The sequence below is a fragment of the Chenopodium album genome, chromosome 4, assembly GCF_948465745.1.
Source record: "Chenopodium album chromosome 4, dcCheAlbu1.1, whole genome shotgun sequence".
Lineage (NCBI taxonomy): Eukaryota > Viridiplantae > Streptophyta > Magnoliopsida > Caryophyllales > Amaranthaceae > Chenopodium > Chenopodium album.
The window spans coordinates 5,088,024-5,156,918 of NC_137837.1; the positions used below are offsets into that span (position 1 = coordinate 5,088,024).

At 34.3% G+C, this 68,895-nt stretch overlaps 4 protein-coding genes and 1 pseudogene across 6 annotated transcripts; 1 reads left to right on the plus strand and 4 right to left on the minus strand.

The window, feature by feature from the left end:
• Positions 1-6,020: 6,020 nt before the first annotated feature.
• On the plus strand, positions 6,021-19,729 carry LOC145626424 (uncharacterized). Its single transcript, XM_081678855.1, has 9 exons — positions 6,021-6,253; positions 7,352-9,073; positions 10,199-10,316; positions 10,412-10,727; positions 15,839-15,925; positions 16,022-16,121; positions 16,354-16,543; positions 17,719-17,765; positions 19,186-19,729. The coding sequence occupies exons 1-9, from the start codon at positions 6,215-6,217 to the stop codon at positions 19,441-19,443; spliced, it is 2,877 nt and encodes a 958-aa protein (XP_081534981.1). The 5' UTR covers positions 6,021-6,214; the 3' UTR covers positions 19,444-19,729.
• An 8,496-nt stretch (positions 19,730-28,225) lies between these two features.
• LOC145628676 (putative LRR receptor-like serine/threonine-protein kinase At5g63710) lies at positions 28,226-35,868 on the minus strand. The gene is made up of 11 exons (XM_081681040.1): positions 35,248-35,868; positions 34,574-34,702; positions 32,180-32,312; positions 32,024-32,095; positions 30,967-31,110; positions 30,816-30,881; positions 30,350-30,420; positions 30,120-30,263; positions 29,550-29,891; positions 29,059-29,453; positions 28,226-28,863 (listed from the first exon to the last, which is right to left on the minus strand). Exons 1-11 carry the CDS (start codon positions 35,258-35,260, stop codon positions 28,546-28,548), a joined length of 1,827 nt encoding a protein of 608 aa, XP_081537166.1. The 5' UTR covers positions 35,261-35,868; the 3' UTR covers positions 28,226-28,545.
• Positions 35,869-40,969: 5,101 nt separating this feature from the next.
• LOC145626426 (uncharacterized) lies at positions 40,970-42,481 on the minus strand (annotated as a pseudogene). The gene is made up of 2 exons (XR_014111006.1): positions 42,331-42,481; positions 40,970-41,616 (listed from the first exon to the last, which is right to left on the minus strand). The product of XR_014111006.1 is annotated as an uncharacterized LOC145626426 (transcript).
• Positions 42,482-43,537: 1,056 nt separating this feature from the next.
• Positions 43,538-47,585, minus strand: LOC145626427 (uncharacterized). The gene is made up of 3 exons (XM_081678856.1): positions 47,292-47,585; positions 46,236-46,280; positions 43,538-44,490 (listed from the first exon to the last, which is right to left on the minus strand). Exons 1-3 carry the CDS (start codon positions 47,439-47,441, stop codon positions 43,903-43,905), a joined length of 783 nt encoding a protein of 260 aa, XP_081534982.1. The 5' UTR covers positions 47,442-47,585; the 3' UTR covers positions 43,538-43,902.
• A 4,715-nt stretch (positions 47,586-52,300) lies between these two features.
• LOC145628677 (uncharacterized) lies at positions 52,301-61,741 on the minus strand. Of its 2 annotated transcripts, none has more exons than XM_081681041.1 (13): positions 61,396-61,741; positions 60,252-60,382; positions 59,401-59,492; positions 58,812-58,925; positions 57,456-57,786; positions 57,086-57,265; positions 56,219-56,299; positions 55,762-55,980; positions 55,160-55,302; positions 54,883-55,049; positions 54,135-54,352; positions 53,908-54,000; positions 52,301-53,017 (listed from the first exon to the last, which is right to left on the minus strand). In XM_081681041.1, exons 1-13 carry the CDS (start codon positions 61,592-61,594, stop codon positions 52,826-52,828), a joined length of 2,160 nt encoding a protein of 719 aa, XP_081537167.1. In that variant the 5' UTR covers positions 61,595-61,741; the 3' UTR covers positions 52,301-52,825. The 2 variants fall into 2 exon arrangements, with proteins under 2 accessions (XP_081537167.1, XP_081537168.1); XM_081681042.1 differs by having other exon boundaries at positions 60,252-60,379; positions 61,396-61,740.
• Positions 61,742-68,895: the final 7,154 nt, after the last annotated feature.

Sequence of the window (68,895 nt, forward strand, 5' to 3'; positions counted from 1 at the left end):
AAGAATACCCATAAGTAAAAAATGATTATTGTAATATGAAAGAGTATATAAACCGGTCTTCATCAGCTTACACTTATTTATATCATATAAAAATCTTATATTAACTATTTAATTTTATTTAGTGTGTTATACTCATTTGCAATTTATTACACGGTCTCTGATGCACAACTTTGACTACGTACGACTAAATCATTAACCAGATTTAATAAGGCCAAATAATTTCAATCGGACATGTAAGAATAAATCTTCCCTTTAATCAAAAACTTAAATTATTGTAGGCTACAATGTATCCTTATTTTGATATGGATAATTATTTAGCAATGGTCTCTAATATTCAAGCGAATGGGTAAAAATGATATATAAAAAATTCTACAAATGATTAAAAAGAGCTAGAGTAATGTAAATGTGTGATTTATTTCAATGAATTTACGGTAACAATGTAAGGATCGATGACATTTATTTGAATAAATGAACGTGCTTTAAAAAAGCCTCCAATATATAATGGTTGTAGGCTTTAATTATTTGTAGCTAGTGACTTGCTTACAATTTAAAAAAATCTCTAGCTACTAGATTGACCGTTGGAACTAAAAAAAAATACAATTAGCTTAGAGCCTTGGACTAGCTAATTTGCTTGAGGAATAAGTTTCAAAATTTTGGAAATTAACATATTAAAATATAAATAAATTAATAAAGTTAATTGAGAAAGTCAAGCTTATATAAATAGCAAGGTAGCAACTAATCATTGGGGCACAAAATAGCTACAAAGAGGATGAACTTGAAATCATATGTGGCATACTAGCATTGTAAGGTAACTTATTAATTTAATTTTTGAAATAAAATTGATTCATAAATAAAGTCATACGACATCTACAAGGAGATTTAGATCTAATGAATACATAATAATTGAATCAAATAAAAACTTTCCATAAGCAAAGCTACGATCGTTGTTGCAAATCGTACATTCTTCATACCCTCTTTCATATCGCTGTGATTTACAGCCTTCATTGGCGAGGGGGTCTATCGATCTGTTGTAGCCCTGCAGAAAATTTCCGTCTGATTCGCTAGATTGTAATCGACATATTAACCTCTTTTTCGATCTCGCACAAAATTTTACCCATGAAACAACTCTATAGCAGTCTATAAAATAAAAAAGCAAATCCTCCCTCAAAAGAGAGAAGAAAACCCCGGTCTTTCGAAGGAGACAAATCTTCCTAAAGAAGAAGAAAAACCCTGTCTTTCGAGGGAGAAATATTCCTCCTAGAAGAGGAAGAATTATTATTATAACCTAAAACAATAGAAAAAGCACACAAAAACAAACAATTGGGGCTTTCCACCGATAAAAATTTAATAATTAGCTCACCATTAGAGATACTCTTAATTAGCACCATATTAGTTATTTATTCTTTTCTAAAATACAAGTTTTTTTTTCTTTTTTTTTTTTAATGTAGTATTTTGACTTTTGGCCCTACATAAGTATGATTGAAAGTATGATGCATACTAATCTATGCAAGTTTTTTCTTCCATGATAAAACGTTGTTTGGTTATTTATCATAATCAATATTAAAATTCAAGATGTTAGTTTAATTAATTTACACTATAAATTTTGTTCCTTATCTAAAAAGCCAATAATTTCACAACCTACATTTTTTGTCGGATAAATTTTTCGGGTTTTTTCAACAATAATATAAGATCATGATTCATGAGAGGTATCATGATCTTTTTAAAGGGTCACCTTAATATAAAGAGATGTTATATTGTATAATAAGCCGGAAACCACTAGGGCGATTGTTTCTTCCTCGACAGCTCTCCCTTCCTCTTTATCTTTCTATTTCTCGTTCTCTTTCTCGTCTCTCTTTCTTTCACCCTTCTTTCTCTCTTTCGTTCTCAGCGGCGGGTGTGCGTCGACTGCAGGTGTCGCCGGCGTAATGGTTTAGCTTCGCTGCGACTTTCTTCTCTCTCCTTCTCTTTCTCTCTCTCCTCCCGCTGCTTCTCTTTCTCTCTCTACGCCTTTCCCCCTTTTTTTTAGGTCAAGGAAATAATTTTAATTTTCAAAATTAACAATGAACTTTCAACGGAAATAAATTCCGTCGTAATTATAACTTCCGACGGAATATTCCGTCGCAAATCACTTTACGACGGAATATTCCGTCGGAAGTTTATTATTACGACGAAATTTATTTCCGTCGGAAAATTTAAGAGGGAAAATGCATCGCAGTTAAATTTTTCCGTCGCTAAATTGCGACGAAATGTTTTCCGTCGAAAATATCCACCTTAACGACAGAAAAACAAGTCCGTCGTAAGTATTCCGTCGCAATTTAACCTATTTCTAGTAGTGTAAAATCTTAATAGATTAAAGATGGGGACTTAATTTAATAATTAAATACTTGTGTATTTTATCTTTTAAAAAAGTTGTGTATTATCTGAGATACACTATTTATGTATTTATTTATTCATCCGACCCGACCACTATTTATTGCAAAGACTTAAAGACAAGAGATTTAATTTCAATAACTAAAAAATAAAAATTCAAATTATATACCTTTATTATATAATTGTGAGAGTAAGGGATAACTCAAGTGATCAAAGCTTCCCTCCCTGTTTTAAGTGATCTTGGGATCGATTCTCATCACTCGCCATTGTGGCTCTTTAAACACCAACAAATTATATAATTGTAGATTTTTTTACCAACTTTTCACCACATCACTCTAAAACCCCAATCCCTTACTTTTGTGCACTTTTTTTTAGCTTTACCAACATGTGCTCGCCTCTTTCCTTGTCCTTACATCCTAAGTCAATACATAGATTTCATGGGTGCCAAAAGGTGCTAAAATGCATCAAATCACGAACAAAACTCGTGAAGCATGGGGGGCACAAAAATTGCATAAAATTAGAGTAATTAAGGAACTTGATGTCAAGTTATCATGAAAACAAGGTTCAGCACTATCTAAATCATACCAAACTAGCTAAGTTATCATACACGTCGCTGAAATACGTATGTAGCCTACCCTTTTTGGAGAGACGGTCATCTAACAATTTGTACGTTGTAACCGTAAGGATGGTTATTATATGATTCGCTTGAACGTATTTGAGAATTTGACAATTGTTGCAATTTCGAACAATTTTTTACCACAAAATTGATAGTACGACAAAAAGATGAATACTTTTTTTTTATATAAACCCTAATAAAAACAAAAAACTAAAGGCTTGTTTGGCATCATTTTTGTAAACCGAGTTTTTGAAAAAATAAACCTAAAACAAGAAACAAGAAAATGGTGTTTTCACTTTTTAATTGTCAATTTTCAAAATTATCATAATTTTAATAAGTTTGACCAATTTTTAATTCATTATATGATATATATCTTATGATTTTGATAAACAAATACCCCCCCAAAAAACCCCATAGTGATACCAAATGAATCCTAAACTATCAACAACTATCGGATCCACCACAAGGAGACGTGCAAACATCTGCACTACTTGTGTACATGTAATGGAACTTAAAAAGCAAATCTATAGAAAAACAAGAGAAATAGTAGAAAATAGTCTAATTATCTATACTTCTATATCTATACTTAGGGCTTGTTTGGTTGATGTAGGAAGTAAATTCCCATGGGAAATTCTAATTCATGGGAAATTACTTCCTTTATTAAAATTCCTAGGAATTACATAAATATGTTTGGTTGTCATGTGGGAATTTATAAATCATGGGAATTGTGAATGACCAAGGGAGGGGTGGGTAAGTAACTTCCCATGTTTTGTGGGAAGTGAAAATTCCCATGAATTATGACTTCCCCCATTTTTACTTTTTAATGTCAACCAAACAACATACCCAAAAGGAAATTCATGGGAATTTTGAGTGCCCATGGAAATTAAAGGCAACCAAACAAGTCATTAGTATTTAAAAACACAAACCACATACGGAATATTTTTCACATAACACATGTCATCACAAGTCACTCATTACCCCACATGCCACATGTTATATCTTTTAATATTCTTGTTTAAGTCTTAATGCATTTTATAACTTAGCAAATTTAAAAAAGAAAATGAAGTGTTTCATTTTCACTATAATCAGTACACATTACATAAACATATGAATTATAATTAAAATTGTATTTTCATCTCTTAGACTTAAAATATAACTTAAACTAATATGTCATTTTATATCCTACAATCTTCATTATATATACCTAACCAAATTCCTTCATATTCTTTCACATTCCTATTCTGACTCTTTTTTTTTTTTCTTTAGCAATGAAACAAATCAACAATTACTTCGCATATAATGTCAAAAGTTTCAACTTTTAAAAAGCATACCAATATATGAAAATAATTAATCCAAGTAGCAACCCGTGCATTGAATTGGTGTTAATTAAGAGGGAGCCCCCATTCATCTTGATGATAAACAAAATTTGTTTATCTAATGACATTTTCGTAAATTTATCAACAGATCATCCTAGTCAGCATGACATTTTTGTAAATAAGTGAACAACTTATATTAATATGCGGGTCCCACAAATGTTGACTTATTTACAAAAATGCCATGCTGGGAGGGATTTTTTTGTTGATTTATTTACGAAAATGCCATTAGATAAACAATATTGTTTATCATCATGATAAACTTGTATTTTCTCGTTAATTATTATATATAACACCAATTCAATTCATTTGTTCTCCTTTACTTTATTATTACTTAGTTATTTATTCCCCCTTGTTACTAACTTTAACTTGATTTTAAACTAAACACATTTAATAGTAGTAGTAGTAGATGTCTTATAAATTAAAGTCATTGGACAAAATCACATAAATACTTCTCCGTAGTATTAAACTTTCATACATCAACTACCATAAGACGCATGCATATAGAACTAGTCAGTAGAGCACTACAAATCTAATATATATATATATATATATGTGTGTGTAAAGGGGAGTTTTTTTCGTGAGTTTTTAGAGAGTCACGTAGGATCTAATTTTCTCAGCGCGCCATGTAGGATTATAAATCTTAGTAGTAGCCAATTAAATAAGAGATTATTAATTTCTTTTAGAATTAAATAATTTAAATACCATGTAAGTAAAATTGGCGAATGAGATTTTTAAGTTTAAATTAATTAAATATTATATATTATCTTTTAATATTAAGAATTTTATCTAAATATATAACAAATTTTAGGCTCATAAATACAAAAAAAACATTATTTAAAAAAAATCAAACAAACCGTGCATCGTACGGGCTTCATCTAGTCTAATATATAAGTGAGTTTTTTCTTGAGTTTTTAGAGCCACGTAGGATTTAATCTTTTCAGCGCGCCACGTAGGATAATAAATTTTAGTAGTAGCCAATTAAATACGAGATTATTAGAAATAAACAATTTAAATGACACGTAAGCAAAATTGGCGAATGAGATTTTTCAATTTAAAATAATTAAATATAAAATATTATCTTTAAATATCAGGAATTTTATCTATATATATATATATATATATATATATATATATATATATATATATATATCAAATTTTAGCACATGAATATATATACATATAAAAAAATTATTTTAAAAAATTTAAACTAACTGTGCATCGCACGAGCTTTATCTATTTTTAATCTTATACAGGTCAAAGCACCAAAATAAAAAAGGAGTACACCTCAATGTGAAAGGATATGCAAATATAATGCACTAAAAAAACCTAGTCCCTATATGCATATCGTGCTCTCGAATGCACAATGTAATACGAAATATATTTTGCTACGTATTTCACATTTTGGAACCGTATTTATACCAAAAATCAACATAGCCACATATACAATCAATCTTGCAACTCTTTCATGTTTTGTTTTTTTTTTTTTTTTTTTTTCTCCTTTTTTTTTCTCATATACAAACAAACATTAAAGTGTAGACACTAGACAACAAATAAAGCAACCTACCAAAAAGTGGATATGAGCCCAAATAAAACACAAATTTATTCAATTCAAATTTCTTGGAAAACATAAAGAGCGCAAAAATAGAAATTAAAGGGCCAAAAATTACTTTACTTGTATTTAAAACGAAAAAAAAGTACAAAATTCAAGCACACGTCATTCATACGTTCGTTAACAGAAGCCCTAACGTACTAAATTTTCCAGAACTTCACTCAATTTTTTAATTTCCCCAAAATCTCAAATTTCGAATTTCCCCCAATTTTTCGTCTTCGTGACCTAATTTTCTCTCTCCTGATGAATGCGCGGAAATTGCTGTTGCGCCAGAAAGTTGAGGTTAGTGTTTGATGTTCTCGAGTTTCCGATTTCGCAATCTTCGTTTTGATATGTATATATTTTAAATTATGTGATTTGAATCTGTTAACGTTGCCAGTCGATCGATTTGAGATGAAACAATGCCGTATTTTTTTAGATTTATTTTGAAATATTTTAGTTCGAATTTGTTCGAATTGGTTAATTGATTGAAATTGGTTGTATATTTTCGTTCGGTGGTAGTCGAAGTTATATTATATTTTGATTCAATTTAGGGTTTTAGTGTAGATTAGTGCCGAATCGAGCAATTAATTTCCGTTAAAGGGTTTATGTAAAGAAGAGGAAAAAAAATTAGGTTTACTGTGCATTATTTAAAGCAATTTCGTGTATAAGTTTCAATTTGGGACACGAAATTTTGATAAATGTCGCAATTGTTATGTTAGTAACAAAATTTGTAAGCGAAAGTAAAGATTGGAGGAGGGGGTGAAGGGGAGGTGCTAGATTTTAAGGGTAACTGATTCGCAAATACTTCACTTCCATAGTTTGATATAGTGAGTTAGGGTAGTAAAGTAAGGATGTGTTTGTTGATTGATGACAGTTTTTTAGTAGGCGTGGAATAGTACAATCATCTTACGAAAGATATGAAGGAAATGTTTCCTTTGTTCATTATGGGTTTGGGGGCGAAAGTTTATCCTTATCCCCTCATATTTCGTTGCTGCTTATTCAATTGTCGTATGGGTGAATGGAGTGTATGTCAATGTCCAGTAAGTCCAGTTTAACAGTACGTGAATGATTTCATGTTTTGTACTTCCACTGTTGATTTGGATGAAACTTTTATGCCTTCCCTTTTCTACATGTCTTCACGTTTATATTTTTACAGTTTTCTGATAATCAGTAATTTAAAGCACTCTATGGTTTTTTGTTGTATATCTATTTTTTTTTCACTCTTCTATCTTTTCTATGTGATGGGAATTATTTTTTGAGTCTTTGATTTTGGTTATGCTTTGAAATTCAGATAATAATTTAGTTGTTGGTGGATATATCATAATTGCCAGTAGATTGAATTAGAAATGCACATCTAAGACAGATGATTTGAAATGTTTATTTTCTTGTGGTTGTTAGGTGCGGCAACTTGAGGAAGGTTTGGGGGGGTCATGGCACCCTGGAGTAGTTGTTGGTGTCTTAGACTCATGTCGCAAGGTTGAATATGATGACTTGCTGTGCGAATCAGGAAGTTCCAAGCTCATAGAGTCAATACCTGTCACCGGGGCAATTGAGGGTCTTTACCAGCGTCCTTGTGTCAAATTTAATTACCGTGGTCGTATAAGACCCATACCTCCTCTTCCAAGAATTATGAGTGCTTCAGATGCAAAGTTAACTTTTGGAGTCTGTGTTGATGTTATGTTTAAGGAAGCATGGTGGGAGGGAGTGATTTTTGATTGTGATGAGGGTGCTAAGGAGCGACGTGTTTATTTCCCTGATGAAGGTGATGAACGTGCATTCAAATTGACTGATTTGCGTGTCACTTCTGACTGGGATGAATTTACTGGTCAGTGGAGAGAAAGGGGTGTTTGGAAGTTGGTGGATCTAGTCAAGGAGCACAAAATAGACAAACATGTATTCCATTTTGTTAGGCGTGTTTGGTCCCGCTTGAAAGTAAATTATGGTTTTCAGAAGATGATATCAGAGTGGACATGTGGTGCATATTGTGTGTGGAAAGAATACTTTATGGAAGTTATCTATAACATGACTACTAAACCAGGAAGAAAGGTTTCTTTTCCTACTAATACTCAGATACACGCAGTGAAGAAAAGAAAAGGCAGAACCAAGAGGTCTCGCGTGAGCTTTGTAGATGCTTCTGTCCTAACTAGGTCAATGCAGAAACGAAAGGATAAAGAATTTAGTCTTAGGGTAAAAACAAGGCGTATGTGTCTGAGTGAAGCGGAGGATTCCTTTATTGCTGTTGCAGACAATAGAGGCTATATGACTGATGGTGACTGCATGCGAAGTCAACCGGCAACTGCTGATGCTTCCTTAAATATTGAGGTTTCAGAGGCTAGTGACAAAAGTGAGACTGAACAGGTTCCTAGTAAGATCTGTAGTCTGGCAAATGCCAGAGCTCTAAAAAAAGGAGTTCATCTCATGAGGACCTCTCAAAATGATGGTGCGCCCTCTGTAAATCCTAGCATGTCTGAAAAGAATTTAAATATGAATATGTCTCCAAATGTTTGTTTTAGAAAGAAATGGCAGTCGGCTGAAGACAAATTGACACCTAGGAAACTGACGCCTTCCCCACTACATGGTAATAAATTAGGACGACACAAAAGCTGTGACTCCAGATTAACAAGGCATGTGCTTGATTCAGTGCCCTTACAGTTTCAAGATAATATTCCCGTTTACAATAGGAGAGAAGTGATGTTGTTAAAGCAAAAGAAGGTTGGCATTAGTGCTAGATATTCCGTTCATAGAAAAGAGAGACGGATTAGAATTTCTAGACGCAGCATTGGGAAGAAAAGAAGTCCCAAGAGGATCAAAAAATTATATCCAAGGAAGACTCAGGAGGCTAGCGTTATATCTAAACCCACATTGCAGAAGGAACTGGAGGTATCAAAATCTAAACAAAAAGAAGCCAGTCTATTGGGCAGTGGTTGCGAAGGGATTCAACCTGTCACAACTTCTTGTCAAGAGTCTGAACATCAAGAAACTGTAGATAGTCCTCGTAAGCAGAAGGTTAGGAAGGGTAGATGCCGTGACTCAGTTTGCTTAATCTGTCAGCATGGAGGCGAATTACTTCATTGTGATCATTGCTTGTCTTCATACCATTTGACCTGCATTGACCTTCAGGTGAAGCTCCATTTTTTGAATTATGTACCTAATTAAAGAACGACTTCAGCAATCAGCTGTTTATTTTGTTTGATTCATGCCATCCTACTATCTATGTGTCTTTTGTGGTTTGGGTGGGCGCAAAAGATAACTTGTCTTACTTTTATCCTATTTATTTATGTAAAATCATTTTCTTAATGTGGTGCAAAACTAAATTAGGATGCAAAAGTGGATACAGTTTTACAAATATTAAAGTGTTCCAGACTTCACTATATAAGCTAGGTGCCTAGGTTTAAGCATGTCTTACTTTAGTTACTCTAATATTATGACGAGGTGTAGTCTTATGCCAATTAGCCAATTGATAACCTGAAGTTGTAGGTATAGGAAAACATTACATTGAAAAACTAGTATGCAGCGGTAATACTAGAGCTTCAATGATTCCAATTGCTTCTTTAATTATCCCTGTTTTCTTTAGTAATTTATGGCTTTCCAAATAAGAAGCTTGGAAGTCAGCAGCAGGAAAAAACTCCTATTCTATTTTTTGGTCCATAGTAAAGGATTGTAAAGTAGGATTAGTAGCTGAATGTTCTTTACACTCTAGAACAGCCTGTATACCTGTCAAGGTACTCTTAGCTTCTGAGTTGAGTGTCTTCTTTTTTTCGAAGGCCTTCTTCATTCATCCAGCCTTGGGCTGATACTCTGATAGCATGTTTTTGGTGGAGTTTACCTGACAGCTTCTCTCTCTCTCTCTCTTAATTTTTATAATAATAATTTCTTTTACATCAATCATTTTGTAATTTCAGTCATATAGAATAAGCAAGTTAGGAGTTTGACTTGACGAGGTTGTCTAAATCAGAACTACCAATAAATGTGTTATCAGTACTAAGGTTCTGTGTAAGAGTCGACCAATTTTAGGTATTTTTATTTTTCTACTCTGGCAGAGGACTGGTAGTAGTTGTATTTTCTTGCTTGATACAATTCCCTAGATCTGACTATATGGTTAACAAGTGATATTACAGGTGACCTTCTTCTATGCTTTCCTGTTGTTTTGATTCTGAAGTTCTGAACTGCTTTAGCTGAGTACAAGATTTGAACTCAATGCATCAAGAATTTAACTTACAGATACATTTTATTGTGGCAATTCAGGAAATTCCTGACGGAGAATCATTTTGCCCATCTTGTCAATGTGGCTTATGTGGCTTGGAACATTCTGCCAACGGGGATCAACTATTTACTCAAGTGTGTTACCAATGCAGCCGCCAATGTTTGTTTCTGCCTTCGAATCAATGTCTCAGTCATCCATATTGTTGTATAGCTTAACTTTCCGTTCCTTAACCATAGTTTATGTTTGCTTTGTAGATCACGTGGCTTGCCTTAACAAAGCAGGAGCATCAGTCTCTGATGACTCATTCCTTGACAAATTCTGTAGCAGAAGCTGTTTTGAGATATGTGCTCGTCTTCATGAACTCTTGCAAATTTCAAATCCAACAAAGATGGAAGGCTTAACCTGGACTATTACAAGATCTAGAAGAAATGATTGTAACGTACACAATGAACGAGTTCATCCTCTCGTTCCGGTGTCTCAAGCTCTAAATGTTTTTCATGAGTGTTTTGAACCTATACTTGAGCCCCACACTGGGAGGGATCTAGTTGCTGATATTGTTTACAATTCTGGGTGAGACTCCTTTATTCCTTTTAGTAGCTGTGTTATCCAGTTTTAATATTTTCACGCTGCTAGGATTTTTTATTTATATTGTTAATTGGAATTATATGTTGAGTCTGTTAGGAAACTTAGGATACTTTCTTTTCTGTTTGCTTTGACATTTAAGGCTTTTGGCACGTTGGGTTTTAGATGAATCTCCTTAGGTGTTTTGCTTCTAGCTGGCTTTAGTGAAATGGCACAACATTTTCATTATTTCATGCATGGTTTATGAACTTTATGCCTGATAGTTTTTTTATTCCTTCCTTCCTACCTCTTATACTCCCTCTTGCCCCTATTTCCTAGACACACTTTGACTTTTAGCTTTACTTTGACCATCTTTTTACTTAAAAAAAATGTATGTAAGATGTTGGATTTGTATTTATATATACTGTCAAGAAGTATACTTCCTCCGTTCTTTTAATATTGCACAACATACCTTTTAAGGAAATTTCACAAATATTGCTCCATTTTTATTTTAGGACAAAAAATATCTATGTTCACTCTGCAAATACCCAACATACCCTTACCTTTTCGCACTTATTATATAGTCTATGTTACACCACATGGATACTTTTGTATTTTTACCTTTCTCTCTCTTCATTTTTCTCACTACCAAAATTATTGCACCAAACTTGTATGGTGCAATAATAAAAAAAAGAGGAAGTATGTATTTTAAACTTGTTATCAAATAGATAATTAAAAAAAAATCCAAGATCAAAGTTGTGCAAAAACTTTAAGTATGTCAACTGTCAAGTTTATAAGGATGGAGGGAGTACATAAGTTCCTACATAAACCTGCCTTACTTGTAATTACTTACATTTAATTAAAAAATTGATTGCCTGCAAGCAGTGTTAGATATTGAAAATTTTAACATTGTAAGCACAGTTGCTATTGGTTTGTGATGGTCACTAAATAGCATTTATGCTTAATCTGAAGAGTGAAGACATTGAAGGGCCATTTTCCTGTGGGAGGACCAGGAGATTTTTCCATGTATATTGCTGTATCATGATGAGTATATACTATTTTGTTTATTAGTTGCCTATTTGGACCTTGATGAAAAGCTGTAGAACTGTTGCTAAAGAATAAGGAAGATTTTTTCCCAAGTCCATGATATATTTTTTAAAAAACAAATATTTCTAGACATTTATGCAATTATGCTCCCTCCTTTTCTTTTTGATATTCTTATTAAAAATCTTGCAACTATTCACAATTTTAGGAAATTCTTTAAATTAGTCCCAATATATAATTAGAGTTATGCGAGGTCTTGTTTGATTTGTCTTAATGATTTTCTTAGAATAATAATAATGTTTGCTTGTACATAATTAGATGTATTAATGGTCAAAGATATGCACTGGCAAATGTGCATAGTCAAATTAAGATCATAAAAAAGAAACAAAGGGATTATTTGATAAATGATAAAGAAATATACGAGATAGACACCAGGGTGTTGTCACCCAAATACAAAAAGAGGTACAAGGAAAAAGAACCGTCCTGCTTTTGAGCTATCATGAAGCAATTTAACTAGAAAATTGTGACATAAGAATCGCCTAAAACCTAGTGCTTGACTCCAGCCAGAAGCCTAGAAGTAGGTACCAAAATTTTTGATGATGGGAAGCTATATCCACAAAAATCCATTGGTGTCTTTCCTTTTAATTGTGTGTCTGTCTGATATTAAAAGAGTACTTTAGCTTTCTTTCTGTTGGTTCTTCTCAATGGGGGTATTTTCAGAGCCCCTTTGGGCCATTATTTTCTTTGTTGTAAGATTACTCCTTGTCCTTTGTAATAAAACTCTTTTTATTCTTGTCAATTGAAATTTCCATTATTTAACACTTGAAATTATATACCAAGATACCAGATAATCAATCTTCCTAATGCAACTTGCTGGACAATGATTACAAATGCAGATACTGAATAGTCTGGCTTCATTGTACCTGTTCATCCAGAGCTCAAACTGTCTACTGATGACAATCTGTACAAAGTTGATCTCAATCTTTTTTCTCATGATGGATGTGTTATTAATCTCTGTTACCAAAAAATGCTAAGAACTGCTCATATTTTGTTTAATCCTCATGTCTTGAATAGTTAAATCTATGTTTTGCACGACAGAAAAGAAAAAGTCACGCCCCATAAATAACGCTCCCACCACGCGCGTTTTTTTGGGAATCCCAAAACGAGCCCCTGTTTTCATATACTAGTCTTCCCCAACCGCAGTATCTGAAGGGTCTTCAAGCCCCACCAAGGCACCAATCACTATCTCGCCGCACCTAGCTGTTCCCTCTCTAATTCGTGGATGATTCCACTACCTTGCTGCTTCCCCCCACTAGCCGCGACCTTTACTTTTTACTGCCCTAAGCGGTAGATCGTGGTAGTCTCTTTCTATTCCTTTCGCTGGTGGAGGTTTTCCCCTTTCGGGATTGCTTGAGTTCTCCTTGTTCTACTGGTTTCTTAGTTTCTTCTAAAAAAAAAAAAAAAACTTAAAGAAGGATACTTTTCCTCCTTCTACTATGCTTTGCCTCTTCTTGTGTTTTTTTTTTTTTAAAGTCTTGTCTTTTGGTGTATTATGGATTGTTAGCCTTTACTTATCGGCTTAACGCCTTGATGTTTATTCACTTGAATGACGAATATGATGAAAGTATTGTGAACTTTGCTACTAATAACTAGAGGTGTCAATTCGGATGATCGGATCGAGTTTGAGGAGGTCGGATCGGGTTAGGTCAATTTTTAAAGTTGAGTCATGCTAAATTATTATGTAAACGCAAGTCCAAATCTGAATCGGATATATTTTGGATTGGTTTCCAATCGGGTCGGGTCGGGTCGGGTCGGGCGTGGTTTTGATGCCTCTACTAATAACTGCCCTCTAAATATCTTTAATCAAGGCAATAGATTGAAGGACGAGGGTGACTTGTGCTATAAACATCAAACATGGTGAGTTTATCTGTGCTCAAGGGTTGCAATTTTGTGCTTTGGTTTACCAAGGAATGAGGAAGATTGTGCTTTTCTATGGAGCCTTGCTATTGCTTTGGAATTGAATCTCGCAGATTATGAACAAACTACAGAATCTTGCTCCTTAGTCATCGATTTTGATAGTAGCAATGCTAAAGCTCTTTACAGAAGGGCTTTAGTAAAAATCAACTTAACCAATTGAAAGAGGTTTATGAGGACATTGGCTAGGTAGCTAGGTTGGAGCCTAATAATTAGGATATCCTGTGGAGAAAGTGAAGGGCCTAAGTTGTGTGGCAAGCAATACCCTTGATAAGTGGGGTGCTGAAAATTTTGTCATGGGACTACAACAAAAAGGGGGAAAATCAGTGAGTCAATTGCGAGTCTAGTGTAAGGCCCAGTTTCTCTAAGCGATGACCAGATGACCAGTCTGATAGTAAGACGGAGGGTAGAAAGCCCATCCATGCCCACAATGTGTATGCTCGTTTGGAAAATGAGGAAGTTGGTTCAAAGTGCCCCCTAAACGATCAAGAATCATGACAAGTCATGGATCTTGAAAATATCCATTGTTTGTTTCTCTAATGGATTGAAAAGAAACAAGTCCCTTACGATTTCTTTCTTGTCCTATTCGAATCTCAAGCGGGGGAGGACTTTGAGTCTCTTCAATGATTGTATGAATGAAGGAAAAGACTACTCAAGATAGGCATTTAAAACTTTACAAGGATACGGATTCCAAAGGCCCAAATTCCTTGTCCATGCCTATTAAGAAGATGAGTCCAGGTAGGAGGAGACGCAACAAGAAGTTCAAAAAGAAAAAGGTCTTGCCCCCTCCTAGTCTAGAAGTGGTCAATAATGTTGTTGGGTTTGGAAAACCCTACACTATTGTTGTTGAGAAGTTAGATGAGCCTATGTCTTTAGACCTAACTCATAATAGCGATGAAGGTTCATAGAATGGGAGTGAAGGTCCAGCGAGAGACTATACTACCACTGACCTTGTTGAATTGGAATTCGTTGGATCCAATAAAGATGACCCCATGACTTTTGAACCCGACTAGGTGCAGTCCATCCTAGCACCCACTACCTTCAAGTTCTCTGCCGTGACGAGGAAACATAGTAGGCCGCACGTGTCAAGGGAGAAGATTAAGAAAGGTAATCTTTATTCCAGGTATTGTTTTTGCAGGTCCAAGAAGCGAAAAGGAACAAACGCTGATCATCTTATGGCAAGAGTCTATGACGGAGCCTGTGATTCCCCATATTTGTATCCCATAGCAAGTCATGAAAGTTTACCCCCATTCTCCGATATAGTTCTTTTATTAGTATGGTTAAGAGATCTAAACCCTTTCCTTGTTTTACTTGTAGTCTTCAGTCAGTTGGGAGCTAGCCTCCTTTTGGAAAGCCAAAACAAAAAAAAAAAAGAATAGTTAAATCTTTAAACATGCTCCTAATGTTTTTCTCTTATATAATTGTTTGGTAAGAGCTATTAAAACACAGTTTTTTTTTTTTTTTTTTTTTTTTTTTTTTTTTTCCCTATTTTTTTGGTTCTATATTTTGATTGGTCTTTAGTTTCCTATCAAGTTTGATAACCAGTACCAGGATACCAAAACATGGACTGACAGAGTGACAGCAAGGTTCAAGGCTGTTGCATAACTGTTTTTATCTGATGAATGTGCTTAAGCCAATCCATCACACTGATGATATAAATGAATTGCGCTGCATAAAAATATGGAACTCTCAACTTTTCTGGGTTTCTTTTGGTCTTCTTTTTCTTGTCATCGATGCACTTTCCCTGTGGGATCACATATTATCTATGAAGTTGGCTGTGCTATTCTGTCTTAGGTTTGCATAATATTGTTAAGGTAACTGCCTAATAGAACAATATGTATAAATTGGCATGATAGGAAGTTTAGTGTTTAAGGATATCACGTACATTGAGGATATTGTTTTATGGTTAGCAGGACCCAATAGTATTATCAGTGGTGGGTGATGGCACTATGACGCAATATTGCTAAACTGCATTGCTTAAATTGGAAAATTTAAGGTTGAGCATTTTGAAGGCTTGTGATTGATCTGTTTAGTCGAAATGCAGACATCTCTTGATTCCTATGGACATATACTCACTTTTTGTTGACTTTTCTTATTTATAGGTCAAAATTCAGGAGACTGGATTTCCATGGGTTTTATGTAATAGCTTTGGTTAATGGCGAGGAGCTTGTTTGTGTTGCTACTATCAGGTAACCCAGTTGGATTGCGAAGTGTCTTTATGTTCTGAATATTTAATAAAATGACCGATCATTCATTTTGAATTCGGTACTTTGTTTTGCTTTCAGAATTCATGGTCAGAAAGTGGCGGAGATGCCACTTGTAGCTACACCTTTCAAGTATCGTCGAAAGGGTATGTGCCGGCTTCTTGTGGAAGAGTTGGAGAAGGTAGTTTATATTAACAATATTGCTTTTCTTACTGCTACGGAGTAATTACATAATATGTTAATGGTTAAATAATTACAGAGTACTTATTTGAGACATTTGGCTTTTGCTTGGGGTTTCTTTTTATTTTATATTTTGGTGCTCTTGTTATTTTTTGTCAGTCAGTCAGTTAATTTTCTTGTACTTGTGAATTTATGAAGTGTTCAATGGCAAGTACCTTTCTCTTGTTTTGCAGATGCTTGTTGAAATGGGTGTTGAAAGATTGGTCTTGCCAGCTATAGCTCAGCTGAGTGATACCTGGGTTTCGTCATTTGGTTTTGCAGAGATGCCAGCACTGTTAAGGAGAGAATTGTTGGGGTATCCATTTGTTCTTTTTAAGGGAACTACTATGTTTCAGAAAATTCCCAGAAGAACGACTCCATTAGGTAAGTAGCTAGCTGAAAATAAAAGGCATATCAAATAGCATATTGCATTAATGATTTAATGCCGTTGAAGTCTTCAGATGTTTTAACTTTGTCATTAGCTTTTCATTGCTATATTTGACACTTTATTTTCTACTAGTTTTAAACTCGTGCTATACACAAGGCAAATAATGAAGATTTTATTTTTTTAAAAAAAAATACTTGGTTGGATAGCCATATGTATGTGTATCTGACCTGGCAGATAGGTCATTTGGGTCGGGTCATTTCGGGTCAGCTAACATTTGGGTCGGGTCATTTCGGATCAGCTAACATTTGGGTCGGATCAAATTGGGTTTCGGGTCTGACTCGGGTCAAGAATCGGGTCGAGTTTGAGTCGGGTCAATATCGGGTCGGGTATGTTCGGGCCAATACTATTTTTGGGTCGAGTATGTTCAGGTAAAAAATGGGTCAAGTCATGATCGTGTTTTTCCATTTGCGGATCAAGCTCAAATCAATAATTTTATATTTTGTTAGTTATAATAAGAACTATCAATTCAGTTTATGAGCTTGGGTTAAAGCTTAGAGATGAACAAATCGAGTCATTTTTGGCATCAAATATTTTTAATTCAATTATAAGGTAATTTTAATTCGGGACGTTTTGGGCGTGTGCTCTGTTCGGGTCAAACACTTCGAATCAACTTTAGGTCGGGTACAATCGGGTCGGGTTAGTTCGGCTGTTGGGTCAACTCCATTTTTGGGTCGGTTATGAATCAAGTCATTCGGGTCGGATCATCGGGTCTGGGTAATAATTGTTAGGTCTAATCTTACTTGGTATGAGGACTATATTTTTTTGGATTATGTGTAAAATCTTACTTGGTATGAGGACTATACATGTATCTTACTTGGTATGAGGACTATATTTTTTCGGATTTTGTGTAAAATCTCAGGCTTAATTTTCATATGATAAGCCCTATAAAATTTACTTGGTATGATAACTTTATATATATCTGTTATCTTCACTGCAAAACTCTAAAAATATTAATTTACCAAACACTATATTTCCTAAGCTGAAAATTGACATGACAATCATATGCGGCGCATCTTCCTATATTATATTCCAAGTTAGTTCAAATATACAACATGGATTTTTATCTTTCATTGGAAATTGAGCTTGTCTGTGTTTGGTATGTACTGTGTAGATTCTTTGGAAGCAACAAGAAAGCTGGAAAGGACTGGACCCAGACAGGTTCTTCCTCAAACTCTGGAAATTCATCTTTTTCTTGTGATAATTCTCTAGCTTTACTTATCTATTTCTCATGAATATCATGTGATGATATAACTAGCTAGTCATTCAAGCAAAACGAGAATTATGTCCCCTCTTCCCCCCCCCCCCCCCCCCCCCTCTCTTTCATGCCCCAAGGGGCTCTGTTAATGAATTACATTTTTAGACTGCTAATCTTCATCATGATAGCAAAAGATTGTAGGAAACAATCCTCTTAATAGTTTTTTGTGAGACCAAGATGACTTGTTTTAATTTTAGTATTAATTATTTAAATATTTTGCTATTTATTTGTTTTATTAGAATTGATCCACCTCTTGATATATTAATGGCATGACTGCCCCGTCCACATCACTTTAAGTGTATCAAGAACTTAGGTTCCTCCAATAAAAATGTTCTTTAGCTTGAGATGGGGTTTAGAACTTGAATTTTATTCAAAATTATGTAGCCTAGATCTAAAATATTTCATTTCACTTGTACTCTGACTCTGACATTTTTTTTAAAGACTTCAATTTAGAAGCCATGTCTCAAACACACCTTCTAAGGAGAACACTGATGTTACTGTTTTGAATGAAAGCATTTTGAATTTAGTTATATCCTCTCTGGAAGGTATTTCAGCTGTATTAAACTTCAGTTTTGCGTAAATGAAGATATGTCATTAGCACTGCACCAGTAGATGTAGATGTATATCAAGCAGCACAAGGTGTCCTCAGCTAGTCAGCTCCTTATGAAAAGACAGAAATTTAGAGCTTCAAGTTAGCCCAATCCTTTGTATTTCTCTGATAGAGTAATTTTGGAAAGCCTTGGCTGCCTAAGCAGAAATTAATTTCTACCTTTATGGTTTTCTTATAGAGAAATAACTGAGAGAAAAAGAGATAGAGAGAGAGAGAGAGAGAGAGAGAGAGAGAGAGAGAGGGGTGGGGGGGGGGGGGGGGATGGAGGAAAGTTAGAACGGTAAGGCATGTGGTGGAATGTGACATTTACATTCTTTTTTTTTAATAAAAATCAGTCACCCTTTTGGGAGTTTCACTTGCTGATTGGCTGCGAAGCCCAATATTTGTAAAGAAAGGGATCAACACCACCAGTATTATTTTCTCCTTTAGAAACCAAACAGATGCCGAATATGTCAAGGAGGGAGAGTGATGCAAGTGCTGGTATTTTCAACTCAGCAAAATACTCTCTCCTTAAGACACCAAAATTTCCAATTACCCCCTCCCCTTTTTTGGAGGGGTCTCTCTTTGTTATTCTGTATATGTTGTTGGACTGATATACCTGTTTTAACCATCTCTTATCTAGAATTTTGTCCATCTCTTTAGCCCCATTGCAAATAAACTTCTTCATATTCTTGCATGGCCTTAAAATGTATTCTTTTCCTTTCTTGCTGCAGGAATTTCACCCAAAAGATAGGTTCAATATACAGTACAAGAGAAGAGGGAAACCTGAAGCTTCTGGAAAAGAATCAGAAATGGATGTATCAGACAAGAACCAGACCACATTCAAGTGTGTGTACAAGCGGCGGAGGGTTCAAGCAAGCAAAAACTGTAAGACAGTGATGGATGGATCAGATAAGAACCAATCCACATACAAGTGTGTGTACAAGCGGCAAAGGATTCAGGCTAGCAGAGATTCTATCATGAGCCAATAGTTGGCACCCTAGCTAAAATTGTACATTAGTATAGGCATTAGTCCTCATGCAGGCTGGCCTTTGTCCTTCAACTTTTTAGAAGAAGGCGAGGGGGATAATTGAGAGAGAGTATGCGTTAGGCATCGTTATTTTTTGCCCAAGTAGACCCAGATTAATTAACCATAGCTCTGAAACTAATTTCACTAAGAAGGTTGGTGGGAGATGATTTTCACAATGTAAGTATGTAACCCTAATTTGAAACACTTCATGTAAAGCAAAAAAATAAGTCCTTACCAAGTTACATTCATTTCATTATTGCTCCATGATTCTCATCCCTCAGTATCCTTTCGGTGTTAATGAAGGCTAGATATTGTCCTCATCGACGACTAATCTTCATTAGCAGTACTTTGTTTTTCTCCCTATTATTTTCCAAGTTTGAAAGCCCTTCTTTAGTTCTAACACCTTATATTTTGCTGAAGATCACCCTTTTTATTTATTTTTTTGCACAAGTATATAGAAAACACATGATTACTGTAGTCAATATAAGAGTAAATACTACCTCTGTTTTCGCTTTTCTTGTTTAGTGTAATGCAGTTTGCTATCTAAATTTCAAGTGTAGTTATTTTATGCATAGATTTGAAAAAATTAATGAAAATTTAATATTTTGAAAATATATATTCGACAATTGGTACAAGAGTGTATGGGAGCCAAATATTGGTGAGACTATCAACGAGCTATATTGCACAATATTTCCCTAAAAAAAGCACTCCGTAATAAGTGAATATTATAAGTTTTAAAATTTACTAAATTTCTATTTTGTTATGGATTTTTTGGTTTCACCAATATTGTTGTACGCATGGATTTCATATTTCTCATTAGAACTTTTTGTGAAGATAAAGTATTGAACGTCAAAATCCATTTCTTTATAAAATAATTTAGTGGCGGGCAGAAGCTAGTGAATTTTAAGACTTTTTAACTGTGGGTCTAATATCTCTCTAATCGGCTCTTTGGTCTCTTTCAGTCTTTCTCACTTTATTTGATTTAGTTAGCTTTAGTTAACACCTTAAGATACGACTCCCCACCCATTTTTTTAAAATTTTTTTTATTATTATTTTTAAATTTTTTTTTTTAAAAAAAAAAAAAAAAAATTAATAGATTTTCTTAGAAGGATAGTAATGTTGTAATACAATTATACTATTTTCATCTTTTATTTGATGAAATGTATTGATTTATCATCGTGAAATTTAGTGTATGATTGATATTGATTTTGACACAGATTTTTTTTTTTTTTTTTTTTTTGAGGGACTTGTATATATCAATAGTTATAGGCATATATTATCTCTTGATTAGTCTAGTCTATGAACAATTTGTGGGCCAAAAATTTATAACGAGCATGTGCTTGACCTCTTTTTCTGATCGAAATAGATTACAATACAATTGCTAAAATCTTCACACGTAGTAATACACAAACTTTAATTATTAATATTTCTAATAAATTATCCTATAAAATTATAGTGGTTGTACGTTGATAATAAAATGAATCTCAAAAATACAATGAAAATCCAAAGAGAACCTACCAAAATAAACAATTTTGAACGCAAACAAAATTCATTTGTCTCAACATTGTACCAATTAATTTTGTTGTTGTGACAAGACCGGAGCTGTTGTGGCCCAATGTGGACAAGCCCCTATATTCAAGTGCAGGAGTGTTGATTAATTTATCAATGTTATTGTCTCATTTTACAAACATGTCCTTATCATTCATCAATTTAGGTAAATCCACTTACTTAATTTTACTATGGAGCTGTTATATGAGTGAAATTTCAATGGATAAGAGCAAAGACTCAAGAAGGAGTCCGACCGTCGCAAGAATGCCCTTGACTTTCAGCCTTTTTAGCCCGAACCACTAAATTGAGTGTAGGCTCTGAGGCTGTCTGAGCTGATTCGAAAAAGTCTAAATTTGATCACCCTTTTCATTGTTAGTGCATTATTATTACTTTATTATATTATTTGAATAAGAAAGATAAATTGTATTAAGGAGTAAAAAGTGATCTAAGACCTGAGATCAAATCTCGTCTATTTCATTATCTTTACTACTCTCTTCACACAACATAATATCTTATCTACATCTACTAGTTAATTATAATAATTATCACAAATGTTTGCAAGTTAACCCTAAATAAAACTTTCTCCAAGCCTCCAATATTAAAAGAACCCCTAAAAATTGGATGATAAGCTAAATTAATTAACCACGTGGGGGAAGTGATGATAAACCTCTACCAAATATTCTTGTGTTTTATGAGAAAGAATGTACAAAGTATTTATTATAAGCGAGGTAAAAGGTTTTTTTTTTTTTTTTTTTTTTTTTTTTTTTTTTTTTTTTTGAGATAGTTGCATTGGTTAGAAAAATCCTTACAGTACTAACTAATTGATTTTATGTTGTCTCCAATTTTGCTAGTTTTGTCTCTTCAAAGACATTATTATCACTTATCAATTTAATTAGATAGACCTTTTTAGGGTTATTTTTTCCCTCTATGCCAATTATTTTTCCCAAAAATAACTAATTAGTTAAAAAAAAACAATGATTTTTCCCTCTATCTAGTAGAAAGAATTACTTAGTTTAAATCCGTTCAAAAAAAAAAAAATTACTTAGTTTAAATATGGTTTAAATAGCTTCACCTTTTTTTTTTCGAAACTAAATAGCTTCACCTTTTTTTTTTTTTTTAAAACTAAATAGCTTCACCTTTTAGTAAGTGGATATAAAGCATTAAAGTTGATGGAACATAATGTATATTCAATTATATATACAAAGTGCTAAATATATGCATCTATTTGATTTTGTTCAATTGCTTCAATTTGCCTAGATAGCAGAAACAATTATATTATGTAAACTTATTGCTCATTATGAAATACAGAAGAACAAAGTTAATCAACAAGAACACATTAAATAAACTCTAAAGTAGAGTAACTAAAGTTTATCACGTGACAATATCATATTATCATATATATGAGAAAACAATAGGTCAAAAATTAGTCGGCCATTAAGCCCAATAATATAGGCATTTTCTTTAGCCAATCAAAAACAATACTAACATTGACCAATCATTTCCCATGTACGTACCACAAATTATATTTTACATTACTTGGTAATTGATTAAGGTGCTTGACTGATTGAGTAATTAAACATGAACTTAAAAAAAAAAAAAAAGAAGCACAAGCTAGCTAGGTATAAAATTTTTTTGCCTGACTTTCATGAGATGAAGATTAAGAGGAGATTCGATTTCAAATCTTGTACTCCCTCCGCCCACAATTATCTGCAACAAAGGAATATTTTACATCTCACAAATAATACTCCTTTGTTGCACATAATTGTGGGTGGAGGAAGTAGATGACTCTACTTTTCGAGATACTTTGGGCTTCCACCTTGGTGACCTAGCTAGCCAGATTGTTAAACATCTTGACAATAGACATAATATATTACAAGCAAGTTATTCAAATTCCATGGGAAAAACTAGCTAATTAAGCTAGCTATTACTTGCTTACTCCAAGAGCACCCATAATGATGTCGTTCTTGGTCTTGCCACGTGGCGGAGGGAGATTGGAGAAGGAATCGCCACCTGGCCTTGGGCAGTTGTTGCCACCTGGCCTTGGGTAGTTGCCGCCACCATTTCCTCCACCATTTCCTGCATTCATTTTTTAGAGTGTGATTTTAGTTAGCTCACTTTTTTCTCTCTTCTTTGAAAAGGGTGTTTTTAGCATGTTAATTAAATTTGCTAATTTGGTAGGCAGTTTATATAGTTTGAGAAAGAGTGACCCCACCCCACTTGCTTGATGACATCATCAGATAAAGTTAGCATGATGTCATGGAATTAATTTATAATCTAGTCCAAATTACTCGCAACTTTGGGGTATTATTTGTGATATATAAAATATTCCAAAATTGCGAGTAATTTGGATCGGAGGTAGTATATAATTATCACTTAGTTTTGTAATTATTAAGAAATGAAGGGAATACAAATTTAAATTCTGGATTTCAATTATGCATATTGAAATGAAAACAAGGTATCTAACATAAACTTTTGGTTGAATGGTTAGAGGACAATTATATCTAATGTGACTTGATAGTTAGGGGTTCAAATCTCATTAATTCTTTATGGTCGTAAAGATTGAGAGAATTAGAATATACTCTTTTACGGATATCACGTACTTCCCTCAATTATCAAGAAATACAATTAAGGAATGTTAATAATATCTTTGTCATTTTGTCAATAATGTTTTATCAGAACCCTTCATAGCAATTTAGCATCATTGCTTATCTTTGAAAGATAATTTGCCAACGATCAATTTTGCGATTAATAACAACTAGTTGATAAGTTTCTAATTTGGCTGTTAAGTAATTAATTATATCGAGTTTAGGGTAATTAGCCACCGATGAAAGCACCTATAAGTAGAGTAATTTTTTTTTTTAATGTTCTACCTGGTTTACCGCTGGGCTAATTTCGAATTCGGGGATCAGTTATGGGTGGTTAGGTTCTAGTCCCCTTCCAATTATTGTTGCGGGGGATCGATTACATGTCCTCTCTACCAAGTATAGTCCCAATCACTAGTACACCAACATCCAATTGATACCTAAACGTAGAGTAATGGTTATAAGAGATGAGTAGTTTATTATCCTCATTCATGTAAACACCAATTAATCACCAAGGTGTAACACTAATGGAGTACTAAATAAGTGGTCCATACTTTTATGGCATGTGATTGAATTTGACATATAAAATACTTGGTATAGTATATACATTTAGTTTCCAGCTAACAACAACTTTATGACAATGACAATTAATTATAATTAAATTACTCGCAATTATATTCTTAAGATCACTATATAAGACCCAACTCTAAATCTCTCAATAATAGACTACTCTGAATGGATAAGAATAGAATTTTAACGGTGGTTATATTTCCACATGTACACTTAACTACACTAGCAAGCTAGAACATATAATATTTTATTTATGGATCAAAAGCTACTTGTAGAAAATATTATATATCACGTTTACATTTAATAAGTAATTAAATTAATGAGAATGCTAATTAAGAAGAAACAAATTTGTATTTTTTTTAAGGGTAATGATATATGCAACCCTTAGGGCTGTATATAAGCATTTAATATACTTCTTTTTTTAGTATTAAGTTGGGAATTTATCGACAATTCACGAGTAAATCTTATTTCCTAATTAAGGCTTAGAAAGCCACCCTTACTTATGTCTTGTGTTAGTAACCTTTTTCTCCTTTAAAAATATGCTGGCAAAAAAAAAAAATTAAGTATTACTATAGCAATGGACAATATTCATGTATGAGTAATAATAACTTAATAGATATAAATCTTGACTTAAATATTATTTCTTCGGTCCCTATTTTTTTGTTTTTTTGAAAGAATCTTCGGTCCCTATTTGTCGTATTAATTTTGTGAATGCATATAATATTGACATTATTGAATTTATACTATACTATGGATTCTTAAAAAATAATTATTGCTATGGATTTTTTTTTTTACAAAGCGATGAAGAATATGGACGAGTTAAGAAAAAACTAATCCATATATGTGTTAATATACTAATTTCATATACTAGATTACTAGTGATACCAACGATTTAAATTAGACTAAAATAATTGGAAATGAAGATTAATGAGAAATTATGAGCATAAATTATGAACATGGACAAAAATTATTAGAACTTGAACATATCCATATTAATTCCTTAACATGTCAATTTCTTTTCAATAGAAATTCAACGGTCTTCAGATTTTTGTCTGATTTGTTCATGAATATTTTATTTTATTATTTTTTTTTTTTTATGAGGACTTTTTTTTTAATTAATTGATAGACAAAGAATTCCAACTTTGAACGTTGAATATATACTGTTATTAGCACTAGTGGGTTATGCAACAAAATTAGTTTATTATAAGTGGATATTTCTTATTTCTATATTCACATTGTAATTTTTGGAAAGATGGCTGCTTTATCAATGTGATGGAAAATTTGAATGCACTATGCATCATCCTTTCACAAAGTTGCAAACTTTATTCTTAATGAAGAAGGTTTGTTTGTGATTAATTATAACTGAAAATTTTATAGTAGTCGTTTTGAAATGTGACTATCATAATGTTTTAATAATTATATAGTTTATTATTGATATAATTTTTCCAAGTAATTAATTATATTATTTATTTTTGAAAGAAATTATATTATTTTATTAATTGTATTATTAACATTTTTTTTATTTATCAAGTTTTTAGTTTCATTTATGTAATTTTTATTCTTATTTTATAGTTTTTCAAAAAATATTTATTTTATGTTGGATTAAAATTTTAAAAATTTATGTTTACATTGTAGATATTATAGGACTAATTGTGGCTATTTTATAACGTGAAAAAAAATGAACCGGTCATATCATATATCATTAAATTAATTTTACGTTCTTTTCTCTATCAATTTCCGTACGATTGAAGTTTTAATGGGTGGATAATTGCCAGATCATCAACTACTCTATTAATTGACAAATATGGTTTTCACTCACTTTAGTTATAAAATTATAAACAAGTTGTGGTTTCATTTAATTTGTTACCCATGTTACACTATTAAAGAAATGTATATTTCTAAAAATTCTAATATAAATGTTTCTAGAAGCTGGCTATATAACTTAATATTGACTGGAATAAATGAATGATAGTGATACTTGTCTACTTGTATCATCTTTTAATTTGTGAAATTTCTTTCTTTGGTTTATGTGAGCTTTAAATTATATTGTACTTGACTCAAAACAACTTGTTCTAAGCTTAGAGCAGGTTAAGGAGCACAAATTTCACTCCATTGGACCATACAAGATTACAAGACATCCACAAGCTTGGTCACCAAATATTCACAACATTGTATTATATTAGAGGTGTATTTTTAAGCTTAATGATACAAAGGGCACACTGTACCATAGATGTAAATAATATTGATGTAAACGAGATGTATCTTTAAGTAATTTTAATCCTACATCATTGATTTCTCAATGTTAATCCTTTAAATCGGATTTAAAATCCACCTAGTTGGATTACAAATTATTTATAAGCTCTAGTTTCTTTGTTCTTATCCTCCACTATTTGCATATCTTTGAAGAATAAATCTCTTTTTTTGTTTTTTTTTTTTTGAAACATGAAGAATAAATCTCTTAAATATAACTTTACCCATAATAAATCTTTGAAGAATCTATTTAACTTTGGGCATGATCCTTTTATTAATGTCCAAATAATAAATTAACCAAAGAATCTACTCAAATTGCTAGTTGATTTTAATAATTTACTTGCTCCCAACAAGTGTAGCTTTTCTTTCTCCAAAAAAAAAAAAAGAAAAAAAAAAAAGAAAATTTTACATGGTGACCTCCCGTTTTCAATTTTTCTAAGTAGTGCAAGATAAACTTTTTTCCAACTCTCTCGAGTGGCACTCTGATTTTGCAAAATTAAGTGTAGTGTCCCTTTTTGGTTTTAGGGCTAACTTTTATGATTAAAATGATTAACCTAATGTGTTTAGTTTAAAAATTAATTAAATTATATTTTAAAATAATAAAATAAAAAAAAGGCCCCCAACCCCCAACCCCCAACCACCCTCGACAACCCCAACCGGAACCCCCACACACCGTTGTCGCCCACAAACCCTTTACTCGCGCCGGTCGACAACCTCGTCCCACTGACCCACCACTTGAAATCCCTAACCCGAAACCCCCAACCTTAAAACCATCCACCACCACTTTAAACCCCGAAATAGGCCCTCCCCTAACCTTGAAACTCTGCCGCCCAAGATTTCAAGGGTAGGAGAGGGCTGGATTTGGGGTTTAACGTGGTGGGGGAGGGTTTATTGAGGTTTCGAGTTGGTTATTTGGGGTTTTGGGTGGTGGGATTAGTGGGTAAGGGGGAGGGGGGAGGGGGGACAGGTCGCCGGCGCGAGAAAAGGTCGTTTGGGTGCCGGCGGAGTTGGGGGCGGGCTGGGTTGTTGGAATGGTGAAGGCTTCCGCCTTCTAAGATGGTGGTTGGAAAATTTATTTTTTTTTGTAAAAAAATTATTTTAAAATATAATTTAATTGATTTTTGAATTAAAAAACCTTTGGTTAACCATTTTAATTATAAAAGCTAGCCATAAAACCAAAAAAAAAAGGGATACTATACTTACTTTTGCAAAAAGCAGACTGCCACTTGAGAGAGTTGTATAAAAATTTGTCTTCCACGTAGAAAAATTGAAACTTGGAGACCACCATGTAGAATTTCAAAAAAAAAAAAAAAAAAAAAAAAAAAGTGTAGCTTTCAATCTTTAATGCACCTTTGTCTTTAATAATTTCATTACTCTTTCTCTATCTTTTTCATTTTGTAGATGCATGCATGTAAACTGTTCTTTAAATTAACCAACAAAAAAGAGAGAATTTGACCTTTAAATATCTGGTGGAGACAGCACTAGCATAACTAAATATGTTGTCCATTAGTTAAGGTTTCAATTTCTTAGGAACTAAAGTGATATACTAAAGAATTTATATTAAATCCAAACGATCCGAAAATGTTGCCATATTTAAATATAATTATGGTTTTTGTTTATAAATTCTTAATTTGAATAATTTTTGTAGGAGATTTACAATAACACCCTTTGACCCGCGGTGTGTAATTGTGTATAAAGTTTTATATTAGTGTTTTTAAAAAGTCTTATTAAGTCGACTTTAATGGCTAACATGTATTTATTTGATCACAAAAGACATAATATTTGCACCAAAAGAGAGAGAAAAAAAAACGGATGTGCATACAATCAAGAAAACTCTTTACAATATTAAGTAGATACATTGTTCATACAAACTTATAATAATACTGTACAAAATAAAATATAATTAGTTATCCTATAGTTGTGAAAGCTTCAGCAGATATAGTAGTATGGCACACTTGAAGTTTCTTTTCTATGCGCAAATTTCATACACTACACACTAAAGCATGGCTATGTACTATTGCCTAGTTAAGCATTTCTCAGTGGAGAAAAGATCAAGGAAAATACAGTTTGGAAAATAATTAATCATGCAACAGTAAATTTTGAAGGGCTAATAATCATCTTGCTGCTGATAATTGCATGGCTTCCTGATCATCCATCGATTCATCCATCCAAGCAAGCCGATGCTTCATGAGAGTTAACTGCAACTCTTGATTTCTCGCCTCTTCAAGCGTCTCCCACTCGGCCCACCTCTCATTTAAGCCTACTCCTTGCAACATCTTCACCACTTCTGCCATCCTCGGACGATCCTCTGGTGCATTTTGAGTGCAGAGCAATGCTACTTTCACTATCCTTTCAACTTCATTAGGATCATAGGCTGTCAAGTTGCTGTCCACTATATCATGGAGCCTCTTTTCCCTTAATAACTTCTTGATCTAAAGGGAATTTGACCAAACCATTAACGAGTTACAGACAGAACAATTATTGTTCAAGAAAAGAAATACAGCTTTGGAATTCAGACAAGGGCAAGAAAAAAAAATTAACAGAAAGCTGTCAACCTGTCGTCTTTGGCAATGATCATACGTGGGATCAGAATGTTCCCTAAAAAGAAAACAAGGAAAAGAACTTACATGATCAACCAATATTACATCTTCTTCTTCTTCAAGGCGGGATAAGTCTATGGCACGCTGCCCTGTCATGAGTTCTAACAGGGTTATACCATATCCAAATACATCGGTCTTTTCTGAGGATTTCCCTGTGGATAAATATTCAGGAGCAATGTGACCCATAGTTCCTCGTACTTGAGTAGTAACATGAGTTAGTTTTGCATCTACTAATTTTGCAAGCCCAAAATCCCCAAGTACGGCTTCAAAATTATCATCTAAAAGAATATTTGCAGCCTTGAGGTCACGGTGTATGATCTTAGGATTGCAATGCTCGTGCAGATATTCCAGGCCATGAGCTGTCCCAAAAGCTATCTTTTTTCTCCTTGGCCAGTCTAAGCCTTCCTCGCCAGGCTTCAAGTCTACCAGGAAAAAAATATTTTCATTTTTGCTTTTAAGTAAAGCTGGAAATACTAAACACAGTAAAGAATATTGTACTTGCAGAAAAAGATAACCACCTCTCAATTGATAAGCAACACTGAGATTTTTCATGTATGGGTAAACAAGGATTCTCTCCGATGCTGTTGTACAAAATCCAATCAACCGCAAGAGATTTTTATGAACGGCAACACTTATTAACTGGACCTCCCTCAGAAATGCAGCCTCTCCACCTGGATTATGATAGTCTGTAAGGCGTTTCACAGCCACCTCAGTATTATCCATCAATTTGCCTTTGTAAACCTTCCCAAAGCCTCCTTGGCCAATGATGTTACTTTCATTAAAATTGTTGGATGCAATCTGAATCTCACGCCATGAAAACCTTTTCACTTGGCCAAAGGAGAATTTACCCTCATCTTCACCTAGAAGTTTAAGAAAGAGAGAATATCTTAATTTTAAATTCAAAAAGGCAGCCCTATAATGAACTGAAATTTATAGGCTGCTAAAGTCTATAATGAAAATTTTGCTCCCATGACATTAAGCCCATATAACTTAAATTCAGAAATTTGGATTCATAAATACAGCTAAGGATACATGGAAGAAATATCAGATTGATGTATGATAGCAGATAGTTAAGTAGAGTGATATACCTGCAACATCTACAAATACTTCATTTTTTATTTTTAGCAGTTGCTGTCGTCGATATGTGAAGGCCGCCCCCAATAACAAAAGGAAGAATGCACCACAGCTAGCAGCAATCATAACAAGTTCGACTTTTGATTTTCTGGTTGCAACTAGAGATACATTGTAAGTTTTGTAACGTTAGATACATGCATAAATAAGCAACTAAGGGAATGAATGCTTACTCACGAGATTATACCTTTTAGAGAAGAGCCTGAATCACAAGGTTTCCTAAATCTGGTACCACATTCAAGTTTTGTTCCTGTAAAACTGAATACATAGAATGAAAGTTAGTGACTTAGTGTAGACTGTAGAGCATGTAGCTCTGAGTAGCCCAAACCTAGAATAATAAAACCCATGCAACGTGCCTTAAAGCACAACAAATTCCTGAAAGAACTGGAGAAAGGAGAAACTTGAAAATAAGAGAATTTCCTCAGGCAGTGGCAGAAGTTAAAAATGGGAGCAATTAGCTGCCTACAGAATTCATACTCAATAGTTTCTTAGTGTCAAATTACTGAAAAGAACAATAAATTGAATAAGCAAATGGATACTCATCTCTGTATGGTTATACAATCATGTAAAAAGTTTGCAAAAGTTAAAACCTTACCCAAAAAAAAAAAAAAAAAAAAAAAAAAAAAGAGACCAAGTTGCATTTAAGTATTTACTTGAATGCTCGAGCTGAATAGAGTTGCAAAGGGATTGTGCCACTTAATTCATTTTCTGAAAGATCCCTGTATAGAGAAAGCCAACAGTGAGGAAGTTTGTCTTATAGGCTACAAGGAACAGTTATACTTTAACTAATGAGCCGGGGATTACAGATGCTTAAGATTGTTGAGCTGTGCCCAGCTACTTGGTATAGTACCAGAAAACCTATTGTGGGAGAGATCCAGAGTCTGCAAGTTCAGCAAGCTGCTCAAACAATCAGGTAATTCACCTGACAAGCTATTATCCTGCAATTCCCTGTAGGGTCAAACGCTATAATATGAGACACAATGTCCAGCATACGTTCATGCAATCATGAACCACTGTATTGTCATTAAAACAGTTGGGAGAAAGCAGTCGACAGGATAATATAAAAGTGCTAGGACCAAACATAAACTACATCAAGGGAAAACAGAAAATAGAATCCATCATACAGCCAAGGCCCAGGAAGCAACACAGAACCTAGAAGTAAGTACATACAGCCAATCTGACATAGTCATTACAAGTTTTGGTAGTGTCGGTCCTCAATCTCAACCTTCATAGTATATTAAAAATTTAATTCAAAAGTTGTAAAAAAATAAAATTCAAGATGAATCTTATCGTGGAAATGCTACTGTCTAGTACTCCCTGTGTTCCTTTTGTTCTTCACATTTAGATTCTTGACAATAATTCTAAAATAAGTCTTTTAAATTACTTTTGTTGGGTGTGGCCCAAAATTTTTTGGGGCTATTGTAAAGGTGGAGTATTTGTGCGTATTCTAGGAGGTTATAGAAAACTCATGCAATTTTAGTACTTATGCACTATCTAAACTTTTCTACCAACTTGTATCATGCAAGTTACTTAAAACACTCTAGAGAATTCTTGAAATTGAAAGTAAGTAGAAGATATGGTTTATGAAAATTTTAGAATATGATGGTTACAGAAATGATGAAGGGAGTTCTAGGATCATTCTTGAAATTGAAAGAAATGGTTCATGAAAATTCTAAAATATTATGGCTATAAGAATGATGAAGGGAGTTCTAGGGTCTTCTTATCATTTCTTTCAACCTCCTTCCTCAACTATAAATATTGGTGTTAATGGTATAATTGATAAATTCAATCTATCATATAAATTGACAATTGTAGATTTGATATGATATAAAAAAATAAAAAATGAACAAAATTTCCTTACAAGCTATCCAAGAACTTGAGTTTACATATATCAGGAGATAAAGTTCCAGTAAATCCATTTGAACTAAGGCTCCTGCAGAAAATAAGGCCAACATCTCATCATAAGTTATGGTTCATATTACCATAATGATTAAATAAAAGGTTCCAAAAAACTTACAAGAATGTGACATGTCCACTTAAACAAGTGACATGAGACCAGCCTGAACAAGGAGTTACATAAAAGTCATTCCAATCTGTAATCTTATGATTGGAATTATTCAAAATCTTCAACAGATCAATCAAAGCTTCACCTAAAAAATGAAAAAAAACATTACTCAACATTTTTAATTATAACGATGTAGTTATGCTAATGATATAATCATTAGAATTTTAATATAACTTTTATTATTAACCTTTGACCGAGTAACTCGAGTAACCCCTAACCGAGTGAACCCCTCAAATAAACATTGAGTGAACCCATCAACACGTCATAGCAGGTCACATAAAAAAATTGTGATTTTTTTTTTTTTTACTACCAAAAAAAATAAATGAAATAGCAAAATTGATAAAAAAAAAATCCAAAACAAAACATTAAAATATCACAACAAATATACAAAAATGATATATATAAAATATTATACATTTAATTTGGATTAGTTAAGATCAATTTCTATGGTTAGCTATCTTATCTTTTATTTGAATTCCACATTCTTTTCGTTATCTATAATTTATCTAGCTGATTTTTGCTCCATCAGTCAGCTAGTTTTCATTGAACTATTCGAGATATCCTTCGAATTTTAATATCTTTTATTTTTGGTTTTTAATTGTTTTGCTTAAAAAAAAAATTTTTGTACATTTAATTTGTAATACATTGAGAAAAATTATGAGATCATGATTTGTTTCATGGAAATCACTTGTTTGGTGTGACTGGAATGGATTTAGAATCTTAGGGCGTGATATTGGAATGAAATGGATTGAGAATCCATACCATGGTGGTATGGATTGGAAACCCCATACTTTTGGTTGTTGTGATATTAGAATGGATTTAGAATCTTAGGGGTGGAGGTAGGTATGGGATTGTAAGGAGTTATACTGGAGTTAGATACCTAGTACTTCCTTCGTTTATATTTTGAGACAAAGAAATGTAAAAAATGAAAAGTGTTACAACTAATTAACAATTTTCAAAATAAGAAAGTGTAGCAACTAAAAAGAAATGGAGAAAGTATGAGAATCCGTAGCAAAATAACGTTCAACCAAACATTGGAATGGATTTTATTCCATTCCAAAAGCCCTTTTATTCCATTCCAAAAGCCCAACCAAACACTCCAAGTTCCTTACTAGTTTATGTGTTCAACATATTAGAAAAAACATACTTTTTAGATTACATGATTTGAGAGTTGTTTAGGGATTTGAGTGAACTCTTGTCATGGAGATTTTGTAAGGGTTTGATGAATACATGCAAGAATTTGAGTAACTTCCTATGTGTATGATAAGCTTCGCTAGCTGCAATTATAAGAGGGAATAGTTGGAAACATGAGTTGATATAGAAGCTCAATAAAGGATCCAGTTACTTGACTATGTTTTGATAACAATAGTGAAGGGAAGAGGAGGGTAAGGAAAAAGAGGGAAGGGAAAGAGGTGAGGGGAGGGAAAAAGTGACTTTCCATTTTCCTTCCATATTACTCCAATGTTTCGAGGGATTTGGTTTATTAAAAGAGGAAGGAAAACAGATCCTTCCCATCCCCCTATATATCCAAACAAACGATGATGCATCCCTCCTTTTCTCTTCTTTTCCTTTTTTCCTCTAGTCTCGCTATCCAAGCACAGTGTTATAAATTTTAATAGAGTTGTTAGCCTAGTGAGTTTTGAAAATCAAAACCCCCTTAGGGGTTGAGGTCTTTCACCTCCTATATTAGATCTTGGAGGATTTTTGGTAATATCTCTCTTGCATCCATCATCTTTCTACTTGCTTTAAGTTTCTTATTGCTTAGTTTTTTGATCTAAATAACAACTTGATTATAGTAAAATTAGTTATTGACAATGAACAATATCCAAAGAATGTCTAAGCAGCATTCATAGAGAATGAATTCCTCCTATCTTTAAGCATATCTTTTCCATTTGGTGAGTAATAGGAAGACACATAACTAAATAAGCAATAACAATATACAAGAAAGTAGTGATCTGTATTGCCAACTTGTCAACCACTGAAATATAAAGGATCACTAAGCAGTCAAAATGGAATCTGTGAGATGCTTAACAAAAAAAGCTGGTTTGAGAAAAAGGATTTTAGCTAACTTTTTAAAGATGTATTACTGACTTACTGTTTCTAAAGTTCAGACAAACAAGGGGCATAGACTTAGTAAACAAGTGCATCCATCGTTGATGTGGGGAAACGATTAATACCAAAGATTATTATCAGTGATGATTGTCAAAATTTTCTGATCTTATGGAGCAATAAATTGATAGCTCCAAATATCCTTTGAATGATTTAGTAAAGAAGCCAATAATACGACTATTCTAAATCCCCAAGTCACACATAGAATAGATACAAGGAAAAGTTGTCAACACATACCTTCAACATCAGGAGCTGAAGTTGGAGAACCATTTCTTAGCAGCAAGACGAAAAAGAAGCAGTTAAGTACAATCCTTGTCAAAATGTGCTTAGAAACATATATATTGAATCGACAACTCCCTCGTTTGTCTGAAAACAATCAAACAGAGTTTCTTCAGGTTCAGTACTCAGTAGGCCAGAGAGTACAAGGCGGAATCATTTGTACCACCAACAGAAGACTTAAACAGGCTATTATGCAGAGCTACACAATCAGTTGTAGAACAGGAACATACATAGATGAGATATATTAAAGTAAAAGAATGATGAGCAAATGTTAAGACTAAATTCTTGTCTGCTACTAGAACTGCAATTTAATAACAGTTTGATCAACATAAGGCAACTTGTCCAAAGTAGAAAGTGCATAAATATCTTATTCTAAATAAATCAATTCAGTTAAAGTTCAGGGGGACTACATAAAATACAACTGCTTAATGAATTGAAAGACAGACACTATAATAAACACACTGATATCTTCCCAGAACAAGCAGAACCCACAATTACAGTATGACTCAGAGGAGCAAGTACAACAAAATCAGAAGAAACATATAGATTTGTTGGTATACAACGAGCTACAAAGGGCAGTGATGTAGACAAAACATATGATTATAACGTAATTGAAAAAAGGATTAACTTACTTGGTCCAGCCATGACTCTTGAAACCTCTCACCAAACAACAGAAGAAGAAATAGGCAACCATGATCAATAATAAGTGAATATGACTATATGAGAATGATGATGATGATGATGATGATGAAAAAATGATTATGGGATAGTGCAAGGGACCCACATATCATACCAAAATCAAAGTAAGAAATCTTTTATTTAAACAAAAGTTTGTATGAAAAAGATTAAATTAGGCAAGTGTTTGTGTTATGTACCAATCTAGGAGACTGTAAAGTCACCCTAATAAAGAGAGAGAAATCACAAAGGCATATGATATGGCAGCACTCACTCACTAGAAGACTAATTGGATTATTGGTGGCCAAGAATATGAATATGAAACCCACTCATAAAAAATGCTGTCTTTACTTTTAATTTATTTATTAGTACTAGTCTTATTCAATTCCTTAGCTAGTGCATTTTAATTGAGCTTCTTCTTTACACATCTTCTTTATTTCCCTCTATATAAAAGTTTTGCCTTTAAAAAGTTTTAGCACCGATGATTATGCTGTGATCACCACAAGAACATTCAAGCAAAAAACAAGCTTCACCTTGTTGATAACTTGATGTGATCATACAAGACACGAACAAAGTCTAAGATAATATCCGATACTGATCAATCTCATGAATATCACATATAAACAAAAACCAACAAACTCAAAACCACTATCTAATTCAGTTTTAAGTTTTATTGTTCATGTGTTTGAGATGGATTAATATCGAATATTAACATAGACGTATTTTCTCATAATCATACATACTCCTTTACTGGATTTCCAGCAACACCATTAGTTAATTAAGCAAATATATGAAGATTCACTGAGGAATAAGATCAAACAGGTGGTGGGCATACCAAATCAACAGCCATTTTCTAGCTAAATTCCAAAACTGAATATCTGGGCATGCTTCAAACATCACCAAGATTATAAAGATTAAACCTTTATTCTATACCTAAATGGATTATTGGATTTATAACAATACAATCAAATCTTCAGATAAAATTAGTGCCAACTTAGCTGAGCCCCATTTTGGTGTCCGAACTTGGATGCAAATTGTGGGAGTCGAAGCAATTTGCACTGATTTTGTGGGTTTATACTGTAATTTGGAATTATGGGTAATATGTACGTATATCAGTATATATAATCACTTTGCAAATTTAAAAAATGGTTAGCGCTTTTGTGTGGGTTGACGAACAGGACGTCAGGACTATACATAACTTGGTCTTATTTTTATGGCAAAATAGCCAAAATTGTCACCTGTATGGTTGTACACTTGTACATAGTTACATAGGAAGAGTAATAATTAAAGGCCTTGTATGGTTGACAAAATAAAATAAAAAATACGGAGAATCATGACACTTTATAACTTGTATAATTGTTTGGTTACTTTCTATGTCAATTAAAATTCATGAAAATTTCAACTACATACTGTCAAAATTCATGAAATAAAATCCATGAATTACAACTTCATAATTAAGGAAATAAAATCCCATAAATTACGGCTATGTCCTTCTATAGTAGATAGGTAAAATCCCATGAACTAAAACCTCACTTGTCAACCAAACAAATTTATCATAATTAATTAGCCGTCTTCAAAAAAAAAAAATTAATTAATTAGCCAATAAAAAAATCCAATACAAAAAGAATAAATTAGAATGTATATGCTACTCGTATTATCATAAAAACTAATCAGAATAATAAATTAGAATGTGTTTGTTATTATGGTAAAAAAAAAATACAATTTTTAGAGTTCAAATTTTCAACCAAACTGTTCAAAACAGGTTTAACCGGGTTATTTCGGGTCGGATGGATTTGTGTCGGGTTGATTTCGGTTCGGATGAGTTCGATTCGATCAAGTTCGGTTTGATTAAGATAAGGTTGATCTGTCAAGTAAATATAGTAGTATAGTAGTATAAAAACTGGAATAAAAAAGTCGATGATTAATTGTGGTCGGGTAAAAATCAAATCGAGTTAAAATCGGGTCGGGTTGATATCAGTTCGGGTCAAAACAGATCGGATTAGATCAGTTATTTTTCGGGTCAATTTCGGATCGGGTTAAGCTCGGGTCGGGTAAAATCGGTTCGATTTAAGTTTAGGTCGGGTCAAATCGGATTCGGGTTGTGTTCAGTTCGAATCAAATCGGTGTCAGATTAAGTTCAAATCGGGTCAAGTTCGGATTCGGGTCGAGCTCGGTTCAGTTACAGATCGGGTTTAGATCTTAATTTTCTCGGATCAAATTAGATCGGTTACAGTTCAAAACGAATATTATTTTCGGGTCGGTTTGGTTTTGACACCTCTAATTTCAACTACTTATTGTCAAAATTCATGAAATTCCCATAAAATACGGATGTGTTCATCTATGATAAATAGGTAAAATCCCATGAATTAAAACCTCACTTGTCAACCAAACAAATTTATCATAATTTATTAATTAAAAGAATAAATTAGAATGTATATACTATTATACATAAAAACTAATCAAAATAATAAATTAGAATGTGTTATTATTATGGTAATAAATAAATAAATAAATATATATATATAATTAAAAAAAAAAAAAACAAAAACAATTTTTAGATTTCAAATTTTCAACTAAACTGTTCCTTGGTGGTGCTCATGCTAACCACTTTCTTGTGATAATTTGAATGTAGCACCCTATTAAAAGACGGGCTTGCAACCGGCCGATATTGAGGCAGTAACGTACCGGCTTTTTTAAACCGAACTCCACAAGCATTACACAATGTTCCTCGCCCCATAGGCCCTTCACGCCATTGTGGAGTTTTCGTAGCTTGACAATGAAAGCAACTCCGAGGTTGTTTGCTTAGGACTGATATTAATTCTAGTATAACTTCATCGAGCTTATTATAGTAGGGAAGACCGCCCCATGAAGTTCTATTTTTGGGCCATCTTTTGAATCGAAAACCTTTACTTCTTGGTTTTCTAGGAAATTTTGATAAAAACAAAAGCTCAATCCCCTTCGTAGTTTTTTTCTTAATATAATTAGTTTCATCATTACTAAACCTATTGGATGACTTGGGCGATATGGAAAAGGATGGAGATGAGAATAAGAAATCGCTTTGCTCTTGTAAAGGGAAGGACAAAAACATGTTTTCGTCTTGAAAACTAGGCAATGTTATCGATTTTTCGAGTTTAGTCGGGTTATATGTTGGTAAATCCCATAAACAATCGTTAGGGACGCATAATGGTTCGTCTAGAAAATTAGATTCAGATGAAGGTGAATAATTAGTTACTAATGATGTTTCTCCAAACCTTTCAAAATCCGAAAAATAGTAGTTTGCAGGGTCAAAACCATCATCTTGATAGAGTAGATCTTGTTTAGTAATAGCCATGGTAGCAAGAGAGTTATGACGTGTATGTATATTATGTACAACAATATGTTTTTCTTATGGTCAGAACACATATTTATAAAGGAAGTGAATAATCGGTAAATGTTTTGTTTTTTTATTTTTTTATTATTATTATATTTATTATTATATATAAGAGAATAAACATATTTATCCGTTGATATAAAGTTGGTTAATTAATTTAATCTAAGGATGGAATTATAGCACATTGTAAAATGAGTAAAATTATCCTTAAATACGGAAAATTCTATAAACTTGACAATTAAGCTACACGTTGTAGTTGTAGTAATAACCCAATAAAAAACATAATAGATATGAAACATGACGCTAAAAAAATTATATCCAATAAAAAGATTTACATTGTGAGAATCAGGAATTCAGGATAATAATAATAATAATATTTGCTAAAAAACATCTTTACTTTTTATTTTAAACGTGTTTTTTTTTTTTTTCAATTATCTTTAAATGAAAACTTTCATAATTTTATTTTTTTTTAACGGGAAAAACTTTCATTATTAGTTGGTCCTTAATACTTTACTCTAATACGAAGTATATTTTCTGTCTTTTACCTTTATTTTATTTTAGTTTATGATAAAATTAAAACAATATATGTTCTTATCAGAAAATAATATAATTGTACGAATAAATTTGCATGTTTAGCATGGCAATGTAAACACTCTTAAAACAATCTTCAATTTGTCTAGTGTCCTCATCTTCTAGAATAATCTTCTGTTAATTTGTAAAAATTTAGTTTTTATTTTATTATTAATGTATTTAATACTTTTTTTTGAAGACAAATGTATTTAATACTTAATTGTACATATTTATCTCATTGTTTATTTTTCACCAATGTAGATTGTAGGAAGTAGGCTCAGGCATGAATCGGATCTAGTCAAGCCCAACCACTCAAGGCATCCAAGCCCATCACCAATGGATTCTCCTTCGGCCTTGGAACCGCGACCCGGGTGGAGCACAGTCCGCCACCAAAAGGCCCAAAATCGGCATAACTCATATTTACTTGTTTCCTACATGAGTCAAGAGTAGGTCTAATTATTTTTATTCACAAAGTTTCATATGTGGCTGGCCACACCATACGGCCAGCCACAATTTATTATTATTAAAAAAAAAAAAAAATCTACCAATTCAACAGTCTTCTTACTCTTCTCTCTCCTCTTTTCTTCTACAATCTACTCCCTCCTCTTTCTCTCTCCTCTTTTCTTCTATAATCTACTCTCTTCTACCAATGTTACTGTAAATAATAATTGGCCAAACCAATTCAATGCTAGCTATTATTTTCGATGGGTTGGTTTGGAGTTTCAAAAACCTTCGACGACGACGAACACAAAGACGGCAACGAGCTGGTGGCGTGTGGTGGTGGTGGTTCGTTTGTGGGTGGTGGTGGATTTTGGTGGTTTCATGAGTAGTGTTTTTAAGGCCAAAATCGGCCATAAAAACTCTAAATCTATAGTTTTCATGGTCGAATTTAGCCTTTTTAGCCATATTTGAAGTGAAATTCGAAGTCATTGTTAATTTTAAAGGTATTTGTTCAATTTTTTTATTATTATTATTATTATTATTTTTTTTACGATTTGGTTGTGGGTTCGGTTAGATCTATGTTTGTTTGTGGGTTCGACGTATGGTGGTGATGGCATGGCGTATTGGGGTGGAGCTAGTGGCGTTTTGGGGGTGGTGGCTGGTGGGTCAAGGGTTACTAGGTCAGGGGTTACTTTAGGAGTTACTAGATGGGTAGGTCGAGGGTTAAGGGGTTACTAGATGGGTTACTTGAAGGGGTTATTTAAGTGAGGTTACTTGAAGGGGTTACTAGGGGCTACTTGGGAGATTATTTAAGTGAGGTTTACTTGAGGGGTTACTTGGGGGACTACTTGGGAGATTATTTAAGTGATGGGATTACTTGAGGGGTTACTTGGGGGGTTACTGGATGAGTTACTTGGTCGGTTAGGGGTTACTTGGGGTTACTAGGTCTGTTAGGGGTTACTTGGAGTTACTAGGTTAGGGGTTACGGGTTAATAGGTCGGTCAGGGGTTACTAGCTCGGGGGTTACTAGGTCAGTCAGGGGTTACTTTGTCTGGGGAGTTAATAGAGGGGTTACTGATATGACACCTTACCGCACGGTGCGGCTGGCCGCACCAGAAACGCGCTGTTTTTTATTTAGTTTCCTAGGTAGAATTGATGAACTGCATGTTATTCAAGATATAAGAAAGTACAATAACGCTCGTAATACACTATGAAAGAACGAGCTTATTTTCTACGAAGTATTATACTAAAACACTATACAGACTCTGTATTAGTGTTGTATCAGACTCTGTTAAGATTTACGGATATGAATTTAACCCCGAAGTTTGCCCGCAATCATGAAAGCCTTGTAAACCACAGGTTTTACCAACTTGGACCCACCCCATGCAGTCATTAAGTCATTAACCACACTCTCATTCAACAAATCCACCCCTTTTTCTTTAGCCGTTGTAATAGCTGACCAAGACTTCAACATCCCCAAGAACCCCTCAAACGACATCGTTTTAGGTATGTCCAATTCCATTGGACGCCCCTCACTCCCTAGCCCAACATCTTCAAAGGGAAACGGCAGCGTTTTATACCCATCAAACACGTATTGAATCTTCGGGTCCCAATATGGTAGGGTCGTCTTATGAAATCGGTTCATAATTGGATCGAATGTGGGGCTCACTGCTACATCATTATAACACCAAACCGCGAATATTCCTCCAGGTTTTCTTAGTAACCAGTTCACTATAGAGTAAAAGTTAGGAAGATCGAACCAATGGACTGCTTGGGCTACAGTGATTAAATCGACCGAGCCTTCCGGTCCAATTAAGGAGATGAGGTCATTGTTACTTAAAGAGGTTGGTGTGTGGATGTACTTGACCCGAGGATGCTGGATGGCCCGGTTGATTTGGGGTTCACTTATGTCTGTTGCTATCACTTGATTGTAATATTCGGCAACCTTCACAAATGGTAAAAGGAGGTAATTAAAAAGCTTGTTCTTAATGAGCTTGAAATTGTCTAATTATACAAGCTGATAATCAAAAAAATTGAAACTATAAATGTTATTTAGATAAAAAAGAAGGGTCTTAACAAGCTGAAATCTCTCACTGAATTGGGGGACAAGGTCACAAGGGTTACGAATTCCCACCTAAAATGTCTCTAATGGAATTTGATCCCGCAAACCTCTCCAATTACAAACGGAGTACATCCGTTTTCATTTAATACTAACATCTACTAATTGCACGAATACTAAGGAATTGGATTATAGGAAAGAACATGTAAATGAAATTGGACATACATTGTATAAAAAAAAAAAAAATTTAAAAAAAAAAAAAAAAAAAAAGGAAAAAAAGATATGCATTGAAGGTACTTGAGACTTGACAAATGACGATCAGCCAATGCCTCAATAAAGACGTGACTAATTTTTCGGTATCATATCTTACTAATTTAATTCAACAACAATTTATAACAATCCTAGATCTAAACCATAAGAATCAAGAAAACGAATGTAATACGCAATAGATTAAAACCCGACTACATCATAACCCTATACGACTCATATCCCTTACAAGTACAATCTAACACGAATTAGACAGACCCAACTATAGTAAAATACAAGTAATAAAAAAAAAATGTAACATAGAGAAAAAAGAAAGAGAAAGAGAGACATTACAGAGATAGCAGCTTGACCATTGCCAGTGCCAACATCCCAAGCCAAAGAGTGGTGAGAAGTGCGATCAGCCAACAAAGAATACCATTCTTTTGGGTAATTTGGCCTTCCTTCTTACATATAAATCAGCTTGTTTATCAAATAACCCTGCCATTTTTTTCTTTCTTTCCTTTTATTTTTTCAATTTTGTTTTCTTAAGGTTTATGTTGTTAATATACAAGTACTACAATATATACGAAGTGGGAGTGCTTAAATCGTTGACTTTATCAGCTAGAGTTGATCTCGACGGTGGAGATTTATCCACGTTACTTTACTTTTATTTTATTTATGGCAACCGTTTTAATTATTTTGTTTATTTTGGATAGAATTTATTATATTTTCCAAAATTACTAATTACGGAGTATGGATTTTTTTTTTTATGTTTTTCGGACATGGAAGGGTAGAATACGATGTTAATAACATGACTACATGAGTACACGACACGTCTATCAATCCTTTTAATTGTTGGCCTTATTTTTTTTTTCTCTAGTTTAGAAAGTTTTAGTGTTTTACCATTATTTATATTTGTCCATAAATAAATGGAAATTGAGTATGAAATAGTATGATTAGAAGGTTGTGGAAGAAATGTGTATGACATTAACAGTGAGATCATCAAGTGTTTTTACTTGTATTTATTTAATCTTTCCAACAAAGCGTTTGAAATGTGAGAAGGGAAGTTTTATCATAGGTGTGAGAAATTGAGAATGCATATGTTTATGGGGTGTTTGGAAAAATATAGCTGTAAAGATAGTTGTTAGCTATTAACAAGCTGTTAACTGTGAAGATAGATAAATTAGGTATAAGTGTACAGTAAAGTAGCGGTTAACTAGCTGTTATATATAAAAATCAATATTTTATTTTTAAAACTGTATACTACCTCCGTTACATATTATTTGCAACAATTTGACATAAAGTAGAGAGGAAAAATGTATAATCGTTGCAAATAATATGTAACGGATGTAGTATTAAATTTTCAACAGCTACCTCTAATTTCAAAAGATAATGTTTATAACTTTTCATAAAAACTAATCTCCACCACTAAAAGCTACTTTTGGTGTTTAGAGAGCCACAAGGGCGAGGATAAGAATCGATCCCAAGAACACCTGGAATCGGGAAGGAAGCTCTAACCACTTGAGCTATCCCTCACTCTCGAATCACCATTAAAAGCTACTTTAACTACTAATTTTCTTTCTCAAAAAAAAAAAAAAAAAAAAAAAAGGTTTGTTTACATTTACTGAACTGAACTAAACTGAGCTGAGCTGAAATGAATATTTTATGAGAAAGAGAAATTAGGAGTTGAATTGAACTGAACTGATTAGAGCTGAACTGAACTGATTAGAACTGAAGTGAACTGAACTGAAATTAAGTAAATTTAAACAGACCCTAACTTGCCAAACACTCACATTTTTTGTTAAGTGCAATAATGCTCGTAAAACACCCTAAAAGAACAAGCTTATTTTTTACAACACTAAAACATTATACAAACTCTGTATTAGTGTTGTAACAGTTTGTACCATAAGATTTACGGATTTGAAATTAACCCCGAACTTTGCCAGCAATCATAAAAACCTTACAAACCACAGGTTTAACCAGATGGGACCCACCCCATGCAATCATTAAGTCATTAACAACACTCTCATTCAACAAATCCACCCCTTTTTCTTTAGCCGTTGTAACAGCTGACCAAGACTTCAACATCACCAAGTACCCCTCAAACGACATCATTTTAGGTATGTCCAATTCCATAGGACGCCCCTCACTCCCTAGCCCAACATCTTCAAAGGGAAACGGCAGCGTTTTATACCCATCTAACACGTATCGTAGCTTCGGGTCCCAATATGGTAGGGTTGTGTTATGAAACTCTTTCATAATCGGATCAAATGTGGGGCTCACTGTGACGTCCTTGTAACCCCAAACTGCGAATATTCCTCCACGTTTTTTTAGTAACCGGTCCACTATAGAGTAAAAGTTAGGAAGATCGAACCAATGGACCGCTTGGGCTACCGTGATTAAATCGACTGAGCCTTCCGGTCCAATTAAGGAGATGAAGTCATTGTTATTTAAAGAGGTTGGTGTGTGAATGTACTTGACCCGAGGATGATGGATGGCCCGATTGATTTGGGTGTAATACCCGTATATTTTTATCTTATATTATATTAAAATAAGATTTTATTTCATATCTTAATAAAATATTTATTTGATAACATATTTTAATTTATATGGACTCTAATTATTTTTTTTAGTATATAACCTATGTTAAACCCTAATATTCTCTTTATTTATTCTAGTATTATTATTATTATTATTATTTAAAAAAAAAAAAAAGAAAAAAAAAAAAGAAAAGCAGCCGCTGCCAGCCATTTTCGGTGATATTCATTAACCCAAACCCAAAGACTAATTTCTTGTAAAAAAATTCTATTTCATCTCCAATCTCCATTATTTTCTAATCATTGTATAATAATGCCCCCATTTGTTTGTGTAAATACTACGTTGATCTTCGTAGTTTTATCGTAATTTTATTGTAAGGTAATCACACTATCGACTCTTAATTAGATCGTTTGTTTATAATTTGATGGTATTATTTATTTTATGTAATCACACGATCTTAATTAAATTTTTTTTTTTTTGATTTGTTTGATTATAAATTGTTAGTATTAATTGTACTCCGTATTGTTATGTGTAAATTTTATAATTTGTGAATTATATATGATCATGATTTATATGTATATGATTAGTGTGTGGTATTATATGATTTAATTGTCGCATTGATTGATTGTGTTATTTCTAGGCCAGGGTTTTTAATGTTGTTGTTATAGGGAGTATTGTTTTATCGAGGTTTTAGGGTTATTAACGCAGAGTATTATTTTTGGGTTGAGATATGATTATATTTGGGTTATTAGTATGTGTTTTAAGAGTTGAGATATTATGAATCGAATTGTCATGTTAATTGGGAACATGTGCCATTATTGAGATACTATTTTTTGTTTATGAATAATTATTTGATCGATGTATGAGATCAAAAGGTTGAGGATTATTATTTTGTTATTGGTTTGAGGCTCGGCGTTATATAACTTAGTCCTTGGCTTGTTGGTAAGAGGGTAATAATCATGAGTTAAGAATGAGGTACAATCTTTAATATTTATTTTTCTATGGTCCTCTACGGTGGGAATTGACCCGTATGTGGTCTGGTTCAAGGTGTTTTCTGGTTTTTGGGAGTATTCAAGTTTTTATACTTGTTGGTTTTATTCGAATTACTCATGTGAAAGGCTAGGTATAAAACAAAGAGCATGACACATTAATTGGTTATGAGTTAATTGAGTGAAGGATTGTGTTATTATTCGAGGTTGAGTTGACAGAGGTTATTTTCAGAGTACAGTGTGTAATGTAGTTTCGAACTACATTATTTAATTGATATATTAATGTTAATTATTATATTATACACTATATTCTGATATGTGGTGATTACTCAGCTTTTGCTGACTTGTGTGTTTGTTTTTGTTCTGTTACTTGTGTTTGCGGCCATGTCTTTTTCTTATGGTGGCCCTGCAACGATCTATTTTGGAATTTGTCCTTAATGGTGAGCAGTCAAGTTTGTCTAAACAGGTTGAACAAGTGATCGTAGCTAAAGGAGCTCAAGTGATCGATTAGCTTGTTTATAACAAGTTTATAAAGTTGTATAAATAGCTCACCTAGTTTATTGGGTTGTAATTATTGGGATTTTGTAAGCCTTAACACTCGACAGGTTGTTGAGTGTGGCGGTAATACCTCCGATTTAAGTTTATGCTTCCGCAATTTTATTTAAAGGTTATCTATTTTTCCTTTATTTCTTATTTATTATTAGCTAGTAAATCGGGGGTGTTACATTGGGATTCACTTATGTCTGTTGCTATCACTTGATTGTAATATTCGGCAACCTTCACAAATGGTAAAAAGTAAAGCTTAATTAGAAAGCCTATTCTTAAAATGAAGTTGTAAGGCCCTGTTCTCTTCACCTTAAAAAAATAATATTAAGTAAAAATAATTTCAGTTCAGTAAAAATAAGTTCAGTTCAGTAAAATTAATTTCAGTTCAGTAAAAATAATTTCAATTCAGTAAAATTCAGTTTTCTTAAAGAAGAATTATAATAGAAATTTAGTAAAAATAATTTAAGTTCGGTAAAAATAATTTCAATTCAGTAAAATTAAGTTCAGTTCAGTAAAAATAATTTCAGTTCAGCAAAATTAAGGTGAATCAAACAGGGCCTAATTGTCTAATTGTACAAGCTAATTATTGAAAATTTTTAAACTATAAATGTTACTCCGTATTTTAGATAAAAAGAAATGGTTCTAATGAACCGAAACCTCTCACTGAATTGGGGGATAAGGTCACAAGGTAAGGGATTCTCACCCAAAGTCTAATAGAATTTGATCCCACAAAGCTCTCCAATTACAACCAGAGTACATTCGTTTTCGTCTAAACTTAACATCTACTTTTTTTTTTTTTTTTTTTTTTTTTTTTGAATAGCTAAACTTAACATCTACTAATTACACAAATATTAAGGAAAATGATTATAAAGCAAAGAACATGTAAATGAAATTGGACGCACATTGTATTAAAATAAAAAATATATATTAAGACATGCATTGAAGTTACTTGACTACTTGACAAATGACAATTAGCTAATGCCTCGCTAAAGACATGCATGCCTAATATTTGGGATTCTCGTTATCTTACCTTACTAATTTAATTTAAGAATAATTTATAACAATGCTAGATCTACTTATCTACACCATAAGAATCAAGGAAAATGAATGTAATACGCAACAGATTAAATCACGACTACACCATAACCGTTACAAGTAAAATTTAACACGAATTAGACAGACCCAACTATAGTAATATACGTGTAAAAAAAAGAATGTAACATAGAGAAAGAGAGACATTACAGAGAAAGCAGCTTGACCATTGCCGGTACCAACATCCCAAGCCAAAGAATGGTGAGAAGTGCGATCAGCCAACAAAGAATACCATTCTTTTGGGTAATTTGGCCTTCCTTGTACATACAAATCTGCTTGCTTGTCAAATAACCCTGCCATTCCCTTTTTTCTACTGATTTTTGTTTTTTTTAAGGTTTATGTTGTTTATACAACTAGTGAACTAGTACAAGAATTTATATACGAAGTGGGAATGCTTAAATCGTTGACTTTCTCAGCTAGAGTTGACGTCACTTTATCTTTTATTTTATTTATGGCAACCGTTCTATTTTTTTATTTTTATTTTTTGGAAAAAATTAATTATATTTTCTAAATTATGGATTTTTTTTTTTTTTTTTTTTTTTTGGGACATGAAAGGATAGAATACAACTTGTTGAACTTTAGGTTCTGTTCTGATTTACTGAACTGAACTGATTGGAGCTGAATTGAATTGAACTGAACTTAATAGAGCTGAAATGAATTGAATTGAACTGAACTGAATAGAGCTGAAATGAATTGATTTTTAGAGAAGGAAATTAGGAACTGAACTAATTGGGACATGAAATGATAGAATACGACTTGTTGAACTTTAGGGTCTGTTCTAATTTACTGAACTAAACTGAACTGAATATTTTATGAGAAAAGGAAATTAGGAACGGAACTGAATGAACTGAAATGAATATTTTATGAGAAAAGGAAATTAGGAACGGAACTGAATGAACTGAACTGAACAAGCTCTAAGCTGAAGAGAACATGCTTCTAAGTTGAAGAGAAAGACCCTTATTTTTTCTGTTTGTCGATAAATGGAAATTGAGTATGAAATTAAATAGTATGGTTAGGAGGTTGTGGAAGAAATGTGTATGACATTAACAATGAGATCATCAAGTGTTTTAATTTAATCTTTTCAAGTTTCAACACAGGGTTTGAAATGTGAGAATAAAAATTTTATTGTAGGTGTGAGAAGGCATGTGTTTATAATTATTGTTTCTTTGAAGGTGAATTCTCATAATATGTGGTTCCTGAAAATAATATCTTGGAGAAACCTTGTTTTCTTTAAAATATCAATTTTAAAAAATTTTCACAATAAGAAACAAATGTTAAAATATATACATTTGAAAACTGTACAAAAAGATATACTCCCTCCGTCCCTTATTGATAATCACTTATGGACATTTTTTACGGAAATTAATAGACATAAATAAAAGTAGTAAAAGTTTGTAAATTTACATTGATTATGCAAAAAAGTAGAGAGAGAAAGTAATAAAAGTATGTGGAAAAACAAAATTTACATGAGAAAGTTAAATTTGTACAAATATTGTTGCAAATTGGAGAAAATTTTGGTAAAAAATTGATATTGATGATACTTGAAAAAAGCAAATGGAACTATCAATTTGGGACTAAAAATTAGCCATAAAAAACTATTAACAAGGGACGGAGAGAGTATAAGACAAACAAAAAGAATGGGATAAAGGTTAAAAAAAAAACAAAACAGAACAAAACAAATACTTCGTATGTTTTACAAGGCAATAATACAATTAATACTTGTATATAGTGCTGTCAAATTTCAAACCGAAGCCGTTTAACTGCCCCAAACCGACCGACCCAAATGAGAACCGAACCGATTAAAAACCGATTTTTTTTTAAATCGAAAACCGACCCGAACCGTATTTTAGTAAACCCGAAACCGAATCGACCCGAATAATGTTAAACCGTATAAGAACCGAACCCGTTAACAAACCGAACCGAATATAAACCGAATTGAAAGAAAACCGAACCGAAAAAGAACCGAACCGTATCTAACCCGAAACCAGTTCCAACTCGAAACCGTTTAAACTGGCAAAAAAACCGCTTACACCGAACCGTAAGCAAAATGCTACCCGTTTGCACCGAACCATTAAAAAACCGAACTGGTTATAAACCGAACCGTTTATGAACCAAACCGCTTCTAAATCGAACCGTTTACAAACTTTTTTATATAATTAAATGGATTTTTTTTTTTTTTTTGACGGGGATATAATTAAATGGATTAAATATTAGAAATCTTAGAATATTTTTTTTAAAATAGCAAGACAAATCATTCATTAAGGTCTTAAGGATAATCAGTGTTCACAAACAAGAGCAAAAGCAAAACAAGCAGGCTCAGGCCCTGCCTCAAACTATTAGCAACACTACTGCCTCTAGTCATGTATACATTTGAGGTGATGAAACCAAATGAACAAAAAGCTTGTAATATTAAGTACCAAGGCTTGGCTGAAGGCGTAATAAATAAAATTAATTCACAAAGACTATTAAGCATATGATTACATTGATTCTGTGAGTAATAATGAAATAAAGATGGGAGTGTGCTAGTGACATGAATATACTATTAGGCTATGTTTTAATTCAGATTCAACTATAATTTAGTAAACTTGAAATGGAACCGATATGAATAACGTTAAAGTGGTTAAACAATCGAAGAACTGAACCGAAAAAGAACCGAACCAGTTAAAAACTGAACCAAAAAAGAACCGAACCAGTTATAAACTGAACCAAAAAAGAACCCAACTGTTTCTAACCCGAAACCGTTTCCAACCCGAAACTGTTTGAACCGGGATAAAAACCGTTTACACCGCACCGTTAACAAACCGCAACCCGTCTGCACCGAACCGTTTACTACTCGGACTGTTTACAACCCGAACCGAATTAAAACCGCTTAAGAATAAACCGAAACCGAATCGAACCGATAACTATTTAAACCGAACCAAAACCGACCCGTGAGACAATTAAACCGATTCCAAACTGACCTGATTAAATACCGAACCGATTTCAAACCGAACCGAAACCGAACTGTCAAACCGTTTTGACAGTGCTACTTGTATAGTCGTATTTTTTTTTTTTTTTTTTAATGAGCTACTGTGACATTGACATATTTTACCAAAATATAAAAATGTTTGAAATTGTGTCGGTTGTTTCACATTCTCATAAACCATGAACTTCAATATGATTGCAAGTAAAATCACACGCACTTGTGTTCGAACTTGGAAGACTGGCTAAATTTGTGGAATCTAGATTTGAGTTCAAAAATTATTTTCAATTTCATATCTCCTTTGATGATTTCCCTTTTAAAAAAATACTCCATAACATCACTCCATATTTAAAATTGAGATTTCTTATTCGAAAAATCGCTCCTTTCTTTAGCCGTAAAAACTAATATAAGGGCAACACAGAGTGCTTACGAGTCTAGAAAATTTACAGAAATTAACATGAACAAATTACCTAATGCAATAACAAAATACTCGTTTATTACCCTAATCAAAATATAGAGTTCGTACTACCTTTCGGGTAGTCAAGTATATGAATCTCTCTTACGGAATACAAATCTACTGATACAAACAAGTAGATGGATGTGATTAGCCAAAGTGACTATCATCTTACAAATCTATATACAATGAAGTATAAATTTAATCTTGTATACAATGAAGTATGTTTTTTTGTAAATTCTGAGTCAAAATTTTCCTTTCTTCCCACCCCTCAATTGTGCTAAATCCAATGCTCCTTTTTTGTAAAATTTGACAGCAAATTTTCCCTTCTTTGATTTGACTAGAAAATCTTGCCAACTCAGAAGATGTGAATCATGTGATTGTTGCATCTTCTTTCACAAAATGTAAGTGAATCTTTAACCAGATGGTCAATAACATGAAATTATCGTTCTTTAAGCTTCCTAGATCAAGAAGCCATGTATAATTTCAGAGGTTTTTCGCTCTCATTGCTGTCCGTCAATGGAGAAGAAGAAGATGATGACAACGACGACAATGATTTAGGACTTTCCTGGATTTCAGGGACACCTCCATCATCCTCACCTAAAACTACTACCCCTCCAAAATGAACCCGTCTAGGACTTCCTGGCTGTACAACCACCCCAGATGCTCTGTTTACATTCTCGTTCCCACTCCCATTTTCTAAATCAACATTGCTACCATTTCCACCATCGACGACACCATTACTAATACCTGTACTAACAATTGGAATAGGACTAACATCATCCCCGTTACTATTCCTAGCAGACACACCAGAAGGAACAGCATCATCAGGGTGATCATCAGCACCAGAGGAACCAAAACAAGACATCCTAAACCCACAAGCACGAGAAACAATCCGATAAACCAATGTGAGGAACCAAAAGAACCAAGGGAAGCAAACTAGAGACCCGCCAATAACGGGGTACAAAGAAGTATCCAGGTATGCAGGCTGGATCATGTACAGCACCAAGAAGACTGCACCTGAGACTGTGAAGATCAAAAGAAGGGAAGAGATGACCCATATATAACAAATCCCGGCCTTCGAATCCTCTGATATTGCCATTGGATGATTTCGAGGATCACAACAAGAAAAGAATCAGACTTTAGGACAGGGGGTGGAAAATAAAAGCTACATCTCTAGGTATTCCATGTCCCATCTGCTCAACAACAATGTCATTGTACAGAGTATGAAACAAAGGGAAAATGGGGAGGAAAGAGGGAGAAAGAGAAGGAAAAATGAATAATTTAATGGAATGGAGGTTGATGGGGGTACATGGCAACACGATATGGGCAGAAATTGGTGTGATCATTAAGAGATTAGCAAATCAATCCAACCAAAGCTTGTTGACTTATGCCTTGATTAAACATCAGTTTTTGAGTTTTTGCCAACTATTTTATTTGTCATCATGGGGTCATCACACAGCACAGCAGTTTCCAGTTTCCAATTTTTAAATTTTATTAATTGGATAACAACCACCAATTAGATAAGCTTCAATAAGCCCACTATCCTTACTAGGCCCAATCCACTATATTTCCAACGTTAGAGGTGGAAATCGAGTCGTTTTTGGTCATATTCGTAAGAGGAAACTAATGGTTCGGGAGCAGGCCTAGTTGGGTCGCGTCAAATTTATGTCTATTAAAAAAATAGATTATTGTGGGAAACAAATTAAATTTAGTTATCAAGGTATTAACCAAATAAAAATTAATAGGCGAGAAAAATATAAAAGCCTGAATTGTATCTGAAGTTTCAATAATGTACAAAGAGAAGCCTAAAATCAATTCAGAAGAACAAAATTGGATATTATCTGAATAAATAGTTCGTATTTACAACTAAGTTGTCAAAGAGGAAAAAATTGCTTAACTATCTGTATAAGCACTTCAGCTTCAAAGCAACATATAATATTACTATACTAGCATCAGTGTATCACAACTAAGTTGAATAACAAAATTGGCAATTGCAAAGCTAATTCAGGATTAGACAAAAAAGACACATCACCTTGTATATGCTTTAACTTTTCTTCTTACTTGCCGGTGTTGGATTTACTCTGATCTGAGCCAGTTGCTTCAGAGAAATGAAGGTCCAAAGAGCTTCCATCATGGATTTCTAACAGTCCAAGAGGCAAGAATTGGAGTAGTTTATCATACAACCCACCATGCTGAAGCACCGCGGCATAGGCTTATGCCCACATGAAAATCAAGAGTTACATTTCCAACATATAGATTCACATACTAAGAGCTGATTGCCTCTACCACTGAAGATTCTTCCTTCTCAGGCTCAACTAAGACAGACGACATCATCTGGCGCCTCCTCTGTTCCTGAACTTGCCTTCGATTTGTTTCCAGAATGATCATCAGAGCAGTGATGTCAGCAGGGCTTACCCCACCAACTCTGCTTGCCTGGCCAATGGTCTGTGGCCTTACCTGCAAGGAGGAAAAAGAAAACTAATATTTCAGACACATGGCTCAAATCTTGCTGAATATAAGGACTTACAATAACATTCTGCATGAAAAAGCAAGATGAGAAAACATGATGGTCACAAAAAAAAACCCATTAACATGCCCTCCCTCATTTCAAAATTCCAAAATGTAGTATGCCACAAGGGGCATTCTACAACCTAAAAGTTACTGCAGCATAGACAGGTTTAATATGTTCACCAAGCCAACCTGTTGTTAATGAGTTCCAGTTACATCTCAAGTTAACATTCACTGGGATGGTAAGCGGCAACGACTTGATCTAATAAACTAAGCTATTTGGGTATCTAATAAAGCTTTCAAAGAACTCTAGTAGTCTTATCATCGGAAGCTAAAATTTATTAGAAAATAAACATTGATATACCTCAATTGAAATTACATTAGAGATCATATATCATTTTTTTTTTTCTTTCTTATTGTTGAGAAGTGAGGCCAAAACACAAATTGCAGACTGCAGAGAAAACATCTACACATTTTTATTTTATTTTTTCCCTTTGGGGAATTGGGAGAGAGGGGATTGGGAGGGACAGAGGGTAATGATATGCAATTGATTCTTCAGGGCGAATAGTTTTATCACGTAATTGACAATATCAATGTTTAAACGATGCCACCCCATACTCTAATGCAAGCTACAAGGTCACTTATCAACACAAGAGGAATGCAATGTTAAAAGAGATGGAATTTGCCAAGTTTTGTATCCATGAGATAAGCTTGGTACTAAGTACACAAGAAAAGCATCTCCAGGGTTCAAAAAGCACAAAATTATCAAAGAGATGTTAAATAATACAAGAATTGACCCTGTCGGATGCTGCAGATTATACATATAAGAGAGTATATACCTTAGAGAGTTTCTCTCGTGCCTCCCTAGATAAAGTGGTCATTGAGTAATAATCTAAATTGTCTGGAAGTGGTTTGTGTTGTTGATGAACCATCTACAAATAGAGCAAAGATCAAATCAAGGATGACAATGGAAGGGATTTCATACTTGAGGACATGTGAGCCAGATAAAGCAGACATGGGTTATAAAGAGTTAAGACAAACATGCCAAGAGCACACAAGAATTCACCTGCTGCAGCTGCTGTTGCTGTCTGATAATGAATCCCTCATATTTAATATCAATTTCTACACATTCTTTCTCCATTTTGGATAGGCATTGATTCCCAAAGCCATGCTTATCCAGAACTCGATACTCTATATGTGGCTTCTTAAGAAGACTCTCCAAGGTTGATGAATCCTTCACCGGTTGATTAGATAAAAGGGTAACATCAGCAGCCAGATCACCGCCTACACACATAGAAAGTACCAGAAACTTAGAGATAACCAGGAAGGTGGAAATCTCACCCTTCTATTAACCGAGTTAGCACCTTTTCTATATTAACTTTTCTTAATATTAGGAATTTCCACTATTAAAATCAAAATAGAAATCAGCAAGACATAGTTACTCAAAAGAGTAGAACAAAGGAAAGTATTTATTTGAAACAAGAAAAAACAACCACTACTACAGAAAATGAGGACAAATCTACTGGTCAGTGTTGCACCGAAAAAATGGGAAGACACTCCAATTCAAAATGTGAGCATCAGTTTAACAAACTCCTATACATGTCTTTTTCTCATAGCAAGTCGAACTGTTTAAAAGGTTCACAAGTCCTTTCAGAAACTGCAATGCAGCATGCCAAGAGAAGTATGTCTAAAAAAACTCTTGCCATTACTTTGAATACTTGACCCACAACTTCCTGCCCTCAAGAAAAAAAAAAAAAAAAAAAAAAAAAAAAAAAAAAAAAAAAAAAGAAAAAAAAGGACAGAAGAAAGCTTACCGGAAATCCTGACAGTTTTCAGCCGTTTTTTCTCCTCCGCAATTCGTGATTGCTTATCTTGGTATAGTTTCCAGCGTCTATCATCAATCAAACCAATTTCATAGCCCAGAGGTGTAAGACGGCTATCAGCATTATCAGATCGAAGAAGTAACCGGTGTTCTGAACGACTGAAAGGAGCATGGAAATTAAGAAATCAATTGAAGAAAAAAGGAAAATTTCCCATTTCTTTCCTAGGACTCCTAGAAACAATATGTATGAAAGTCTAAAATGCTAGTACCTTGTTAACACTCGATAAGGTTCTCGGAGATCTTTGGTGATTAAGTCATCAATTAAAGTGCCAATATAGCTGCTTTCTCTCTCAAGAACAATAAGGGATTTTCCATCAGCATGCCTTGCAGCATTAACTCCAGAAATGATGCCCTACAGAAAGGTAAGCAACATACAGCTCAGTTTTAGGGAACTTGGATTTATCTTGATAGCCAGATTGGTGGCCCATGACGTGCATGGGGTTAAATGTGAGTAATATTTCTTTTAAGTAATTATCATATATATTATTATTTTTGCACATGCTAGATACTCCTTAAGGAATATTATCAAAATTCAAAAGATTCTCCCAGCTACTTTTCAGTATACTTGTACCAGAAAATAACAATACCTATGTTCTATAAAATAAATCAGTAAGCTAGAAAACAGAAAGGTTTTTTTAGCTTCTTTGTCATCATGCTTTTTCCTGATGCTACTTTTAAAGGAGTCTTTTGTCTGACATGAGCAGGGAATTACAATGCATTCCTATGGATATCATGTAGTCTTATATAAATATAACTCTTCTTTAATGTAATATAGAATGAGAGAAAAGATAAGGGCGTGGGGAAGTTAAACCTGTGCAGCAGCTTCCTCGTAGCCGGTTGTTCCGTTAATCTGACCAGAGAAGAAAAGACCTTGAATCTTTTTGGTCATCAGAGATCTAGAGCACTGGTGAGCAGGCAAATAATCATATTCCACAGCATAAGCTGGCCTCAGCATCGTACAGTTTTCAAGTCCAGGTAATGTTCGCAGCAACGGTAGCTGCAGCCTCTCAGGTAATCCAGTTGAGAATCCCTGCAAACAAATATTAATTTGACGTTGTATTATCAATTCAGGGGAGAAGGTATGACATTAGTGCCATTCAAAAGAAGAGAAGGCTGATAAAAAACATAATAGAAAAATAAGATTAAAATTAAGACAAAAGTAATTAGAGAACTTGCATTAAACTATTTCTGACAACTGAGGAACCAATCAACTAAGCAAGATAATGTTAAAATAATAAATACAGAACCATGAACAGAACACGGAATACCTGTACATAAAGCTCAGGCACAGTTCGGCCCTCTGGTTCAAGAAAAATTTGATGTGACTCCTTGTCTTGAAACCTAACAATCTGAAGCACCAAACAGTGATACAAGAAGATTTCTGAGAGAATGAATATAAGGTGAAATCTTTATAGAAACAGTACCACCCCCCCCCCCCCCCCCCCCCCAAAAAAAAAAAAAAAAAAAAAAAAAAAAAAAAAAAAGACATAAACTACTTCCTTGCAGGATTAGACTGAGTTCATCGGCTTCATCCATGCACCAGTCTCCCCTCCATAAACAGAAGAATAGCACAAGACACTGGGTTTATGGCTTTATGCGGAGTAGACACTACAAACATCCTACTATACAGTAAATCAAAGATAATGGAGTACCAGAGAAAGCCATTTCATTGGTGGTTCTTGTGAGTTGTGAGATCCCTCTGACTACCGTATTTCTTGTTCAGATATCTCTAGACAACACATAAGTAATAACAACTTTTGCTAAAAAGAGAAAAAAAAATACATACTTTGCCTAGAATGACCTTGAATGTCTCTTTAGGGCTCAACTATAACATTAGCATGCTACCAAAGCCACTATCTCAATTCTAGCATTCTCAGCGAATCTCACTACATCAGTTAGAATCTTACTGAAACTTAAATTACCTTAAACTTAGTGAAATTAAAAAGTTTCAATTCACATAAAAAGAAAGAAAATAAAGGTGAAGATCTATACATTAATGATTAGGGATTAAGAGATTAAACCTATTGACTAACTTCCATTTCTAAAAATTGTGCTTGCTTGATAACTTTTTCCTTCAGAGGGGTAAAATAATAAGAGTGCAGTGGTGCATGAAAATGTTAGGTTGTAAAATTTACCTTATCCTCAATAGAAGGGCAATATCTAGGCCCTTTAGCATCAACCCACCCACCATATGTTGGAGTTTCATGCAAGTTTTCCTTGATCAGCGTGTGTGTACTTTTTGTTGTACGTGTCAGATAACAGCACATCTGTTCCCTTTCAATATGAAGCTCAGGGTCAAAGGTGAACCAGCCGACCTGCTCAATCACCATTACAAAATCAGTACAATTTCTTCCTGTGCCAATTGTAACAATAGAAGTAGACTTTACCAAGATTTGCATATACATGATGCCATACAAATCAGAGCCAAAAAATAAAAAAGTTGATCAATATATCCATCCAAAAACTTCAACAGTTAAACGTACACATAAGATTTAATGACAGAACCTCTTCATCTCCGTGTTGGGGTTCCAATTTGGAAAAGTCTACAGTACGAGTGTCTACACGTGCAGGAGTCCCTGTTTTCAACCTATCAGTTTCAAATCCAAGATGTTGAAGATTTTCAGTGAGTCCAACAGAGGCTGACTCGCCAGCTCTTCCTGCATCCATGGAGGTTCTTCCAACCCATATTTTGCCACTCATGAATGTCCCAGTAGTAAGAACAACAGAAGGTGCATAAAAATTCATTCCAAAGAAAGTCCGGACTCCTTCAACATTATCATTCTTCCCAACAATGATTTCTGTCACCATAGCCTCTCTAATCGAGAGATTGTCCGTACTGCAAAAGTAAAATGATTAGTTGATAAAAGGAATTGTCATAAGGCACCATACAACTAAATTCAATATCAACATAGAAAAAAAATTCATGTGATATTTACATGTTCTCCATAAACTACGCACATATCTTCCAATGTTCTACTAGATACCAATTAGAAAGCATTATTCTCTCCATGTCTTTTTACTTCCTAAATATTTCTTAAATGAATGTCTAAAATTACTTGCTACATACCCATTTTTGGCAAGCTTTTTTAATCTACATTATACTCCCTCCGTTTTTAAATACTTGCTCCACTTTCCTTTTTCGGCCGTGTTTAAATACTTGCTCCATTTCCTTATTTGGAAAGCTTTTACAATATTTAACTAATTTCTCTCACATAGTGGACCCACCACATATTTTCTCTCTTCTAATTTTCTCCACTACTTTTGCTTTTTACAATTTTTTATTCTTCCACTTGCCCCACTATCTCTATATATTATTATTTTCTCCAATTTCTCCTAAAACTCCGCGCATGGAGAAATGGAGCAAGTATTTAAAAACGGAGGGAGTATCTAAAGTTAGGACCCAGGCATATTCACCCTTTAATCTCTCAAAGTTTTCACTTCCTAAAAACTCTGCCAACAGCAAAGGTAACAAGTAAAATGAGACGGGTAGTATTTCCTATCTACTTTTCAAAATTTATTCAATATTGATGCACGCTCTATAAGTTGGCCGGAACAACAAATTATTCTAGCAAAAGCCTTGAGGAGGGATAAAACAATTCTGTAAGCTGCATCTTCTGCCAGAAGCCAGACTTCTATAAATCAAAGTGACAACATCCCAACTGAGGAATGACGGTTGAATTAAATTTTAAACAAACCACAATGATAAGTTAATACAGAGTACTCCGTAACTAACTTAAAATATATATATATATATATAAAAGAATTTTAAAAAACGGCAATACATAGTCCTCAGTTGTCACAATTCATCATATTCCGGCAAATTAAAAAGTCCTTTAGAATAGGTTAGTGGCAGTAGCATACTTTTCAACAACATTCCTCATCTCCATAGCATATTCCCTCTTATCAGTTTGTGCGCGCAGTGCTCGAACTGCTGGGCCTCTGGATGTGTTAAGCACACGTTTTTGCAGATAGCACCTAAAATTTTAACCAAAAAAAAAGGATAGGCATTAAACTCTTTGTAAAGCAAAAGCCATAAATCTTCATCAAAGCTAATGGTACAGATAGATAACTCGTATACTAGTAAACAATTTCCTACAAAATTCAAAACTTCAGAAGCACAGATGTAGCACAGAAATTCAGATACAACATATGCCTCAAAAAAATATAATGAGATAGCACAACAGGCTCCCCCAAAATCAAGCTGTCACCGTATGATTACAATAAATTCTTTCTAATATGAAAACATTATATGATTTCAAATAGGCTGGAATTAGCAAGAAAAGCAGTCATGGACATAGTAAACAGTTTTTCATCACATCATCAGCTTTTCGTCTTTAATCAAATAGCAAACAGTGTTTATTTCAAAAAAAAAAAAAAAAAAATAGCAAACAGTGTGTGGTGTCTCCCTTTCTCAGACCCCCATTAAATTCCTATTCAAAACAAATATTACCTATCAGCAATCTTTCCTATCTCACCACCAAGGGCATCCACTTCATGTACAAGTTGTGATTTTGCAGGCCCGCCAACTGCCGGATTGCATGGCTGCATGCAAATTCTTGGTTAGCTTAACTGCTGACCAAATAAGATAAAGTATAGTGAACAGAGAGTGGAAAACAAAACACTGAAGCAACAATCTCAGCCTTCTCAATAAATCACTAGTTTAAGAAATGGGAGCCAATGAAAGGTTATACAAAGTCAAGATCAACACCAGTCTGAAGAAAAAAGACTGAAATATCTTTAAGACACTAATTTAAATAAACATAGTCATAGCAATTTGGCATACTGATCTCCATCATCAATGTGTTTCCCCCTGAAGCCCTGACTATATGAGAATAAATTTTCAACATACAAATGCACTGGGAAGAATATGACAAGAGATATACTACGTCTTTGAATAGCATTTACACCTAAAATCATTCTTAAATCCATTTCGCATCAAGATGTTCAATTAAGTACACTTATTGCTTTCCTTTTTCAGGATTTGGTTGCTTATGAGCATGCAATGCAAGAGGGGTGCAAGAGTAATGGATTTACAATCATTTTCCAAAAAAATATGGAGAATATCATGTTTCAATTTCAATGCTACAATGGAATAAAGTCGTGTATCTTCAATATCTAGCTACTTCCAATATCCAAATATGGAATCGTGAAATACTAAGACAAAGACTAGTTGGTGGAAAATGGACTACACAGGCAAACAAATTGAAAATCTACTTTTTGTATAACTACGTATTCTCCATGGGAGAGGTTGAGTAACACCAAGAAGTAAGAGATATATCCTATGTGTGTCAGAAGATTTACCTGCCATGCAATTCTGTCAATGTTTAGCGTGAGAAGTAGAGTCTTTGCCCCTATGCGAGCAGAGGCAAGAGCAGCTTCACATCCAGCATGTCCACCTCCAACCACAATGACATCGTATGTTTCATCGGCTGCTTCACAGGAACACCCAAGTCAGGGAATCAGGATTTTAACCAAAAAAAAAAAGATAACAAACCAGTACTCAAACATTGTACTCCCAATTAGGCAGTTATAATGGGGTCTTATTAGACAGTCAAGTCAAGCTGGAAAAATATGTTACTTTTATTCCATAATATGATGGAAGTCTCCTAACATAAGAATGTATGAGATCTGACCCCCTAATAAGAGCAATTATACCGCAGCTACAAGTAGGATAATCAAATTAGCTAAGCATGATTAAGTGCTTGCCCAGTTAGGTCACTTCTTATAGTTATAGACCAATCAGAACCTGATTTCAAAAGCAAAGGTCACTGTATTATCGTCTCTAAAGATGTGAAAGCACACATCTTAGAACGCTTGGGCAGAAATTATCCAATGAGCACCAAAAAGAAATTAAAATTTGGTGCAAAATTGGTATTCCTGCAATTTACTCATCAACATTGGCAATAACATTGAGCAGGCCCAGAATATTATGATCTTGGTTGTAATAATTATGTAGATTGTAACCAGGGGTGTGCCATTTTGCACACAAAGAAATCACAATATAAGCTACCAATTAAGTTCCTAAACACTCATATTCACTTCCTAGTCATGAAAGTTCCATTGAACTCCCAACATGAAATCTAAGTCCAAAACACCAGTTGCATAGTCCAGATTTCCAAAAAGATCCAATAATAATGATCAAATTTCAGCTTAAGTTCATACATGAATACTAAACCATTTTGCCATTAATCCTGTATAAACTCAAAACAATTCGTAAAAATGCCCAAATCAAACAACAAAGTACATAATTCAAAACCCCAGAAAAATCCCAGATGTGTGAGGCCAGAATTGTTAGTCAAAATACAATCTTTCGACAGCTACTCAACAACCCCAACATGAGCACCAACTGTTCGCTAAAATGCCGCTATGAAAACCCAAACAAAAATGAAGAAAATTGAACATTTTGGTATCAGGGGAACGGAGGAGAGAGAAATTAACAACTCACCGACATAAATAGACGCTGAAACAGTGAATTTCCTGGTGGAATTGAAGGATAAAGGGGGACAATAGCGGAGTGACTTGGAGCGAAAAGAGAGATGGCGAGGTTTGAAGAGTGAAGAAGACAGAAACGAAATGGGTATGGAAGATACAGCAGGAAAATGGCGCGTAATCCGAGTGAATTGAATAAAAGTAGTTGCCGCCATTAGAGAGTGATGAAGCTTTTTCTGGTTCTATAGAGCTTCCATGGTTCAAGTCATAGAAAGATAAGCCTGTGATAACACTGAGGAGACTCGTTTTTCTTTTTAGAAGGAGATTGACTTTTTTGAGAAATAGAAGGAGATTGACTTTCAAATTGAGGTAATTTATGTACTACGTACTAGATTAGTCTCAATCCTTTTCCTCAAAATGAAATTTTTTCTCTCCTCTCTCTAGAAGTTTAGTCATCGAGGGTTAACCCTAGCATCTTGGTGCTCAGGGCCTCGGGAGCTTGCTTCTACCAGGGAGTAAGAGTTGCTCTCTCCATGCTCTTAAGCATTTGATTAAGTCTAGTTCTTTCGTTCTTAGATTCCTTTTATCTCGTCGCGGCCTGTTTAATTAGGGTGTTAGGTTAGCTTAAGTTCCATGGTTCAGTCTTCTGATATGGAGGTTACCTCTAGTCAGGAGGATGACCTTGTTCATCGGTCAATAGTCAAGTTACAAGGTTCTGCTCAAGCTCTGGGTATTAATGATGAGGTTATGCAATCAGTTGAGGATGAGGAGCAGGTTGTTAGCATTGGTGTTGATAAAACTGCAACAAGTAATCCTTCTTCTCACATGGTGAGAAATGGAGGGTCCTTTAGGGAAGCGGTCACTAAATCCTCGCAATGGTTCAATGAAGCAAGAAAAATTATGATTAACTCCAGTGAATGGGAGGAGGAGGATGAGGATACTCCATCTCACATTCATGCTGTCAAATTTCCTATAGAAAAGATTAGGGAGCTCCGTAAACCTTGGGGATTAACACTTATAGGGAAGTGTCTTGGGCTTAAGGTTAGAACGGAGTTCATCATGTCGAGGGTGAGTCGTATGTGGAATCCTAAAGGAGGGTTGGAAGTTATTGAAATGGAAAGTGAGGTGTTTCTCTTTCGCTTCACCTTGGAGGATGATCTAGAAAAGGCGCTATTCGGAGGCCCTTGGTTTATTTTTGATCATTATTTGATGCTGGCGAAATGGAAACCAAACTTTAGGCCCTCCACGGAAATTTTTCAGAGTATAACGGTTTGGATTAGATTTCCAGAACTACCAGTAGAATACTACGATAAAGAGGCCTTGTACAAGATCGCTGAGGTGGTAGGGAAGCCAATAAGGGTAGATTACTCAACCGACAAGGTTAACCGCTGTCGATATGCTAGAGTTTGTGTTGAATTGCAGTTGAATAAGCCATTGGTAACAAAAGTTTGGGTAGGTCGTGCATGGCAGCGTATAGAATATGATAAAATTCACACTATGTGCTTTGAGTGTGGAAGAATAGGGCACAAAAGGGATAGCTGTAGTTGGAGGAAAGAGAAGGCCATGCAAGAAAATGAAAAGAAGCAAAATGCTACTGAAAGCACGGGGGATATAGCTTCTGAAAAGTTAATTCCAGCTATGGCAAAAGAGGGGTCGGATGTACATGCGGATAACACTAGCACTGGAGAAAAGGGTGAGCTACGTAAAGAAAAAGATTTTGGGATAGAACAAAATGCCAAAAACGAAGAATATGGGCCTTGGATCTTGGCTGTATCGAAAAAAAGGATAAATAAAAAAGGTGAAAATAATAAAAAAATAAGCGGGCCCAGAAGGTAACCAAAGGGGTATTAGCAAAAAAGGGAAGCAGGATAAGGAGTAGAGTAGCCGTCTTTTTAATAATAAAAAATGGGATTGGAGTGTGCTGCAGAATGAAAACCAAGGTCCTATGGAATTAAATGCAGATAAACAATTGCATAGAAAACACACAACCCCTAGTAAAAAGCTTCAAGAAGCAAGCAACCCAGAGAAAACATCTTCGTCGGGAAATTGCAGCATTAAAAATTCAACGGTTCCTAGATTCAATTCTCCAGAAAAAGATAATGCCATCTCTTCGAATTCCACCAATAGCTCCGGTATTAAAACCGGTAACGCCACTGTTCCGATCACCAAGCAACATTTCTTGCCCCCTCTCTCTACCTTTTCTGATTTTTCAGTTTCAATAAGCCATGGACCCATCGGAAAACCAACCCAACCGCAAATCACGCTACGGCAAGGCGCCGATCACAGATGTTCAAATCCGGAAATCGGTTCTTCAACTCCACAATTATCATCTCCTTCACCGCCAATCTCCCTCTCCCTCGATCCCGATCCCTCATCCAAATCCCTTCTCTCCGTCATCCCTGGTAACCCCGACCATACTACCCCCCTCACCCACGCCAATTCGACCCCGCCTTCAATCACCCCTAACCAGAGCACTCAACTCGCCATTTCTACCGCCTCTCCATCTCATCCCGACATTCCCAACCCCCTTCCTCTGGCCGGTGTTAGCAGAACGCCCAATTCCGGTGGAAAAATTAGACACAATTTCAACAGGATTGAAGGTAATGATGGAACAATTTGTGTTTCCAGCAATGCCATAGTACAAAACGGTTTTTCTTCCGTTAGAACCCCCTATGAAAGACCCTCCGACTTTCCCTCTTCGAGTCGAAAGCATTTTTTCTGGATTTAATGAAGCCGCATCTCTTGATGGTGAAATTAGAAACGGAAAAGGAGATTGTGGGGTTCGAGATGACAATAACTCATGTGCCCACGGGGAATTTGGTTCCGGAGATCAAGATGATAGCAATGCCAATGTCAATAGAGGATGTTTGGGCAGTGGGAAGGCTCCATCATTGGGAGGAATGGATGCCACCGAATCCATCCAAGGATCAACATAGGCAACGCCTTATGGGTATTTTCCCTCATCTTCCTTCTACAATTGTCAATATGAAAGCTATTTTGTGGAATGTTAGAGGAACAGCGAATAGGGATTTTATTTCTCATGCGATGGAAGTAGTCCATTTGCATAATCCGGATATTTTCATCCTTCTTGAAACAAAAACCAATGATGAAAATGTGGCTAATAAGACATTCAAAAAATTGGGTTTTGATGAAATTCGAATTGTTACTGGTAATGGTCTTAGAGGAGGGATTTGGACTATGTGGAAAAATCCGGCTGTTTTAGTGGAGCATGTGGCAGAACCAAATGTTTTTCACTCTCTCTTTAAGCTCACTCCTATGGAACCGAAAGTGTTAATCACCGGCATCCATGCTCCTTCTACTTCTCATGAAAAAAGGAAGCTTTGGAAGGAGTTACGGGAGGATATTCCACCCTCATCCACTCCCTGGCTCGTAATGGGGGATATGAATGAGGTGTTAAATCATAATGAGAAGATGGGAGGTCGTCCGTTAACAAATTCGCAGGGCACTCATTTCTCTAAATGGACTGATGCAGCGGGATTGATGGATATGGGGTTTAATGGGCCTAAGTTTACATGGGATAATGGCCGCGACGGGATAGATTTAATCAGGGAGTGTTTAGACAGGGCTTAATCTAATGCTGAATGGCTCAGAGCTTATCCGAATACTCAGGTATTTTATCTTCCCAAAACATACTCCGATCATTGTCCAATTAATCATGGTTGCTACTTGTCCTTTGAGAATTAATCATAATTTTCCCTTTAGATGTAAGGAATCTTGGTTAAATAATGCTTGTTTTGAAAAAAAATTTGCTGATTCTTGGGGGCAGGGTAATAATATTTTTGATAATGCTAGGGATTGTTTTATTAGAGATGTGAGGATTTGGAGTAAGCGTGTGTTTAATAAGTCAATCATGGATAAAAATAGGTTGTTTGCTCGAATCAGTGGAATCCAAAATGCTCTTTGTAATGGCTTTAATCCTTACCTAGTCAAGTTAGAGAGGGACCTAATTCAACAGCGTAATGATGTGCTTAAAATGGAAAGGATTAATATGGCTCAAAAGGCAGGCATCAGTTGGCGTAAATTTAGTGACTGGAACACAAAATATTTTCATATCCTTGCTAGGGTTAAAAATAGTAGGGGAGAAATTCTGTGTTTAAAAGATAACAATGGGGATTGGGTTTATGATCAGTCAACTCTTAAAATCATGTGTGCTAATCATTTTAAATCCATTTTCTCTTCAGTTCAATTGAGTCAACCTAGGTTAGTGTCTTTTGTGCCCAACTCTTTGGTGTCTAATGAGGACTGCACTTTCTTGGCTAGTAGGGTTAGTGTGGTAGAAATAAGAAATGCTCTTTATTCTATGGCTCCTATGAAATGCCCTGGCCCCGATGGCATCCAACCCATTTTCTTCCAAAAGCATTGGAATATTGTTAGTAATTCTATTATTAATCTTGTTTCCAAGTGTTTTTTGGAAGGAAAGATTCCTTCTTCGATCAATAAATCCTATATCTCTCTTATTCCTAAAGTTGAGAGTCCGGCTACGATGAATGATTTTAGACCTATTGGGCTTTGCAATACTATCTATAAACTTGTCACTAAAATCATTGCCAATAGAATAAAACCCCTTCTAGGAAATCTTATAAACCCGATCTAATCTAGCTTCATTGAAGGGAGAACTATAGATGAAAATATCCTTGTGGTTAAAGAGGTAGCTCACTATTTTAAAAAATCTAGTAAAAAGCATCTTATGGCTTTCAAAATTGACATTTCTAAAGCTTATGATAGTTTGGAGTGGGGATTTATTAGGGAAACTTTGATAGGGTTTAACTTTCCCGATTCCCTTGTCAAGTTGATTTTGAGTTGCATTACTACTCCTAATATTTCCATCCTTTGGAATGGGGAAATTACCGAGAGTTTTACTCCCTCAAGAGGAATAAGACAAGGGGATCCTCTTTCTTCTTATATCTTTGTTCTTTGCTTGGAAAGGTTATCTCTAATGATTGAGCACAGGGTCGACATTGGCCTTTGGAGTCCAATCAAAATTGATAAGGATGTAAGCATTTCTCACCTTTTCTATGCCGATGATGTTTTTCTCTTTGCCAAGGCTTCGGTGTCTAATGTAGAGGTTATTAAAAATACTCTTGAGGAGTTTGGTGCCAAATCGGGCCTTTACATTAGTCAATCCAAGTCTAAGGTGATTTTTCCTCCTAAAATGAGTCTTTCTCTTAAATCGGCCATTCTAGAGGTCTCTAATGTCAAGGGAGCTCCTTCCTTTGGTAAATATTTAGGTGTTAATATTATCCCTAATAGACTAAGGAAGAGGGATTATATTGATCTTCTAAATAAAACCAAGGATCGTATTAGGGGGTGGCAAGCTAAGCTAATTAATTTGGCGGGAAGAAATACTCTAATCAATTCGGTCATCAATTCCTATCCTCTTTACGCCATGCAATCCACTCTTATCCCTTGCTCTATCCTTGATGAGATGGAAAAATGTTGTAGAAGGTTTCTTTGGAATAAAGTTGATAGATCTCACTACCTTCCTAGGACTAGTTGGGATAAAGTGTGTCTTCCTAAGGGTATGGGGGGTTTGGGAATTAGAAAGCTTAGAAATTGGAACCTCGCTTTTATGGCCAAGCTTGGATGGAGAATAATTCATGAACCGAATAAGCTTTGGGTGAGAATCCTTAGGGCTAGATACTTTAAGAATTCTTCTTTTCTCAATAGTATTCCTAGCTATAGGGATTCCCCTATTTGGAGGGACATTCTAAAAGGTAAGGAGCTTTTCTTCTAAAGGGCATTTCTTATAGGATTGGGAATGGAGAGGATATTTGTCTTTGGTACCACCATTGGGTAGGAGAAAAGCCTATATATCTTCTCATTGATATCCCCATTCTGGATTCCATAGCTCATTGGAGGGTAAGTGATATTATTTCTAATGGGACTTGGAACTTGAATAGAGTCAAACACATTATTCCTATCTACCTATGTGACCTTATTGAAAAAATTCCCCTTCCTCAATTTGCGGTTATGAAGGATACTCTTTGCTGGAAAATGGAAAAAAATGGTCAGTTTTCGGTTAAAAGTGCTTACAATTTTTGTTGTAATTTTTCTCCTCATCCCTCTTTCCCCTCTATTAGTTGGAAGAAAATTTGGCACATTCCCATCACTTATAAATATAAAATGCTTGTGTGGAATCTAAGTCATCAAATTTTGCCAGTTGGTACGGTGCTTGCCCAAAGAATGCCAGATTTAAATCCTTTGTGTACTAGGTGTAATTTGGATAATGAGAATCATCTCCATTTGTTTAGAGATTGTATTAATTCAAGGGTTCTTTGGTCTCGGATATTTGAGGGTAATCGAATAGATAAGGATTTTAATTATCATATCTTCTTTAATGTTGATTGGGAGGGTTGGATTAATTACAATCTCAAGATGAGCACTAGTTGGAATACTATGTTTGTAATTGCTCTATGGCACATATGGAGAGCACGAAACAATGCTGTTTTCCAGCTAGCCATGATTCACCCTGTCACTATGTTTAATAGATATATGGTGGATTTGGTTGCTTCTATTAAAACTTTTCAGGGACAGGCTTCAGCTCCTATTAACCATCAGGTGAAAGCAATATGGGAAAGACCCTTGGGTCAGATTGTCAAAGTTAATACTGATGGTGCGTGGAGAAGTGATGACAAAGCTGCTGCTGGTGGTGTTGTTAGAGGTTCTGATGGGACCTGGTTTTTCGGGAAATCTTGGAAGACCAAGGCAAGGAATGCAGCAGAGGCTGAACTCTTGGCTATGAAAGGGGGAATGCAAATGGTGATCAATGCAGGATTCAAGGAAGCAGTGCTGGAAACTGATGCCAAGTCTCTAAAGTCGACATTGGAAGATGTGGGAAAGCAAGGTACCCATGAACTTGCTGCCATACTTAAAGATATGCAGGAGCTTCTCATCAAGAGTTGTACCTTTAAGTTTAATTATGTGAAAAGAGAAGCAAATAAGGTGGCGCACTACCTTGCAAAGAGGGCAATGGACATGGAAGATTTAATGCTGTTTTTTGATGCTCTTCCCAACTGTGTTAAAGAGGTGTACAAGGCTGATCTGCAATTATCTGAGGTCTAAGTCAGGGGCTGGTTTGGATGTGTTTTGGTTGTTAGTTTGCTGTATTGTTGAGCTAGCAGATGGTAGCCCATTAGTTACTTGGAGTATTATTTGTATTGCAGCTTCCCTAATTTTGTTGTTGCTGGGAGATGGCTGTGGGTTTCTTCTTAGCGGTTGTCTTTGGTTTTGGTTGCTAAAAACTATTTGTAATTGCTTTATTTCTAATTAATTGAAGTCCCTTTTCACCCCTAAAAAAAAGTACTAGATTAGTCTCGTGCGATGCACGATTCATACAAATAAAATATTCTAAATTTGTTTATTTTCTTACATCAAAATATACTAATACTAATAATAATAAATATAGCTAATTTAAATTTTAAGTAGATAAAATAAAATTTATAAAATAATGACACCATTATAATTTTGGAGGGAAAAAAATTTAATAACAACTTGA

What these genes read in the sequence shown, in the direction of transcription:
- LOC145626424 (XM_081678855.1), top strand. Translation starts at nt 6,215, where the DNA reads ATGAATGCGCGGAAATTGCTGTTGCGCCAGAAAGTTGAG. An exon ending in TGACCTGCATTGACCTTCAG is followed by an intron (nt 9,074 to 10,198) that starts GTGAAGCTCCAT and finishes GTGGCAATTCAG; the next exon opens with GAAATTCCTGACGGAGAATC. An exon ending in TTACCAATGCAGCCGCCAAT is followed by an intron (nt 10,317 to 10,411) that starts GTTTGTTTCTGC and finishes TTTGCTTTGTAG; the next exon opens with ATCACGTGGCTTGCCTTAAC.
- LOC145628676 (XM_081681040.1), bottom strand. An exon ending in CTCAAGTTCTTGGATAGCTT is followed by an intron (nt 31,111 to 32,023) that starts GTAAGGAAATTT and finishes TTGACCCTACAG; the next exon opens with GGAATTGCAGGATAATAGCT. An exon ending in AGTATTTGTAGATGTTGCAG is followed by an intron (nt 29,892 to 30,119) that starts GTATATCACTCT and finishes TTAAACTTCTAG; the next exon opens with GTGAAGATGAGGGTAAATTC.
- LOC145626427 (XM_081678856.1), bottom strand. Translation starts at nt 47,441, where the DNA reads ATGGCAGGGTTATTTGACAAGCAAGCAGATTTGTATGTACAAGGAAGG. An exon ending in ATGGTCAAGCTGCTTTCTCT is followed by an intron (nt 46,281 to 47,291) that starts GTAATGTCTCTC and finishes CCATTTGTGAAG; the next exon opens with GTTGCCGAATATTACAATCA. An exon ending in TAGCAACAGACATAAGTGAA is followed by an intron (nt 44,491 to 46,235) that starts TCCCAATGTAAC and finishes TACGGGTATTAC; the next exon opens with ACCCAAATCAATCGGGCCAT.
- LOC145628677 (XM_081681041.1), bottom strand. Translation starts at nt 61,594, where the DNA reads ATGGCGGCAACTACTTTTATTCAATTCACTCGGATTACGCGCCATTTT. An exon ending in ATGAGGAATGTTGTTGAAAA is followed by an intron (nt 57,787 to 58,811) that starts GTATGCTACTGC and finishes TTACTTTTGCAG; the next exon opens with TACGGACAATCTCTCGATTA. An exon ending in TGCCTGAGCTTTATGTACAG is followed by an intron (nt 55,981 to 56,218) that starts GTATTCCGTGTT and finishes ATTTGTTTGCAG; the next exon opens with GGATTCTCAACTGGATTACC.